At 44.2% G+C, this 60,948-nt stretch overlaps 1 protein-coding gene across 3 annotated transcripts; it reads left to right on the top strand.

Annotated features, from left to right (window-relative positions):
* Nucleotides 1-944: 944 nt before the first annotated feature.
* On the top strand, nucleotides 945-55,530 carry tspan17 (tetraspanin 17). 3 transcript variants are annotated; one of them, XR_004413447.1, is made up of 8 exons: nucleotides 945-1,307; nucleotides 22,569-22,619; nucleotides 24,087-24,233; nucleotides 27,676-27,846; nucleotides 31,056-31,181; nucleotides 43,296-43,343; nucleotides 52,189-52,288; nucleotides 52,661-55,530. XR_004413447.1 is itself a non-coding variant. In XM_033029477.1 (8 exons), the coding sequence occupies exons 1-8, from the start codon at nucleotides 1,227-1,229 to the stop codon at nucleotides 52,724-52,726; spliced, it is 807 nt and encodes a 268-aa protein (XP_032885368.1). In that variant the 5' UTR covers nucleotides 947-1,226; the 3' UTR covers nucleotides 52,727-55,530. The 3 variants fall into 3 exon arrangements, 2 of the variants coding, with proteins under 2 accessions (XP_032885369.1, XP_032885368.1); XM_033029477.1 differs by lacking the exon at nucleotides 52,189-52,288 and adding an exon at nucleotides 52,072-52,188 and having other exon boundaries at nucleotides 947-1,307; XM_033029478.1 differs by lacking the exon at nucleotides 52,189-52,288 and having other exon boundaries at nucleotides 946-1,307.
* Nucleotides 55,531-60,948: the final 5,418 nt, after the last annotated feature.

Genomic DNA, 60,948 nt, shown 5'->3' with positions numbered 1-60,948 from the left:
TGACCCGTCGACCCGTCCTCGTGGCCTACCAGCGGGCGTGGAGCGCCGTTTCCTGGCGGGGACCGCCCAGCACCTCGGCTTCGGTGGCGGCACAGCGCTGGAGCGCTATCGCGGAGCGGAGCGGGCGATGCCTTGCCTGGGTCGCCGCGCTGGATCGACGCGCTGGAGCTCCGGTGAGCTGTGACCGCCGAGATCAACACCTCCGGGCTGCGGGTCTGCGGAGCGGAGCGGGCGGCGCCGACTTTAACATCGGGAGCCTGGGAGCTCCAAACCGGCGCGGCCTTGTCGGCTTCGGAAGCCGCGGTCCCCAGTTAGGAAGCGGCCGTTCCAGGTGGCCCAGCCGCTGAAAGGACTCTCCCAACGCCGGGGCAACAGCACCCGGCCAGAACGGCCAGGAACATCGGGCCTCCGTAGAGGCAATAGCGGAGGCCTCAATAGGCCTGACTTTGGGAGAACTGGGGATGGGGACTGGACATTGTGCCTTCCCCCACAGTGGTATCCATTGTGGGGGGCTGATTTTTTGTGTGTAATGTGAATATGTTAGTTTGTGTCCAAGATGGCTGTCGGAAGGGAGAGTGGACGCTGGCGCGCTTTAGCTGCCGCTGCTCTCTCTTCACATTGTGTTTTAGATTTTTTGTCTTTGGAGCGAATTCTGTCTTTAATTTGTGTATTGGTGATGTCCTTATTATTTATTTTACTCCGACTATATGTTTTTTCTCTCTTGTTAATTTTCTGTAAGGTGTCCTTGAGACTTTGAAAGGCGCCCGCAAATAAAATGTATTATTATTATTATTATTAGATCCCCGGGGATCAAAGATCTTAGGGAGAGTTTGCCCCGCCCACCTAGCGGCGTCACTAGACATGTCAATCACGACGGAACCGCCCCGCCCCGTCCCTGCTCCTCTCTCCCCCCATCCGCGCATGCGTGCAGGGCCCGGCCGGCGCATGCGCGGAGGCGGGGCAGGGGGTGCATGGGCACAGACGGTTGACGGTCGCCCGGCGGGCGTCGATGCCATGGAGCTGTGAGCTGTCGACCGGCTGTCGGACCGAGGGCAGCCCCGATGCACGATCGCTCGGTGCCCCTGCTGTGGGCGGGCGGGCCTCGGCGCCTGGCTCCTCTCGCTGGCCGTTGATCGCGAGTGAACCGGGCGGCCGCCGGGCTCCGGCTCCGCCGGGGTCTCCCTCCCCGACCGTCCGCTCCCACCGCCGCCGCCTTCCCGCTCACCATGTCCGGCAAACACTTCAAGGGCCCCGAAGTTAGTTGCTGCGTAAAGTACGTCCTGTTCGGCTTCAACATCATCTTCTGGGTGAGTTGAGGGAAGCCGGCGCCGGGTGTTGGTGCCCAGGGTGGTACCTAGGGTGCCTGATCGGACTCCCGGTCAGCATTAGGGAGAATGCACGATTATTTCCCACATCCAATATTAAACTGGCTGGTGTGTAGCTGCTAGGTTTCTTTGTGCATCCTTATACAGAACAAAAGGTCGGGAGGTTGTCTTTTGTCCCGATCCGCAGCGCCGGGCGGAACAAAAACTTCCTCTACAAACCACTCCTCTTGCAACCCCAGAAACTTCGCCCTTTTGTCGCCGACGAAACGACGTGGAATGTTTTAAAACTGGGTACCTGCGAGGGTAAGGGGAGGTGGTGGGTGTCTTTGAGTTCCTGGAGTTTCAATGGTGAAGCGTGACAAAAGCCACAAGGAAATCTGGCCACTGTTTTGTAGAGTAGGAGACGCCGTTGTTACAATCGTGCTTCAGTTTGTACTGCAGTTTTCCCGTTTATCACAGTGCCACTCAGTAACTCTTTGCTCCTTTTGTTTGAATTGATGCGGAGAGCCAGCCGGTCGGAAAGGATGCCATTGTTTTCAATTTCATAACTTCTCTGGGAAAAAAATCATGAGCCAACATTATTTCTCTTTCAAACAAAATCGTCCAATTGCGATCGGTGGTTGAAAAGCTTGGTACACCAAACTGAGTCCTGCTGCATCCTTTCTTGTTTACTGTTACAATGATTTGTAAAATAATATGGAAGTGGTGTGAAAGGTAGGTAGTGTAACGTTTTATTGGCCGAGTATAAAAAACGAGGTTAAGCTGGAGATGTGTAACATAATAGGTCACAGCTGGAGTACTGTTTACGGTCTTGGCTACATTACATAAAGGGTGTAATTAATCTAGAGCAATGATGTTCGCTATTTCTCAAGTGGGGGCCACGTTGACAAAAAAATATTCAACGAGAGATCCACGATAACAATAAACATTGATTATTGCTCTGTAATGTTAGATACACTTATTGGCACACATTGTATGAATGCAGGACAGTAGGTACACATGACACTCCCACACAACCTGGCATCATGCCCAACATGCTCACACTGCTGAATCCCACACACTCCCTGTGGCTGAATCTTTTAACTTGGTTCCTTCCCCTTCCACTTTACTTTACACCCCATCTTTTTAACCCGTACAACTTCTCATTTGCTGAGTACTCCCAGCCATTTTTTTGGCTACATTGTCTGCAGGCTGGACCTTGCCTCTGTCCATGTTTTTACTTTTGAGCTGCACTTTGTGTTGATGAGAATTGCCACTGGCATGTGCACCGTACAAGGGATTGTTGCTGCGAGGAAAGATTAATGAACAGGCTACATTTTTACCCAAGGACAAGAGGAGGCTGAGGTCAGATTCGAGAGAGGACTATTTTTTAGTGGATGCACATTCTTCCCTTGGCAGAAACTAGGATCACACATCTAAAATTATTGATGAGTTTTTCCATGAAGAATACTTGGGTCTTAGTTGAGTATTATAGGCAGAAACTTTTGATAGACTTAAACATGAAGACAATGAATAAACAGCTGAAAAGTGAAATTTGGCAGGATTCAGCACAGACATGATATGCCAAATGGCTTCATCTGTAAGTTTCTAAACTTCTACAGACCAGTCATGTGCATTTGCACAACTTGATGTTTTTAAGTACTCTGTCTATTTCTAAGGCTATCCTATCAAAGTGATGTGGTGGATGGAACCGCAGGCTTCTCTTTCATCCAACATCTTGTAATTATATTTCATCTTTAACATACTAAAACATCCTCAAAGTGGTGTTATGATACAGAGCTGCATAAAGATATGTTGGGATAGATTGCTTAAATGTTTAGTCAGGGGTAGGCTTTAACAAGGTTTTTAACAGAGGAAAGAAAATTGAGTTTTTAGTGTAGCTGTTCTGAAGTTTGTGACCAGAACAGCTTAAGAAATGGTAAGTAAAGGTGGTGCTCTTAACATTGTAGATATTCAAAACTGAAGGAGCTCTTATCTGGGTGGATTCTGGAAAAGGCGAAGGCTACAGATAGATATGAGGCAAATGAGAGTATTTAAATTGATACTTTGCTCAACTGGGTGTTGATTGTGGATGATCAGCCATGATCACATTGAATGGCGGTGCTGGCTCGACGGGCTGAATGGCTACTCCTGCACCTATTGTCTATTGAATTAGACCAACCATATAAAGCTAACAAAGTCATGTTATGGTTTAAAGAGTTTTGGATGAGCTTGAGTCTATTTGAAGCAAATATGCATGGGAGTGAGAGGTGGGGTTGGAAAAAGGACACCCCACCCATCAGCTAGAAATTTTCCAAGAATGACAGTTCTGAGCGTGATCTTCAGTTTTAATGTGTAATTACTGTAGTATTCCATTTTTAATGCAACCCCATGGAAACATTTCCATGTGTTTGTTTTATATTGTCCGGGGGGCATGAGCAGAAATCAGTGGAAGTTGAACTTGGATGGACTGAAACACATCTAAAAGTTTAAAAAAATCAAATGTTAAAGGATGATTAACAATACTTTGGATCAGGGTGCGGTCTTTGTTTTTAATTGCTGTAATTTGGTATTTAGTCTTGCCTATGCATTAACATCTGATTTAATCATTAAATTCGCCATTTCTGGCAAAAAATGTTAACTTTGTAGTACAGACTAAACTGTTTAGATACACTAATTGAAATATTACACTGAAGTATTAATATTTCACATTAAGAAAGCATTGTTTTGTATAGAACGATCCGCTCTTATGTCTGAAAACAGAATCATCAGGATTACATGAGATTAGACTGGAATCTTGAATGAAATGCAAAAAGTGCTGGAAGAACTCGGTAGTTCAGGCAGCTTCTGTGCTGGGAATGAATTAGTAGAATCTGGGGAGGGAACAGACGGGTGACGTTTCAGTCCTGAATCCATCAGAATTATTACAATTTTTGAGGATTCATTTTTAATACTTTTTATCCCTGAAGAAAATCATTTTCTGAACAATTTTGATGTAATTTCAGTTGCTTTATTTTTCATAATTACTTGGGGCAAGAGCAAGCAGATTATATAAATAGTTCAGCCTTCTGTGGAACATCTGTGTCATTGACGGTCACAAGCTGACATTCTCTCTCTTTCTCTCTCCTCAATTGGGTTTAGATCAGGCGATTGACTTGGCCACTCAAGAATTTACCACTTTTTAGCTTTGAAAAACTCCTTTGTTGCTTTAGCAGTATGTTTGGGATCATTGTCTTGCTGTAGAATGAACCGCTGGCCATTTGAGTCATTTGTTTGAACTTGAGCTGATACGATGTGTCTACACTTCAGAATTCATTATGTTACTACCATTAGCCGTAGTTTCATCAATGAAGATAAGTGAGCCAGTACCTTCAGCAGCATACATGCCCAGGCCATAACACCCCCACCACCGTGTTTCACAGATGAGGTGATGTGCTTTGGATCTTGGGCAGTTCCTTCTCTCGTCCACACTTTGCTCTTGTCATCACTCTGATATAAGTTAATCTTCGTCTCACCTGTCCACAAGACCTTTTTCCAGAACTGTGGTTGCTCTTTTAAATACTTCTTGGCAAACTGTAACCATGCCATCCTATTTTTATGGCTAACCAGTGGTTTGCATCTAGTAGCGTAGCCTCTGTATTTCTGTTCATTAAGTCTTCTGCAGAGAGTGGTCATTCACAAATCCACACCTGACTCCTGAAGAGTGTTTCTGATCTGTTGGAGAGGTGTTTGGGGATTTTTCTTTATTATAGAGAGAATTCTTCTGTCATCAGCTGTGGAGGTCTTCCTTGGCCTGCCAGTCTCTTTGCGATTAGTAACCTCACCCGTGCTCTCCTTCTTAATGATTTTCCAAATTGATTTTGGTAAGCCTAAGGTTTGGCTGATGCCTCTAACAGTATTTTTCTTGTTTCTCAGTCTCATAATGGCTTTTTTTGAATTTCATTGGCACAACTTTGGTCTTCATGTTGATAAACAGCAATAAAAGTTTCCAACGGTGATGGAAAGACTGGAGGAAAGAGAGCTCTAGGCGCTGAGAGCTCTCATACCTACATTATGAGGCAATTACAAACACCGATGAAGCCATGTCGCCCAAGCAGGGTGCCCTGAAATGGGGTGGACTATGCTCCCTCGACCCTCTCCCCACTCCCCTGTTGAAGTCCTGCCTCCCCGTTCTCTGCCCCTACCTCACTAATCTCTTCAACTCCTCATTGTCCCAAGGAATTGTCCCCTCCGCTTTCAAAACTGCTGCCGTTACACCAATCTTAAAGAAACCTGGTCTTGATCCCTCCTCTCTCATTAACTACCGCCCAATCTCAAACCTCCCCTTTCTTTAAAAAACCCTGGAGCGTATATCGTTGCGTCGCAATTTCATTCCCACCTCCTTGCGTATAACCTACTTGAACCCCTCCAATCTGGCTTTCGCCCCCTCCATAGCACAGAAACTGCTCTCCTCAAAGTCCTCAACGACCTCCTCACCTCTGCTGACACTGGTTCCCTCAACATCCTCATCCTCCTCGACCTGAGCGCAGCCTTCGATACAGTGAACCATAACATCCTGCTCACCAGACTCAAAGACCTCGGCATTGAAGGCTCTGCACTCAGCTGGCTCCGTTCCTACCTTTCCAACAGATCCCACTTCATCTCTCTCCACAACCACACCTCTGCTACAGCCGCAGTCACTCAAGGCGTTCCCCAAGGCTCCGTACTCGGCCCCCTCCTCTTCATCATCTACATCCTCCCCCTTGGTCAGATACTCCGCCACTTCAATCTGGACTTCCACTGTTACGCTGATGACACCCAGATTTACCTTGGCACCAAATCCCCCCACAACCCCCCCCCGTCCCATATCAACTCCTGTTTGTCAGCTATAAAAACCTGGATGCAACATAATTTCCTCAAACTCAACAGCGATAAGACAGAAATCCTCCTCATAGGCTCCAAAGCCACACTCAGCAAAATCAATAACCCCACTCTCACCATCGACGGCACCGCTGTCTCCCCATCTCCCCAGGCCCGCAACCTTGGCGTGATCTTTGATTCCACCCTCTCTCTTGAGCCTCACATCCGCCATGTCATTAAAACCTCCTTCTTTCATCTCCGCAACATTGCCAAACTCAGACCCTCTCTCACACCGCCCGCTGCTGAAAGACTCATCCATGCCTTCATCTCCTCCCGACTGGACTGTTGCAACTCACTTCTCCTTGGCATCAGCTCCACCTACATCAACCGACTCCAACTGGTCCAGAACGCAGCCGCCCGACTCATCACCCATACCAAATCCTGGCATCACATCACTCCAGTCCTCAAACAACTTCACTGGCTTCCCATCTCCCACCGGATCACCTACAAAATCCTGATCCTCACCTACAAAGCCCTCCACCATCTGGCCCCCCCCAAATCTCACTGACCCCCTCGCCCCCTACCAACCCTCACGGTCCCTCAGATCCACATCAGCCGGTCTCCTCTCCATCCACAAGTCCAACCTCCGCAGTTTTGGGGACAGAGCCTTCTCCAGGGCAGCTCCCAGGCTCTGGAACTCCCTCCCCCAACTGATCCGCAATTCTGTGTCCCTCACCATCTTCCAGTCCCGCCTCAAGACCCATCTCTTCACCTCTGCCTATCCTTAGCCCCACGTCCCCGTCCCTTTTCATCTGCATTAATTGCCTCATACTGTGTTTTGTATTGAATTCTGTCTTTACTTTGTGCACTAGTCATGTCTCTACTATTTATTTCATTCCCCTTACATGTTTTTCCTCTACATGCTCAATTTTTGTAAGGTGTCCTTGAGACTCTTGAAAGGCGCCCATAAATAAAATTTATTATTATTATTATTATAAACGCAGCTGTAATTTCTACATGGTGAAACCAAAATGTATAAAAATACCCTTTAATATTTTATATCTGACAATGCGCACTTTAACCCTTTTTTTCTATTACAAATCTCAAATTGTGTAGTTCTGGGGCAAATAAATAAATGATGGGTCTTTGTCCCAAACATTATAGGGCAGCATCTCATGTTGACATGTCGTACCAATAAGCAAACCGATGCAGATCCAGGCACTTTCTGAGCAGAAGTTGATTCCTGCCGTAACCAACCTCTCTGAGTACTTTATTATGGTGAATGCAAGTACAACTAGATGGTATTCATGGAAGCACTGGTAAGATAGATGCCTTTTTGAACCTGATTCCTGAAAATAGCCTTTTCAGCAGAGTTCTGTGTCATCCCAATTCCAAAAGATTTTATAAATACTTTAGGGGGAAAAGGGTAACAAAGAGAGAGTGGGACCTCTCGAATCAAAGGAAATGGGCAAGGTCCTCAATGAGCATTTCTCCTCTGTATTTACCGATGAGAAAGACAGTAGGACAGAGGAACTTGGGGCAGTCAATGGAAGTGTCTTGAGAGCAGTCAGTGTTACTGTCGAAGAAGTGCTAAAGGTACTAGTTGTACTTGCATTCACCATAATAAAGTACTCCGAGAGGTTGGTTATGGCAGGAATCAACTTCTGCTCAGAAAGTTTTCAAAAGGGAACTGCAGATGCTGGAATATCGAAGGATGCTGCTGCACCCGCTGAGTTTCCCCAGCAATTTTGTGTACCTGCTCAGAAAGTGCCTGGATCTGTATCGGTTTACTTATCGATACAACATGTCAACATGAGATGTTGCCTCTATAATGTTTGGGACAAAGACCCATCATTTATTTATTTGCCTCTGCACTCCACAATTTAAAGGTACTATATTGTATGGAGGTAGACAAAATATCCAGGGCCTGATCAGATCTATCTGAGGACATTGCAGGAAACTAGAGAGGGAATTGTGGGAGCCCTGGTTGAAATTTACGAGTTGTCCTTAAATACAGGAGAGGTGCCGAAAGATTGGAGGGTGGCAAATGTTGTGCCTCTATTCAAGAGGGGCTGCAGGGAAAATGCTGGGAACTGTAGGCCGCTGAGCTTAACATCATCACCAAGTATGCAGATGATTAAACGGTGATTGGCCTCATCAGCAACAACGATGAGTTGGCCTATAGGGAGGAGGTCCAGCTCCTAGCAGCATGGTGTGCTGACAACAACCTGGCCCTTAACTCCAAGACGACCAAGGAGCTCATTGTAGACTTCAGAAAGTCCAGGGGTGGCACGCATACCCCCATCCACATCAAAGGGATGGAGGTGGAACGTGTTTCCAGCTTCAGGTTCCTGGGGGGTCAACATCTCCGATGACCTCTCTTGGACCCACTATACCTCAACTCTGGTCAAGAAGGCTCACCAGCGTCTCTTCTTCCTGAGTAGACTGAAGAAGGTCCATCTGTCTCCTCAGATTCTGGTGAACTTCTACCGCTGCACCATCGAGAGTATCCTTACCAACTGTATCACAGCATGGTATGGCAACTGCTCTGTCTCCGACCGGAAAGCACTGCAGAGGGTGGTGAAAATTGCCCAACGCATCACCGGTTCCTCGCTCATCTCCATTGAGTCTGTCCAAAGCAAGCGTTGTCTGCGAAGGGCGCTCAGCATCACCAAGGACTGCGCTCACCCCAACCATGGACTGTTTACCCTCCTACCATCCGGGAGGTGCTACAGGTCTCTCCGTTGCCAGACCAACAGGTCCAGGAACAGCTTCTTCCCTGCGGCTGTCAAACTACTCAACAATGTACCTCGGAGACTGCCAATCGCCCCCCACCCCGGACACTCCTCCCACAGGAAAAACACTATGACTGTGTGCATGTAAATAGATTTATTTATTGAAATCATATTCTATGTTGCTCTTCCAGGGAGATGCTAACTGCATTTCGTTGTCTCTGTACTGTACACTGACAATGACAATTAAAGTTGAATCTGAATCTGTAGTTGGAAAGTTACTAGAGAGTATTCTGAGGGATAGGTTATTCAGGCATTTGGATGGGCAAGGTCAGCATGATTTTGTACGTGGGAGGTCGTGTCTCACAAATCTGATTGATTTTTTTTAAAGCTGTGACCAAAAAGGCTGATGAGGGCAGAGCTGCAGATGTGTGCATGGATTTCAGAAAGGCATTCAACAAGGTTCCGCATGGTAGGCTGCTTTGGAAGATTAGATCGCATGGGATCCAAGGAGAGATAGCTGAATGGATAGCAAATTGGCTCCATGGAAGGAAGCAGAGGGTGATGGTGGAAGGTTGCTTCTCGGACTGGAGGCCTGTGACTAGTGGTGTGCGTCAGGGTTCGATGCTGGGCCTGTTACTGTTTGTCATCTATATCAATGATTTGGTTGAGAACATACAGGGCAAGATTAGCAAGTTTGCTGATGACACAAAAGTGAGTGGTTTCGCAGATAGTGAAGATGGTTGTGAAAGATTGCAGCAGGATCTGGATCGATTGGCCAGGTAGGTGGAGGAACGGTTGATGGAATTTAATACAGAGAAGTTTGACATGTTGCATTTTGGGATGTCTAACAAAGGCAGGATCTATCAGTAAATGGTAGGCCTCTGGGGAGTGTTGTAGAGCAGAGGGATCTGGGAGCGAGGTGCATGGTTCTCTGAAGGTCGAGTCGCAGATAGATAAGGTGAACAAAAAGGCTTTTGGCACATTGGCCTTCATCAGTCAGAGTATTATATAAGTTGGGAGGTCATGTTGCCGTCGTATGAGGTGTTGGTGTATTCTGCATTTAGAATATTGTGTTCAGTTCTGGGCACCATGGTTTAGAAAGATATTGTCAAGCTTGAAAAGGTCCCGAAAAGATTTACAAGGATGTTGCCAGGATTAGAGGGTGTGAGCTATAGGGAGAGGTTCAGTAGGCTGGGTCTCTATTCCTTGGAGCGCAGGAGGATGAGGGGTGATCTTATAGAGGTGTACAAAATCATGAGAGGAATAGATTGGGTAGATGCACAGAGTCTCTTGAAGGGGAATCGAGGACCAGTGGAAACAGGTTCATGGTGAAGGGGAAAAGATTTAATAGGCATCCGAGGGGTAACATATGTATGGAACATGCAGCCAGAGGAGGTAGTTGAGGCTGGGACTATCCCTCGTTTAAGAGACAGTTAGACAGGAACATGGATAGGACAGGTTTGGAGGGATATGGACCAAGTGCAGGCAAGTGGACTAGTGCAGCTGGGATATTGTTGGCCGGTGTGGGCAAGTTGGGCCAAAGGGTCTGTTTCCACACTGTATAACTCTATGACTCTTAACTGTTCGGGATGAATCTTGACAAATGCCTTTATTTCTTCCAAGATCTTCTTGGCAATAGACGTGCTCTCTAAGGGGATTGGTAATTATTTATTTCAAGTTCCGCCATCATGGGTTGCGGCCCTGTGGAAGGGCATTTCTCACTGACACTAGGTCTAGGTGGTGGTTTGAAAGTTTGTTGGTGAACCATTCTGGCAGATCGCTTTGACAGTCTGCTCATGAAATCTCGCTGCAATGGATCCAATGTATTTTTCCTGCAGGACTATGATCTTTGACTTGAAATGATACAAGTGAAATGAATGTTTTAAGGCAAAAAGGCCAGACCCATTATTTGCCATAGTTGGGGATTCTCCTGTGTTCATTGCATGCAAATCATTTTAATTCTGTGTTAAAACTGTCTGAATTGAAGTTTGCAAATGAATGCTAATTTGATGTTCTGAAGTGAAGAAGAGTAATAGTCCTCAAGTGTATAGGGACAGATTGACACATAATGGGCAGATATGTGACGGATTAAATTGTAGTTCAATTGGAATGCTTCCTGCGGCTGGGTAGGATGACAGGCATCATAAACTAGAGGGCATAATTCTAAAAAGATGCAAGTCAGAGAATGCTAAGGATATCGTTACATTGGAGTCACCAGAATATGATTATGTCCAATTCAAGTCGCCGCATCTTAGGAAATTTAGAAGATGTTCAGAAGGGTACAGAACTGATTCGCTTAAATTATTCCAGATATGAAAGTACTGTGGAAGCTGATGGTTGTGCTTGGAACAGAGAAGGTACTGAGGGAATATGACAGAGATATTTAGAACTATGAACACCACAGCCATGAACAATAGAATTTTTTTTTTAAACATCACCGGAAATCTTAAAAAATAATAAATGTCAGAAATATGATCCCCTTTCCCCAGAATTGACAGAATTGACACCTCTCTCGTGTGATTGTTTTCCTATAACACAATGTTCCTAGGGAATGGAACTATTGCATTATAGCACGGCTCGTGTCTGGGCCGCTGAGTCTCCGCTCTCTGCTGCTCCTCATCCGCCGGCACGGTCGACCTCCTGCACATATGCACCGCCACGGCTAGCACATCCTCGGCAGCCCTGCACATGCGCACTGCCACGGCCTGCACATCCTCCCCCTGCACATGCGCACAATCATGGCCAGCACATCATCGGCTGCCCTGCACATGCGCACTGCCACTGGTCGGCGGCGAGTACTTTCTCACTTTGCATTGTGGGAGATCTGGCCACCATTGCTGTCCGCTCGCCGCGACCGCTGAAGCTAAACGCAGGATTACTCCCTGGAGCTGGAGTAACTCCCTGGAGTAATTCTTGCTTCTTGGCTTCCTGGTCCTCCAAAAATATTCCAAATGGAATTGAAACTGGAGGTGGAGGAGGGTGAACTTAAGTAAAAAAGGGTTCGTGGGGAAAAAAGAGCTACCTTAAATTTCCCACCACTGGCTTCCAAACCAGGGCATCGGAGATGTCCTCATTCTTAGGGAACGGGGGAGGGGTTCCCTTCTTCCACTATAGATGAGGCTCTCACCCGTAACTCTGCTCTCACTCCCCATCCCCCCCACGTAACAAGGGCAGAGTCCCCCGTGTCCTCACCTTCCTCCCTACCAGCCGTCACATACAAAAGATAATCCTCCGACATTTTCGCCACCTCCAACGGGATCCCACCACTGGCCACATCTTCCCATCTCTTCCCCTTTCGGCTTTCTGCAGAGACCGCTCCCTCTAACTCCCTGCTCAATTCATCCCTTCCCACCCCCTCTCCTGGCACTTTCCCTTGCAACCGCAGGAAATGTGACACATGTCGCTTTACCTCCCCCCTTAACTCCATCCAAAGACCCAAGCAGTCGTTCCAAGTGCGACAGAGGTTCACCTGCACCTCCTCCAACCTCATCTATTGCATCCGCTGCTCTAGGTGTCAGCTGCTCTACATCGGTGAGACCAAGCGTAGGCTTGGCGATCGCTTCGCCCAACACCTCCGCTCGGTTCGCAATAACCGACCAGATCTCCCGGTGGCTCAGCACTTCACCTCCCCCTCCCATTCCGAATCCGACCTTTCTGTCCTGGGCCTCCTCCATGGCCAGAGTGAGGCCCACTGTAAATTGGAGGAGCAGCACTTCATATTTTGCTTGGGCAGTTTACACCCCAGCGGTATTAACATTGACTTCACCAATTTCAGGTAGTCCTTGCATTCTCCCCCTTTCCCTTCCCCTTCCCAGCTCTCCCACAGCCCACTGTCTCCTCCTCTTCCTTTTTTCTTCATGCACCCCCCCTCCCCACATCAGTCTGAAGAAAGGTTTCGACCCGAAATGTCGCCTATTTTCTTCGATCCATAGATGCTGCCTCACCCGCTGAGTTTCTCCAGCATTTTGTGTCTACCTTAAATTTAATTCTGTCTGGTTGGGTAACTATGGTAGGGTGAAGACTATTCCATGCTTTAATTGTGCGGGGGAACTCCATGGAGCAGCCAGCGTCTCTGGATAGAAGAAATTGGATGACGTTTCGGGTAGAGACCCTTCTTTAGACTCTCTGGTTTTAGTGATTTTAGTTTAAAAAATACAGCGGGGAAACAGGCCCTTCAGCCTACTGAGTCCACGCCGATCACCTGTACACTAGTTGTTTCCCACACATTAGCGACATGAGTCATGACTTTTTTGTGTGTTGGAAAACAAAATATAGTGGCACGGCTGATAGACTTGCTGCCTCACACGCCAGAGATCTGTGTTCAATCCTGTCCTCTGGCACTGTCTGTGTTAAATTTGCACATTCTCCCTGCAAGCATCTGGGTTTCCTCCCACATCCCAAAGACGCATTGGCTTTGTGGGTTAACTTGTCCCTGTAAAATTGCTCCTAATGTGTAGGGAGTGGGCGAGGAAAGTGGGATAACAGAACTTGTGTGAATGGGTGGTAGACAAAAAAGCTAGAGAAAATCAGCGGGTGAGGCAGCATCAATGGAGCAATGGAATAGGCGTTGTTTCGGGTCGAGAACCTTCTTCAGCAGGGCCGGATTTAGATGAAGACAGGCCCTAAGCTATTTCACTTGTGAGCCCCCCCCTCCCAATCTCCCACCCCCACAACTAGAAGACCATGACTACTCGACAGTGACAGTGACACTTTTGGACCCTACTGTATGTTGTCATTAAACAGTTGGTTTCAAAATACATATTGGATTCACCGCAGAACAGGTGATGCTTTACCTGGATCGCCGTTTGAAGCTCTGGAGTGTTGGTCCTGCTGCTTCAACATCATGGAGCTGTGGTTTGCGGAGCTCCAGCCTCGGGTCGCGCTGATTTCAACATCGCGGAGCCCTGGGATCCCTTTGCCGAGGGCCGCCAGCGTGAATCTCCACCCAGCTCAGCATGTGGACTTCGGGAGCCGCGGTCTCCGTTAGGAAGTGGCCGATTCAGAAGTCCAAGCCGCTGAGAATGTTCTCCTGTTCCGACGTCGGATGGTGACCCCCAAATTTCATTGTACCAATGGCCATGTGGGGGGGGTCCATTGGAGACTGAAAAGGGATCATCAATGGGGGCGAGGACTCCTTCCCATGGAAGAATGGTGTGAGGCGGAGGCGACAGAAGAAGAGCTCCAAATCGCGGTGATTTGGAGCTCTTTGAGGTGGGGATGGAGGGGGACAAAGGTGAGCCCAGGGCTGGCCTTAAGCCGATTGGACCAATTGCTCCCAATTGGGCCCCGCGGGAAAGGGTGCCCCGCGCCAGAGTAATCTACTCTCAGCTCGGGTAGATGTACCCCGGGTGGAGGGGGGAGAGAGGGGCGGAGAGAGAGTAGAGGGGTGGAGGAGGAAGAAAGGGGTAGACGGGGAGGGGGTGTGAGGAGGAATGGAGAGGGGGAGATGCGTCGTTCCCTCACGATCCCGGGGCAGCGCTCCCGCCCCTCCAGTCTCCGTGCTTCATGCACACAGCCCCGGCACCACCCCTCTCCCCGGGGAGACGCAGTGAACAATACACGGAGTGCCGGGTGGGGGTTGGAGCAACGTTTACAAACCTGTGCCTCACCCGTCTGCCCGGACCCCGGCATCTGCTCCTGCCGCCGGCCCTCTCCCTCCGTTCTCTTCTTCCCTCCCTCCTTCCTCTACTTCCCTCCCTCCCTCCCTCTTGTCCTTCCTCCCTTCTCTTCCTCCCTCCCTTCTCTCCCTCCCTCCCACACTCACATCACGCACAGACAACTAACACACAGTTAGGATGGGGTAGAAGCCCAAATGGTAGGATGGGGCTGAAGCCCAAAATTTAATGCCTGGACTGGTTTTTCACCAATGGTTATTGGTTTTCCAGGATCTATTTAATTAAATTACTCTTTTTCATTTCACAGTCACTAAAACAAGTGGTATTGTCACTATGTACTTTTCAGAGGTGATCTACACATTTTGTTTGTTACTTGTAGGCTTACATGTATGCAATTTTATATTAAAATGTAGCTTAGATCTGTTTGGTCCATTAAGTCGCAGGCACTTTTTAAGCGCACATTTTGATTACTTTCCATTCTACCATAGAGATATAAAGTCTATAATAGACTTTATTTGTATTTCTATGATTCTACAGACCTTGGCTGGGAACCTGGGGCTCACCAAAATTGTTCCCAATTGGGCCCCGCACCTCCTAAGGCCGGCCATGGGTGAGGCCTCTGCTGAGGACAGACCGTTTGGTATCTGAGAGGGGGAGGCCGGGGGGGATGGTGAACACACGGCAGGGATGGGGGTTGGGGCCGGAGGAAGGCAGGTGAGTGGACTGAGGCCAAGGTGATGTCTGGTGGAGGGGTGGTGGGTGGTCAGGGCCTATGAGGACTGTAGTGCGGGTGGGGAAGAGCTGGGGTCACATGGTTTGAGGGGAATGGGGAAGACCCAGTGGAACAGCCACTGAGATTACCAGGGTTGGCAGACTAGCACTAGGACCCAGCGCAGTCAAACCCGGGGGAGTGGGAGTCTGCTGCGTGGAAACTTCAGGCCCGGTGCTGAGTCCAGGCTGCAGGGAAGGCGATGGCTGTGGGCTACTGGAGGACAGTGGAGTGGCCAGGGTCAGCGGGCAAAGAGTAGGAGGTCTCGGTGGGGCAGTGAAGTGAGTAGGCCCCCTTAGATCTCGAGGCCCTAAACTTAAGCTTGTCTAGCTTATACGTAAATCCGGCCCTGTTCTTCATACTGATGTCGGGGGTGGGGCGGGAAAAAGAAAGGAAGAGGTGGAGACGGTAGGCTGTGGGAGAGCTGGGAATGGGGAGGGGAAGGAGGGAGAAAGCAAGGACTAAGTGACTAAGTTAAGTGAGAGCCCTGTTATAGCAGTACTATCTGTGGTTGGAAGTCGAGCAGCAGGTGTAGACAGATAAACCAGGGGTGTTACATTTCCTAGGTACACAAAATTGCTGGCGAAATTCAGCGGGTGCAGCAACATCTATGGAGCGAAGGAAATAGGCGACGTTTCGGGCCAAAACCCTTCTTCAGACTGATGGGGGGTGGGAGAAAGAAGGAGGAGGGGGAGGAGCCCGAGGGCGGGAGGGTGGGAGGAGACAGCTAGAGGGTTAAGGAAGGGGAGGAGACAGCAGGGGCTAGCAAAATTGGGAAAATTCAATGTTAATGCCATAAGGACGCAAGGTCCCCAGACGGAATATGAGGTGCTGTTCCTCCAATTTCCGCTGTTGTATGCCATAAGGACGCAAGGTCCCCAGACGGAATATGAGGTGCTATTCCTCCAATTTCCACTAGGGCGTGTTACATTTCCTGCTGTTTTATGAGCAGGAACAGGAATGTTTGGTATAGCTCAAAGAATGGATTAGCGAGTTACAAAGGAAACAATCTTTTCCGAATGTTGAAAGGAGAGTTGGTGTGTCTGATGGTGCAAGTTCTTTAATGGAGATATAAAATCGGAAAATAGGGTGTATTTAATGTGGGGTTTCGCGAGATGGAATGTGAGAACAAATGACACGGGGAACCATTCCTTAGTCTGGCTGGTAGGAGATATAGTGAAAAGGCAGGTGTAGGAAATATAGAGAAGTAGTTGAAAACCTTATCAATTATGAAGGGGTGGAAGGTGGATCCGTTTATGGAAAATTCTTCATGCGGTCTGGTATGGAAAATCAATGACAACAAATACATTTGAAATAAAGAATGTGGGAGAATGGAATCCTCACAGGACATACGTTTAGATTATGGCCCGCGTGAACATAGGAGCTGGATCGAAATTAAAATCTTATGTAACAGAGGTTTTGTTACCTATACAGGTACATGAACAACATTAAATAGTTATCTATGTACTGGAGAAACACTTGAGGAAAAAGTCCTGCATCAAACTGAAACAAGGGATGTTCTATATGTTCCACAAAGAAACGGGCTCAGCTCTTTGAGAGTTCCCATAGCTGTATATTTTGGAAAATTGAATAGGTGAAGGAGACATTCAGTGTTAGAAAGCGTTCAGTCAGGTGAATAAGTGTGGTGCTGGAGGGGAATTGATTGAGCCTCTGTACAAGTAAAGCATAAAAGACTGTCTGGGCAGCATGGTGACACAGCGGTAGAGTTGCTGCCGTATGGGCCTGTCCCACTTAGACGATTTTTCAGGCGACTGCCGGCAACTGTCAAGCCGTAGCCGGTTGCTGAAAGCCCGGTGACTGGAACGGTGACTGTCCGAGTGGAACACATACGCAGAGCTGCCAAGTAGTACGGATTTTCCGTATTTTGTACGGAAATGCGATAAGAAAACGGATGTACGGATTTGCTTTGTAAAATACTGATTTTTTTTTTAAATCGGCCGACTTCCTGTTTCATCTTGGTGCTTAAAAAATGCAAGGATATAAAAAGTCATACTATAACTCTAAAAATTACAAGCAGATTAAATCTATTGGTATTTTAAATTTCAAGGATGATATTTCTGGATGATTATTTTTTAAAGTTTTGATCTGCCTGTCCCGCTACAGGTTTATCTTATAGAAACGTACAAAATTCTTAAGGGGTTGGACAGGCTAGATGCAAGAAGATTGTTCCCGATGTTGGGGAAGTCCAGAACAAGGAGTCACAGTTTAAGAATAAGGGGGAAGTCTTTTAGGACCGAGATGAGAATTTTTTTTTTCCACACAGAGCGTGGTGAATCTGTGGAATTCTCTGCCACAGAAAGTAGTTGAGGCCAGTTCATTGGCTATATTTAAGAGGGAGTTAGATGTGGCCCTTGTGGCTAAAGGGATCAGGGGGTATGGAGAGAAGGCAGGTACAGGATACTGAGTTGGATGATCAGCCATGATCATATTGAATGGTGGTGCAGGCTCGAAGGGCCGAATGGCCTACTCCTGCACCTATTTCCTATGTTTCTATGTTTAAACAGCTCTGTCAGTTTAGCACGTGGGAATTTAAATGAACAACGCTATGGGTTCTAATTATAGCGCCACCAGCTGGAGCACTATTGCCTTTACACATAGCGCTATGGGCTTTATACATAGCGCTATGGCCACAGCGCCATGGGTCACAGACTGTTTGGGGAGGGAGAAGGTGAGAGGGTGGGAATAAGAGGGAGGGAGAAAAAAAGGAAGGAGAGAGGGAGGGAGGGAAATGGGGAGGGAGAGAGAGGGAGTGGGAGAGGGAGGGAGGAAAAGAGGAAGGAGGGAGAGAGAGCAAGGGAGGGAGAGGGAGGCTTCCAAAAAGGCTTCTACAGCATCATCTGGTGCTAAAAGCAGGAAGCAGCCGTTCTAACAGCAGTATACAAAGGCTTAACTTTTTTACCCTGTTGCCAGCCGGGCAACCTAGGCAGCTTTTTAGGTTGCTAAATGACAGTTTAGGTGGTCATTTAAGACGGCTTGCAATAATGTGCTCCGACGAAGTGCGTAGTTACCAGTCAGAAGCATTCACATATTATTTCTGCTTCAAATAAAGTGACAAACTAAACATATTCTCCAATCAAGATATGATATATACCACAATGACATGCAGCAAAATTACAATACAGTATCTCATCTCTGTTTACACGTTGCAATGAATGCAATTTCTATTATTTCTTTCCACTTCCAAACAAAATTCTGGTTGGATTATTCAGCGTGTGATCAACCTCGGTGAGACCAGGTGCAGGCTTGGCAATCGCTTCGCACAACACCAACACTCAGTTCGCAATAACCAACCTGATCTCCCAGTGGCTCAGCACTTCAACTCCCCCTCCCATTTTGAATCCGACCTTTCTGTCCTGGGCCTCCTCCATGGCCAGAGTGAGGCCCACAGCAAATTGGAGGAACAGCACCTCATATTTCACTTGGGTAGTTTACACCCCAGCGGTATGAACATTGGTTTCTCCAATTTCAGGTAGTTCTTGCTTTCTCCCTCCTTCCCTCCCATTCCCAGCTCTCCCACAGCCTACTATCTCTGCCTCTTCCTTTCTTTTTCCCGACCACCCGATCTGTCTGAAGAAGGGTCTCGACCCGAAACATTGCCTATTTCCTTCGCTCCATAGATGCTGCCTCACCTGCTGAGTTTCTCCAGCATTTTTGTCTACCCATTCACACAAGTTCTGTTATCCCACTTTCCTCACACACTCCCTACACATTAAGGGCAATTTTACAGGGACAAGTTAACCTACAAAGCCAATGCGTCTTTCGGATGTGGGAGGAAACCTACATACTTGCAGGGAGAATGTGCAAATTCAACACAGACAGTGCCCGAGGACAGGATCGAACACAGATCTCTGGCATGTGAGGCAGCAAGTCCACCAGCTGTGCTACTATATTTTATTTTCCAACACACAAAAAATTATACGTTGATAACTTTGGTTACTAAAAAAAAAAAATATCCATTTTCAGTCTTAATCTCTAAGTGATGCAAAGTCCCCCTTTACAGCTACTTACTGTATGTTGTAATTCAGTTCAAGACTATGGGGCAGTGCATTGGCCATAAAGTTGCTGCCTAAATTTGCCAGAGACCCGGAATTGATCCTGAATATGGGTGCTCTGTATGGAGTTTGCTCCTTTTGCCTTGGATCACATGAGTTTTCTCCGGGTGCTCTTGTTTCCTTCCACATTCCAAAGGTGTGCAGGAACCTTTTTCAGACCCAACCCAAGACGTAATATTTTCTTTTTGTCCAGAGATTCTGTCTGACCTGTTGAGTTACTCCAGCTTTTTGAGTCTATCTTCAGTTTAAACCAGCATCTGCAGTTCCTTCCTACACACACAATACTATACGATAGAATTTTATTAATCCCAGGAGGGAAATTGTGTGTGTGTGTGCTGCTGCAAGGATTTCCCCCACACAATTTAAGCATGGAATAGTCCTCACCCTACAAGAGGTACCCAACCAGACGCAATTAAATTTAAGGTAGCACTTTTTTCCCCCAAGAACCCTTTTTTGCTTAAGTCCAAGTCAAGAGTCAAGAGAGTTTTATTGTCATGTGTCTCAGATAGGACAATGAAATTCTTGCTTGCTGCAGCACAACAGAATATTTAAACATAATACGGAACAGGAGATAAAAGTTCAGTGTGTCTATATACCATAGACCATATATATATATATATACACAATAAATAAACAGATAAAATGCAACAGGCTGTTATTTTTCAGAGTTTGGAGTTTGGTGGTGGTGGGTCCACTCCTGTTTAAATTCCATTTCGAATATTTTTGGAGGACCGGGAAACCAAGAACCAAGATTTAATCCAGGGAGTTACTCCAGCTCCAGCGAGTGATTCTGCGTTGGTTTGCGGTGAGCCAGCGACCGTACAGCAATTGCGGCCAGATCTCCCACAATGCAAAGCGAGGGATAAAGTGACTGATGCCGACCAGTTGCAGTGGCAGTGCGCATGTGCTGCGCGGCACAACCACGGCCGATGATGTGCTGGCCAAAGATCCTCGTTGTAGGATCTTTGATGCAGGCCATGGCAGTGCGCATGTGTAAGGTGGCCTGCCGTGCCGGCGGACGAGGAGCGAGCGGAGAGTGGAGGAACAGTGCAGGATGGATGGGAAGGGGGGTCAGTACAGGATGAATTGGGGGACCAGTGTAGGATTGATGGGGAGTGGCAGGAGAATCAATGCGAGGTGGATAGGGAGATCAGTGAAGGATGAATAGATGGGGGGGGGCACACGGGATGTCAGTGAGGACTGAATAGAGGCAGGAATGGGGATCAGTGCGGGATGGAGAGGAGGTGTCTCAGGATAAGGAGGGTGGAGGGGGGCGTACAAAAGAGAGAGAGAGAGAGAGGGAGGAAGGGGCAGAGGAGGTGGGAAGGAAGGTCAGCGCTCTTCGGACAACACCAGCATCATCGCTGCCTTGGCTGTCCCAGGCACGGAAATCGCTATCAAAATATGGGGGGGACCAGGGGACACACGCGCGTGAGGCTTCGGAGGCTCAAAACAGCGCTAAATGCAGCTCAACCCTGCCTGTCTCGCCTGGTCATGGCGGGACAGGCAGAGTTGAGCTGGGTGCTTCTCTGCGCTGGCTGGGGGCACCACTCCGGACGTCTGGGATCGATCCTGGCTGCGGTGCAGGTGTGCCGAGAGTGTTTTGGCATGTCTCCCTCCTCCAATCACTGCGCTCTATCCTCAGTCCCACCCCCCCCCCCCCCCCATCCCCGGCCTCGGTGTGTGACAGGGTTTGTTTTGAAAGCGCCGTTGGCGGAGTGGCAAGCAGCGGCCGCTAATAGGACAGGCGGGGGCGGGAGGAGGAGGAGATGGTGTTCAGGGCCCGTAATTCGCTCCGACCCTCCGTCACGCCACACTTTCCCACGCCACATCTTTCCCATGCATTATAGCTGATGCCGACACAAAACGTCACGTTCCTTTTCTCCAGAGATGCCTGACCCGCTGAGTTACTCCAGTTTTTTGTGTCTATCTTCGGTATAAACCAGTATCTGCGTGCCAAGCCGGGCAAAATGACTCTCGTTTAGGTTGCCCGGCGACACTTTGGGTGGTCAGTGGCACCCAGGCAACCACTAATTTTGAGCCCTGTAAAAGGAAGTGTTTGCCCCTTTGAGATTGGGGGCCATTTGAAAATCATAGGGTTAAGGTGAATGGGGAGTGGAAGAACAGGTCAATGTCATGGAATGTAGAGCTGAGAGCGAAAAACTTCCTTTTGGAGGGATTAATGAGTAAAAAACATTGAGTAAAGCTGATTAGCAAAATAACTAAAATCTACATAGAGATTTGGTTTGTGCATCAAATGGTTAGGGTCAAAATGTACTGTCAAGGGTCAACTGCAACTGCAGCTGGATGAATATTTGAATGGACTGAATGTGCAGGCATGTGGGTGAGCGTGGAGGAGATTAACCAGCATCTGATAGGTCAAAATATCTCCTTAACTGCAGGTACCATTTTGTTATCACATTAGAATTGATACTGCTTAATGAGTCATGAATACCTGTCATATTCACTTATGTTTCCAGTTATCTTTTCTCTACTAAGATTAGAGAGAGGTTAGAATTATGAGAATAGAAGTGTGTAGAGAGGTGGAATATTTGTAAATACAATATTTTTTTAATTGAATCATTTACTTTTGAGGTGTAGATGACAGGGAGAACAAACAATAATTCTTCCTTGGGAATATAAAGAAAAAAATACTTTCCAATTGCTATTTGGGTTCTTGTGATGTCCAAAATCCTTTACGGCCAATTAAAATCCTAAATACAGTAGCTATTTAATTGAAAACTGTCCAAATAAATAATTTGCAATAATTCCGTTGATTAAGGTGGCACAGTTGGCAGAGCTACTTCCCTGCAGCATCAGAGACATGGGTTCAATCCTGATCTCTGATGCTGTTTGTGTGGGGTTTGCACGTTCTCCCTGTGACCATGCGGGTTTCCTCCAGGTGCTTCGGTTTCCTCCCACTTCCCAAAGACGTGCAAGTTTTTAGGTTAATTGTCTTTAGTAAAATTGCCCCTAATGTGTCGGGAGTGGATTAAAGTGGAATAACATGGAACCAGTATGAACGATGATCAATGGTCAGTGTGGACTCGGTGGACCGAAGGGTCTGTTTCCATACTGTATCGCTAAACTAAAAAACGAATGTTTCAAAGAAGCATAGCATATATCTTGCACACCAACATTTTCAAAGGCTGGATATTTGTACTCATAATAATGTAATGTATGGCAGATGTGCATTTGCAAACCTTAATGTGTTGTTATATTTTGTTTTGCAGTTGCTAGGAGCTGCATTTCTTGGAATTGGCCTCTGGGCTTGGGCTGAGAAGGTATTTTGCATGTGCATATTTGAAGATGATTAAAAAAAATAATTTTGGTGTTTTAGTCTATTTTTGGGAAGTAGTGGAGTGGGTGGGAATATTTCTGAGAAATGAATCACAATTTAAATTTGGTTCATATATCGTAATCATTTTCACTTGCATAATTTAAGAAGACAAGGTAATGAATTTATGGAGCACAGTGTTCTTAGAACTTTAAGAGATATTGCCTAACCCGCTGAGTTACTCCAGCATTTTGTGTCTATCTTTGACATAAATCCTTATCTGCAGTTCCTACTGACACATTCTTAGAATATTTGTTTGTTTCCATTTTAAATGCTTCATTTTGTCAGAACCTTTGAAAGGTTAACAATCTTTTTCCTTCTGCAGATGCTGACTTGCTTGCTCAATATTTCCATTGCTTTTTTGAAATTCCATCTAGTTTTGAAGTTCCATCCTTCATCGTATTTTCTTTTGGAATAGAGCAATTATGTTTATTTCAATTCTTTTCTGATTTTTACACAATTGTGCAGTAGATTTTCACAAATCTGAGCACGTCTCAAATGAAATAATCTTATGAAGGAATTGACTGAAATCATAAATAAATTGTTATAATCATGGATGATCCTCTGTAGTTCATTTTCATTTGGTATTTTCTGGCAGTTTCTCCCACCTTGCATTATTACCTAGAGACTAACACACAGCTGCATCATTGATCTTTGGAAGTTATAGCTACATCAAGTATTAATACCCTAACTACATGTTGGCCAGAAGGGAAGATGATCCATAGAACTGCTGGCTGTTTCTGTAATTGAAGTCACTCTAACAAACGGTTCTGGATGTCTTGGACCAAAATTATCTTAGTCTGTGGGAACCAATCCTGACTCCAGCACACAATGCGATCTGTGAGCAAGGATTCCCCTCCTTTTAGCATTCCTTGGTGAATTTCTATCAGAACCAGCAGAGCAATCCAATTTGATACACATTATTGCTTATAGCAATACATTACCATCTATTCTGTAATCTTCCACTTCCACTTCTTCATTTCTATATTGGTAACAGGTCTATATTCAGGGGTGTGAAGACTGACGCCATTTAAAATCTTTACTTTGCTGAGGGTATTCGCCTAAATTTGCATTGAAACAATTCTGATGGCTGACTGTTCTTTGATTCTCTCCTTTATGTGTAAAGAATTTCACAATTGAAAATGTCTTCTCTGGTGACCTCTTGCCATTCTAATACCAGCTGTTGTATTTAATGTATTACCCACTAGTACCAGGTGTTGTATTTAATACCTACAGGTACCTAAATCCTATTGACTTTTATGTGACAGCCTTGATTATTAATGTCAAGTTTTTGTAGCTTTTCTATGAATTAGTTTAGTGGTTTCAATTTAAATGAGAAATTCATTGTAAATAGAAGCATTGCGATGTTTAGTGCTTCATTGAGTAATGATAATCACATGCAGTTCTCTTTTAGGGTGTGCTTTCCAACATCTCTTCTATCACAGACTTGGGAGGATTTGACCCAGTCTGGTTGTTCATTGTTGTTGGTGGAGTAATGTTCATTCTTGGATTTGCTGGCTGTATTGGTGCACTGCGTGAGAACACTTTCCTACTGAAATTTGTAAGTGTTTGTTTACATTACAACTTATCCATGAGAAACATATAAAGATTTTGTGAAGTTTTTAAAATTGTCATTAGTTCATTAAACTCAGTTTAAAGTAGTTTTTCAATTATAAAAGTTTACAATATTCCTATAAATCTAAGTTGGAAAATGGACACAGATAAGCATCCTGTATTTTTTTTAAATCTCAAAATTTCTAAATTTAATTGTTGCTTTAATCTTTGAACATAATTAGTTAATTGTTTAGAATAGATTGTGATAAAATTATCAACATTTTCTCATGGAAAAATGACAGTTTAGAATCAAACTGTTTTGATGGCTAGCATATGTACATTGATCATAATAGTTATGAATATGAAAATCTGTTGCATCAAGCTATCTTTGATTTTCCCTTTGAGGGAATCATCATGGTTCCATCCAAAAGATTTTGACAAAAATGTAGAATTTATCAATTTTTAATGTAATAGATATTTCTTCAGATCTGTTTACAAAGAGTAACCAACTGTAAATGGTTAGCTTCAATGTTTAGAAACTGAAGGGGTTGCCAGCTTGAGTTAAGCAGAAGAATGTCTGCAGCAGATTTATTTTTGCTGCTTCTGCTGTGATGCTCTACAGTTTGCTAAACTAGAGATCTTAAGAGATAGGATAAGTAGGGCAGCTATGAGCAAAGAACAAAGTGCTGGAGGAATGGGTCAGGCTGCATCTGGGGAAAATATGGACAGGTGCTGTTTTGGGTCTTATCTTTGGACCCTCAACTGTCAGACTCAAAACTGCTTTAGATTCAAAACTCAAAACTGGGCAGCTAAAACCTATGGTAATTATGTTTTATTTCTGGGTAATCTTACTGAAATTTCTGAAGAAAAATACTACTGAAGGTCTGGATGTTACAACTTTCATGTAAGAATAGGACATAGAAACATATAGCATGGGACATTTAGAAAACCTTTACTAATTCTCCCTGTCGTTAGCTCTTCAAACACCCAGCTAATGTATTCAGGACATGATAACTTGAAAGATTTGCAATTAAATCAGAGATAATAGATCATCTTCTGGGACCAGCACACTGTTGCCACGCTCATTGGTAGTTTGCTGGGGAGTGACATGAACAAAATTATTGTACAAATGACATTAACCACTTAGATTGATAAAATCTCACTTGCATTTTAAAGGTTACAAGACTAAGTATTCTCACATGGGAGGCCTGGTCCCCCAACACAATATTCCACCTCTCCACCAATTCCAATATTCCACCACTCACGCATAGCCCCCAACTGCGCAGGCATGGCTGACGGGTTCCCGTTGTGATGCCACTGACTCCCTTCCGCCCCTTGCCCCCCCCCCCCCCCCCCCCCCACGCACAACCCCCCCCCCCCCCCCCCCCCCAAACTCCCCCCCCCCCATCCACTCTTAGCGGCTCTCCGGCGCCGTAGCCATTCCCTCACATTGGGTTCCCATTGTGACGTAGAACACGCAGGTATTACTGCGCAGGTGCAGCTGACGGGCACGCCAAGTGGAAAAGGGATTTATTAAAGCTTAAAATGTGAATAACTTAAAATATAACAACAATTTAAACGTTAAAGAGGAGATTTATTCAATCCATTCTTTCTTGTTGCATCTCTTGTTGCATTCTGCAGCCGGGGAGGGGGTCGGCTTCAGGTGGGGGCTGTCGGGGGCCGGTGGGGTGAGCGTCCTGCAGCTGGGGGACGGGCACAGCTTCAGGCAGTGGCCAATGAGGGGGGGCTTTCTGGAGGGCTAGTGTGGGTGTTGTCGGCCGAAGGGACTGGTTTCCAGAGGGATAGAATGGACATTGTGGACCGAATGGGTTCTTGGACTCACTGTTCACTCACTCGCGGCTGGTGGACTCACAGTTCACTCACACGCGGCTGGTGGACTCACAGTTCACTCACTCGCGGCTGGTGGACTCACAGTTCACTCATTCGTGGCTGGTGGACTCACAGTTCACTCACTCGCGGCTGGTGGACTCACAGTTCACTCACTCGCGGATGGTGGACTCACAGTTCACTCACTCGCGGCTGGTGGACTCACAGTTCACTCACTCGCGGATGGTGGACTCACAGTTCACTCACTCGAGGCTGGTGGACTCACAGATCACTCACTCGCGGCTGGTGGACTCACAGTTCACTCACTCGCGGCTGGTGGACTCACAGTTCACTTACTCGCGGCTGGTGGACTCACAGTTCACTTACTCACGGCTGGTGGACTCGCTTGTTATTTGTACTATATTTGTTATTTATTGAACACACACACACACACACACACACACGCACCCTCCGTCACACGCACCCTCCGTCACACACACACACACACACACACACACACACACACACACACACACACACGGGACATGTGACAGTAAAACTCTTGCCTCTACTCACGTCCGACTTCCGTACTCGGGCGCGGCCTCCGGACTCTGGCCTGTTGAGTCATGCACCCCACAGTTGAGTCACTCACCGCTTGCTGACTCACAGTTCACTCAACCACCGCTTGCGGACTCACAGTTCACTCAGCCACGACCTGTGGACTCACAGTTCACTCAGCCACAGCTTGCGGACTCACAGTTCACTCAGCCACGGCTTGCGGACTCGCAGTTCACTCAGCAACGGCTTGCGGACTCACAGTTCACTCAGCCACGGCTTGCGGACTCACAGTTCACTCACTCACGGCTTGCGGACTCACAGTTCACTCACTCACGGCTTGCGGACTTACAGGGGGGGGGGAGGGGGGAAGAGGGGTGTGTAGGCTCAGTGGCTCCTGGCCCCGGCTCTAACTGCACTCACCGGCTCGAGACTCACCGGCGCTGGTCCCCAGCAGCACACATCGGAACCCGGGTTGCCGTGGTGGTCGCCGCCCCCGCTCGCAGAACACAGCACCCGCTCGCAGAGCACAGCCCCTCGCTCGCAGTCCGCTTCATCTTTATTCTCCCCGCCGGACAGCGGGTGCCGGAAAGGGCGTGGTGACTGACAGGCGAGAAGACCATTCTGCTCATCTCACGATTTTTTCAAACCTTCATAACTTTTATAATACTCCACCGATTGGAACAAAGCTTGACGCGCTTGGAGCAAAGGAGAACGGTGAGTAAGGTGGCGATATAGGGTACCGGATTTGTGCAAATTTAAATACAACGCAGACCGGAAGTGGTCAAGATGAGTTTTAGTAATAGTATAGATAGATTAGTTCGGGGGGGATAATATTTCCACATACCAGCTTGCTTGATATCCTAACTCAATAGGATGATAACACCACTCTGCACTTCTTTGCTTTTGAAGTGTTATAATATTAAATTAAAAAAATAATCTAGGTCTAAAATACCATCCGAGTGTTTTTGAAATTATTATTGTGAAAATGACCTCTAAGCTGAGGAAATATACAACTCGTGGGTATTATTGTATCTGCTCCATTATAATAAAATTCTGTTTTTCAGTTTTCAGTATTCTTGGGTCTAATTTTCTTCTTGGAGTTGACAACTGGGATACTAGCATTCGTCTTCAAGGACTGGATCAAGGACCAGCTCAATTTATTTATCAACAAAAATGTTCAAGCTTATAGGGATGACATAGATCTTCAAAACCTTATTGATTTTGCACAAGAATATGTAAGTAAATTCAATTCCTTGTAGTAATGAGAAATTTCTAAATAATTCAACCAAATTTTCTGTTTGGGCGCCTGATATATTTATTTTAATTCAGTAAATTTTGAATGTATATGGTGGCGATTCAAAGATTATTTTACTGCAAGTGCTTTGTCTACTCATTTCAAATAGTTGAAATTATTTGAATTTGAAATTGCAGATGACTCATTTCACCTTCAATTTCAAATAATAAATAATGAGAAAGTTATTATTGGACATGATCCATGGATGTTGGAGAAAACATTTAGAAAACCTTTACTAGTGTATTGCTTATTTCAATATTTCCTACTTCATGTTAATTAAATTTTGGTCAATGTACCTATTTCCAAACTGTATAGGTCGATGGTTCTAATAATATTTATAGTTTTTTTAAATGTTGGATGAAACGGGTGTGCTTCTGTACAACCAGTCTATCATCCTATTCGGAGCTATGGGGTGTGTGAATTTCATTTTGGTCTGGTTTTAATATGCCTGTTATTACCTGTTCCTGGATTGAAAAAGGCCAATTGTGACTTTTGCGGTAATTTGGAGGATGAGACGGATGTTCGGTTGTTCTGGCAGGGCTTGCACACCATCACTTGCTACAAGGCGAAACCAAGTGGCAGCTCAAACGACAGTGAGCTCAATAGGTCGAACTGATGTGCCTTCTTGGGCATCCATAGCCCTGATATTATTGCAATCTCAGTCACCGAGGCTGATGTCAGATCCTTCACGAGGGTGAACATTTGTGAAGCATCTGGACCTGATGGTGCATCTGGTCTCATTCTCAAAATCTGTGTGAACCAACTGGTTGGAGATTTTGTGGATATCTTCACCTCTCATTACTGTGTGAGCTTCCAACCTACTTTAAAAGAGCATCAATAATACCTGTGCCCAAGAGGAGTAAGGTGACACAGCTACTGACCAGCGGTACTTCAATTGGTGGTGATGATGTGCTTTGAGAGTTTGTTTATTGTACATATCAACTCTTGCCATAGCAGGAACCTGGACATGCTACAAATTGCCAACTGCCACAATAGATCGATGGTCACGCAGTCCCAAGCGTTCTCCCAGACGATCGACGCTGGACCTCGTGGCAGCGGACTTTTATAGGTCCCGGGACCTTGAGGGGCCGAACCACATGGGGGTGGTCTGTTAATAATCCAATTACAGATATCGATTAACCCCATACATAACAGACATTTCCCTAACCCAATAATACAGCAGCTAATACATCGTATAAGAAAGAAAGCTTTTGAAGGAAGCAAACAAGAACAAACATTGAAACATGTGCCCTGAGATTCAAACAATTTCTCCAAGGCTCAACTGTTCGACCAATCATCAATTAACTGGATGATTGTCTTGCAACATTATTTATACTATTTACAATGTTTTTGCAGCGATCCAATAGAAATTATGCATTTAAGGTTTGTTTGCAAAACCGGTATACATCAATTTCAAAAACATCAATTTAAGAGAAACAGGGAGAACACCTGCACCTCTTACCATCCTGCATATCAGTCTGAGCCTAGACTGGCTGGCGCCAATCAAAGCCTGTAAAGTTCAGCTGACAAAGGTTAAGCAATTCTGACAAGTGCAGGGATCCTCCATTTTATGGTGTCTTTAATTTAGCCAATATTAACAACTGTTGTACATATTATAAGTAATGAAGAGTGAGAGTATAGGAGAGTGATCGATCGTCTGATTGAATGGTTCCAGAGCACCAATCTTGCTCTCAACATCAATAGCACCGAGGATCTGATTGTTGACTTTAGAAGAGGAAGGCTGAGGATCCACTAACCTGTCTTCATCAACAGGTTGATGGCGGAGAAAGCATATTGACTAGTTGCATCATATCCTGTTTCAACATCTCAAATGCCCAGGAACGAAGGAGATTACAAAAAGTGGTGAACACTGCACTGTCTATCAAGGGTACTGACAGCATAATCATGGACCCACAACAGCATAATCATGGACCCACAACACCCTGACCATGCTCTAATTTCAATCCTGCCATCGGGAAGAAAGTATCGGGGTCTGGAAACTGTGACCTCCAGGTTCAAGAACAGCTTCTTCCCAACAACCATCAGACTGTTGAACACTACAAACACCAACTAAACTTAAAACTACAAGCTGTCTTGTCTTGCACAAGGGTTTTCGAGTTTGTGTTTTGTTTTGCACTATATTAGAGTTTTTTATTTATTGCACTTTTTATTTATTTTATGTATTGATTACCAGGTTTATAAACCTGTAATGCTGCTGCAAGTAAGAATTTCATTGTTCTGTTTCAGTACATATGTCAATTAAACATTCTTCTCTCTTTTCTACACTCACACTCTCCTCGTCAGGATCGTTTTGTGAAGAGCACACAAATGGTTGAGATTTTTTCTGAAAACGTTGACCAGATTTTTCAGGGTTAATCATCCTGATCCGTATTTAGAGATCAGTGGTTCAGGTATCAGCAGTGGAAACTGGAAGAAGGATTAGTTCAGTTTAGTTATCAGTTTAGTTATTGTCAGGTGTACAGTGAAAAGCTTTTGTTGCGTGCTAACCACTCAGCGGAAAGACAATACATGATTACAATCAAGCCATTTACAGTGTATAGATACATGAGAAGGAAATAACGTTTAGTGCAAGGTAAAGCCAGTAAAGTTCGATCAAAGATAGTCCAAGGGTCACCAATGAGATCTCTTGTCTTTTGTGAATTGGTATTATGGAAGTGAAAAGGAAGATTTTTTAAGAGTGCTGCTTGCAGTAAAAATGATTTGTCGAGGAGGGGTATTGTCTAACTACAGTGAGTAGTTTGAGTGCTTAATTTAATGTAATTTTTGTTGCCATAAATTATGTTCCCTCACACCTTGCACGTGGAATTATACTTTTGTGCATCAATCACATAACATCATTAGATGTTAATTAATTTGCCCATCAGAAGAAAGTGAAAAGAAATGAGGAAAAATACCCCTTCAGACCCATAAAACTATGGTTGGAAAAAAAAATCAGTCAGAATTATAGTTTTGACCAAATTTGAACAAAAAAGCTATTTTCAGTTTGAATCTGCATTTGTGTTTGTTAAAATTTTAAATGGCTTTATCTTCCACTAGACTGTACTTTAATACTGTTATCTTTCATGAAATGGTAATGTAGCCTGATGTTTACAAAGCAGTAATATATATATTTTTCTTTTATTGTAATAGTGGTTGTGCTGTGGTGCTCGAGGACCCATCGACTGGGACCTAAATATTTACTTTAATTGTACAGATTTCAACCCAAGCAGAGAGCGATGTGGTGTTCCATTTTCTTGCTGTATTAAAGATCCTGCGGTATGAATATTTTATACATTTATGCTTGGTTATTTGTAGATTATAGTAAATTAGGTCAAATGATTCCTTGAACTGGAACACAACTAAAGATGAAAAGTCTTAACATAATCCAAGCTCTTAAACTCTCAACTTTGATGTAAGTAAAGCTAAATTATTTGCCCATTCAGCGAGTTATGCAGCACATAAATAGGCTCTGATCCATCACATCCATACCAACCAAGATGGCTTATCTACACCTATAAATAATATATGCTTTTACTTTTGTTTCTCCGTCCAAGCTTTCCATCTTCCCACATTACACTCCATTTGCCAACATTTTGCCACTCCCATAAACCTATCAATAGTGCTTTGTAAACAGTTTGCCTTGCAAGTGCAAATTTGACAAATATATATTCGCATCCTTCATGTTATTAATATATATTATAGGCAGTTACAGTTCCAGCACTGATCCCTATGGTCATGAGGGAGAAAATCTTCCTCCTTCTCCCTCGTCGCTGCTTCTGCCTATTACTTCAATGCCTGCCAATATGTTATTCCCAACATCATGGGCACTTTATCTTGTGACTATTTTATGAAGCACTATTTTCATATCCAAAAACAATATCCCTCCTAACATCCCCCTCAATTCAGCCTGATCGAGACATCCTCTAAAACTCTAAGCAGACGATTTTTCCCTTCACAAAGCCATGCTGACTGCTTGATTAGATTGCTATATTACAAATATGCTATTACCTCGTTAAAAATGGAGCTATTCCAACAACAGATATTAAGCTAGTCGGTCTATAGTTGCCCACTTTTTGTCTCTCTCCTTTTTTTGCCTAGACATGTCACATTGGCAGTTTTCCAGTGCACCGGCACATCTCCAGAATGTCAATATTTTTAGAAGATTGTAACCGACCTTGGTAGCTACTACTTTTAGGATTCTTGATCGGGATTTAGATCTAATTTTAGATCAGTATCTTTAGCCCTGTTAGTACATTAATGCCACTTATTTTGTGATGGTATTTATTTCCTTCCTGGCATTATTTAGTGTTGAGATGTTACAGGTATCTTCTGCCCTAAACACTAATGTGAAATATCTGTTGAACTCTTTCGCTATTTTCTTGCTTCCCCCAGAACTATTACCCTATATGAGCAATGTTCATGGGCCTCTCTCTACCTTTTTGAATATTCAAAAGATACTCTTATATTTGTTATTGTTCTTGGTTACTTTCTCACATAGCTATTGTTCTATTCTTATTTCACTTTGAGGTTATTTGTTTAACCTTCCTCATTACCCATTTCCAGATCTAAGAGTGCCACTTTGCTGGTTGACGCCATAACGCATTATCCTAAATGCACTCTATGATTTTCTTCTTGTAGCTAACTGTTCCAACTTGATAAATCCAATTTGCAAGATGATTAACATCACTCATTCTTAATGCACTACCTGTAATGATGTGACCTGAACACACATTAAGATACAACAAATATTTATTAAATCACTTATAGCAAAGGATCTGCAGTACGTTACAAGCTCCGAGCTGCTACATCTATTGACTGGCATATGCGAGCTCTTGATATTATAAAGCACGTACTAGGCGGAGTTACTACTAACAAACACTATGATTGGCTAGCATGCAATAGCCAATCTACATCTCTTGTAGAAATAAAGAAACACCGGCAGCTAAGCGGAATATTAAGAACATACTTGCAAAGTTATAGAAAATCGGCATATCTAACGGGTGGCCTACAAACCCGTCCGGCCCTCGTGTGGTAGGAGACCGCCTCACCTCCTTTCGCGGGAGAAAAGACCGGGGAGGGGAGTGGGAGAACAACCGGCGACCCGACAGGCACAGTGGGAGACGAAATAGGCGAGCCAGGTGCCAAACGACGCGGGTAGACCGCGGTAGGAACAACGGTTGGAGGTGGGGAAATAGGACCGATGTGGGAGTGAGCACGAGGCGTGGGCCATCAGGATAGGGAGTCGCAGGACGAGATTCCTTCACAGGAAGGATGTGTTGACGGTAGCGTGTGTAGATAACACCGTCCACTTCGACCAGATATGAACGTGATTCTTTGGCAGGCCCTTGGATGTGTCCCAGGCGTGCATGGCCTTTGTCGGTTTGCAGACGAACCACTTGTCGAAAAACCGCTTCTGCATGTCACGTTTGATTTGCAGTTGTTTCTGAACCGCAGGCGAGGAATGAACTTGTGGCTGCAACAGTTGCTGGGAGACAGGCAGGGGAGCACGGGTTTGGCGAGACATCAGTCGTTGGGCAGGAGAACATAGAAACATAGAAAATAGGTGCAGGAGTAGGCCATTCGGCCCTTCGAGCCTGCACCGCCATTCAATATGATCATGGCTGATCATCCAACTCAGTATCCTGTACCTGCCTTCTCTCCATACCCCCTGATCCCTTTAGCCACAAAAAACATAGAAACATAGAAAGTAGGTGCGAAGTAGACCACCAGGTCCGTCGAGCCCGCACCGCCATTCGCTCATGGCTGAACACTAAACAGACACACTTACCCACAAACAGTAGACACAAGACACAGAACACAAGACACTACCCTCCCCTTTATACCGCTATCACCCCTCTCCACCCCAAAAACCTCGTGATCTCCTGGGAGAGGCAAAAAAACCGGATAAAAACCCAGGTCCAATTCGGGAAAAAAATCCGGGAAATTCCTCTCCGACCCCAATCCAGGCGATCGACACTTGTCCAGGAGATCACTCAGGTCTTACTATACTAACCATACCTAGGTCCATATCCCTGCCCTCTCCCCGTAGCCCCTTATCCCCTTGGCAGCTAAAAAACCATCTATTTTAGTCTTAAATATATTTAAAGTTTCTGCTTCCACTGCTCCCTGGGGCAGTGAATTCCATAAATTAACCACCCTCTGGGTGAAGAAGTTCTTCCTCATCTCCGTTTTAAAAGAGCCCCCCCTTATTCTGCAACTATGTCCCCTAGTTCTAGTTTCCCCGATCATTGGGAACATCCTCGGTGCATCCACCCGATCAAGGCCCCTCACGATCTTATATGTTTCAATGAGATCGCCTCTCATTCTTCTAAACTCCAAAGAGTAGAGTTCCAGCCTACTTAACCTTTCCTCATATGTCAATCCCCTCATTGCAGGAATTAATCTTGTAAACCTTCGCTGCACTGCCTCCAGGGCTAGTACATCCTTTCTTAAGTATGGACCCCAGAACTGTACACAGTATTCCAAATGTGGTCTCACTAATACTGTGTACAGCTGCAGCAAGACCTCCGTGTTTTTATACTCAATCCCCCTAGCAATAAAGGCCAAGACTCCATTGGCCTTCCTGATTGCTTGCTGCACCTGCATACTAACTTTTAGTGATTCATGTACTAATACCCCTAGATCCCTTTGCGTTGCATTACAACGCAGCTCCTCCTCATTTAGAAAATAACTTGCCCTATCATTTTTTTTCCCAAAGTGAATGACTTCACATTTATTAGTATTAAACTTCATCTGCCAAGTTGCTGCCCACTCACCTAGCTTATCTATATCCTTTTGCAGACTCTTCCTATCCTCCTCATCCCCTACTTTTCCTCCCATTTTTGTATCGTCCGCAAATTTTGATATATTACACTTGGTTCCCTCCTCCAAATCATTTATATAAATTGTGAACAACTGGGGTCCCAGCACCGACCCTTGCGGAACCCCGCTAGTTACCGGTTGCCATCCCGAGTATGAACCATTTATCCCCACTCTCTGCTTCCTATTTGTTAGCCAATCCTCTACCCATGCTAATATATTACCCCCAATCCCATAATTTTTTATTTTTAGCAATAGTCTCTTATGTGGCACCTTGTCAAAAGCCTTTTGGAAGTCCAAGTATACCACATCCACCGGTTCCCCTTTATCCACCCGGGTTGTTACTTCCTCAAAGAATTCGAGCAGATTCGTTAAACAGGACTTCCCCTTCACAAAACCATGCTGGTTCTGTCCGATGAAGTCATGTTTATCCAAGTGCCCCGTTAGTGTTTCTTTAATAATTGTCTCTAACATTTTACCCACCACCGATGTTAGACTAACCGGTCTATAGTTACCCGCCTTCTGTTTACTTCCTTTTTTAAATATAGGTGTTACATTGGCCATTTTCCAATCCACTGGGACCGTTCCTGCCTCCAGGGAGTTTTGGAAAATTATCACCAATGCATCCACAATCCCCACCGCTATCTCCCTCAAGACCCTTGGATGTAATCCATCAGGCCCAGGGGATTTATCCTCCTTCAGTCTCATTAATTTCCCTAATACCACCTCCTTGGTGATCTTAATAGTATTTAGCTCCTCCATTCCTACCGCCCCCTGTTTATCCAGCGTTGGAATATTTTTTGTGTCTTCTATGGTGAAGACTGATACAAAATACTCGTTTAATGCCTTTGCCATTTCCATGTTCCCCACCAACAACTCTCCAGTCTCACCCTCCAATGGACCAACGTTCACCTTAGCCACCCTTTTTCTTTTTATATAGCTATAAAAACTCTTACTATTAGTTTTTATGTTGTTTGCTAATTTCCTTTCATAGTCTATTTTCCCCGTCTTAATTAATCTCTTAGTTATTTTTTGCTGACCTTTAAATGCTTCCCAATCCTCTACCCTCCCACTATCTCTGGCTACCTTATATGCCCTTGCCTTCAGCCGAATACTATCCTTTATAGTTTTACTGAGCCATGGCTGACTGTTCTTACCCTTACCCCTTTTTTTCTTCATAGGAATAAATTTTTCTTGAAGGTTATACAGTAGACCCTTAAACGCACACCACTGCTCATGTACCGTCTTATTCTTGAGTCTGCTATCCCAGTCAACTTTGATCAGCTCATTCCTCATACCTTCATAATCCCCCTTATTTAGACTAAGCACCCTAGCCTGAGTTTCAACCTGCTCCCCTTCTATTTGAATATGGAATTCGACCATATTGTGGTCACTTGTTCCCAACGAGTCCCTAACTATGACATTTTTAATTAATCCTGCTTCATTACACAGGACCAGATCCAAGATTGCCTCCCCCCTTGTCGGTTCTGTGACATACTGTTCTAGGAACCCGTCTCTAATACATTCTATAAACTCTTCCTCTAGTCTACCCTGCCCAGTTTGGTTTGCCCAATTAATATGAAAATTGAAGTCCCCCATGATTACAGCAGTTCCCTTTTTACATGCGTCAACTATTTGCAGATTTATGTTCTGACTAACAGCGTCACAGCTATTTGGAGGTCTATAAATTACACCCACTAGTGTTTTTTTCCCCTTGTTATTCTCTATCTGTACCCAAGCTGTTTCACTATCCTGATCCTTCAACGCAATATCCTTCCTCTCTATTGCCGTTATTCCCTCCCTTATTAAAAGGGCCACCCCTCCTCCCTTTCTTTCCTGTCTATCTTTCCTAATTGTCGAGTACCCCTCTATATTTAACTCCCAGTCCTGATCCCCTTGCAGCCATGTCTCCGTAATGGCCACAATATCATAACTATATATACTTAATTGCACCGTTAATTCATTTATCTTATTACGAATACTCCGTGCATTTAGATAAAGCACTTTCAGATGATTTTTACTACCCTTCCTTTCCGTTTTTGCCCCTTTTACATCTAGAGCTTTATCTTCACACATTCTATCTCCTGTCACATTTTGACTTTCCGCTTCCCCACTGATACCCTGCTCTATTTCCTCTACCCCTGCCGTTATTCCCCCCCTTGATACCTCCCCCCCGCTACTTAGTTTAAAGACCTCTCTACTGCCCTAGTTATATGATTTGCCAGGACCCCAGTCCCAGCACCGTTCAGGTGAAGTCCGTCCTTACAGAACAGATCCCCCCCTGTCCCAGTACTGGTGCCAGTGGCCCAAGAAACCAAACCCATTATTCCCACACCAGTCTTTGAGCCACGCATTCAGCTTTTTAATTTTACGTACCCTCTCCGATTTGGCCCGTGGCTCAGGTAGCAATCCGGAGATCAGTACCCTCGAGGTTCTGCTTTTTAATTTATTCCCTAACTGCTCAAACTCCTTCAGCAGATCCTCCTTCCTCGTCCTTCCTATGTCATTGGTCCCCACATGGACCACGACCACTGGATCCTCCCCCTCCCACTGCAAATTTCTCTCCAGCATCGCAGAGATATCCTTAACCCTAGCACCGGGTAGGCAACACAGCCTTCGGGACATGTTCTGCTGGCCGCAGAGAACCCTATCTACCCCCCGAATAATACTATCCCCTATCACTACGGCATTTCTTCTAACTCCCCCCTCTTGAATGGCCTCCTGATCCACGGTGCTGCAGCCAGGTTGCTCATCCCTCCCACAGCCCCTGATCCCGTCCTTACATTGAGTAAGAGCCTCGGTCATGCTTGTCAGGGACAAGGGCTGTGGCTCCTGCCGCATCTCCTCCTGGTTCCCCCTACCTGCCTCGCTTATGGCCACACCTTCCTTTCCTTGCTCACTGCCTACTGAATTAGTTAAACTGGTCGGTGTGACCATCCCCTGGCACAAAACATCCAGGTAATACTCCCCCTCCCTGATGTACCGCAGCGTATGAAGTTGGGTCTCCAGCTCATCAATGCGGAGCTGGAGTTCCTCTAGCCTCAAACACTTACTGCAGCTGTAGGGATCTTCTACATCAATGGTGTCGACAAATTCCCACATCTCGCAGTATTGGCACATCTCCTGACCGCCCATCTTATATAAGTAATTAAGTAAGTAATTAACTGGTCCTATTTAAGAATCCCCTACTGTATTGATACACCCCTTATTGATATAATCCTACCTCCTATAAATGGGAAAGTACTCACCCCAGCCGTAAATTACCTACTGGTTTGGCTGTCTAGTGGTAATTCCGTCCGCTCTTCCTGTCTGGTCCACTGCTCCCTTGCAGTGCGTGGCAAACCTCTTTGCCTCTGTTAGTCTGTTAGTCTCTCGAGCCGCGGCTCCGTCCGTCCTCCCTCGGCGACAGCACCTGTGGCACCGCGGTCGTGACTCCCTTCCGTTCCTGCAGAGCCTTCCTGTCCTGGGCGGAGTCTGCAGCTAACTGTGTGCCACAAGGGCCACATCTAACTCCCTCTTAAATATAGCCAATGAATGGCCTCAACTACCTTCTGCGGGAGAGAATTCCAGAGATTCACCACTCTCTGTGTGAAAAAAGTTTTCCTCATCTCGGTCCTAAAAGATTTCCCCCTTATCCTTAAACTGTGACCCCTTGTTCTGGACTTCCCCAACATCGGGAACAATCTTCCTGCATCTAGCCTGTCCAACCCCTTAAGAATTTTGTACGTTTCTATAAGATCCCCCCTCAATCTTCTAAATTCTAGCGAGAACCTAGTATGGGATCCCGTGCAATGTTCCGTAGATTGATTAAGTCCAGGTATACGTCGGATTTGGCAAGGCATGATCGTTCTATGAGTTTTGCAATCCGAAAGGTGCATTCTGCGAGTCCGTTGGACTGCGGGAACTCGGGACTGCTGGTGTTGAAAGTCCCATTGTTTAGCAAAGTTTTTAAAGACTTGGCTGGTGAACTGTCTGCCGTTGTCAAACTGAATACGAGCAGGAGAGCCATGCACGGAGAGGTGCAGCTTCTCAATCACTGCCTCCGAAGAAATGGTTTGCAGCAGGTCTATTTCGAACCAGCCCGAGTAAGTCAACAAGAACCAAATAATGTTTCCCGTGCCACTCGAAGATGTCGGTGTCTAACGAGGACCACGGGCGAGGAGGGAATGGTTGTGGCAGTAAGGGCAGCTTCTGCTGATGTGGCGTCAGGCTTTTGCAGACAGCGCATGTTTCGGTTCTTTCACGTATGTATTTGGTCATACCGGGCCTGTAAAACATGCTTTGCGCCTTTTGGAGGGTTGCCTCCATGCTGGGGTGGCCCCTGTGGATGTCGTTATAGTATTCGTCCCGGAGGGCGGGTGGGCCCTTGACTATGATTCCGTCCTGTAGCACTAGTTCGTCGCGAACCAGGAAGTAGGGGCGTATTTCGAGCTGTTTTTCGGGCCAACCACGCCAGATGACTAGACAGCAATTGTAAAGTCTCATCAGCAGCCGTGTGTTCAGCTAGGCTGCTTAAACAATCAGTTGGCACAAACGAGACCTTCATGACCGACAATTTGCCCTGTTCGGAGAGTTGTTGTCCGTTGGTTCTGCGTGGGGCTCTGGATAGCGTGTCTGCTATGTACATGTCTTTACCTTTCTTGTAGACGATGTTGAAATCAAATCGCTGCAGTTGCATCACCATTCTCTGTAGTTGTGCTGGGGCAGCGTGGATCAGTTTGTTCAAAATGGTGACCAGCGGCTGGTGGTCAGTCTCGATGGTCACAGTTTTACCAAAGATAAGGTCCTTGAATTTAGTGCAGGCGAAAACCACTGTTAGCAATTCCTTTTCGATCTGGGCGTAGCGCTGTTCAGTGTCAGTTAGCGTACCGGATGCATATGACATGGGCTTGAAATCGCCGTCAGTAGTGGCCTGCAGGCACGCTGCGCCTAACCCGTACTGGGATGCATCGCAGATAAGCGTTACCGGTAACTCCAGATCGAAATAGGAGAGTGTAGGTGCGCTAGCTAGCTGCAGTTTGAAGAGTCGAAGGCCTTTTGGAGCTGCGGGTACCAGGATCATGCCACTTCCTTGTATGTCAGTTCTCGCAGGGGGGCCGATATGTCGCTGAGGTTGGGAATAAATTTCCCAAGGTAGTTAACCATACCGAGGAATCGTTATAAACTCACAACATCAGTAGGAACTGGCAATTCGTTGATAGCTGCGGTCTTCAGCGGATCTAGTCTGAGACCGTCGCTGATAAAAACATGTCCGACGTAAATGACTTCAGGAACTTGAAACCTGCACTTTAGTGGATTGAGCTTAAGCTGGATGTCTTTGGCACGGTCAAGTACTCTCTTCAGATTTGTGTCATGTTCAGCCAAATCGCAACCATAGACGAGAATATCATCAACAATGATGGTACTCTGCAAACAATTGTTCCATAGTGCGCTGGAAGACTTCGCTGGTGTAGTTGATGCAGAAAGGCATCCTTAGAAATTTGAAGCGACCAAAGGGTTTACCGAATGTAGTGAGGTTGGACGAGCCTGGGTCTAGTGGAATCTGCCAAAAGGAGCTTTTGGCATCCAGGACCTAGAATACTGCTGCGTTGCCAATCTGTGCAGTGACATCCTCTGTGGTTTGTATTGGGCAATGTGGGCGCTTGATGGCAGTGCATCTCTGGGGTTGATGCAGATACGGATCTCCTTGTTTTTCTTGGTTGCAACGACCATGGTGGGTGGAAACCTAGTCGGACGGGTCAGTTACCTCGACAATAACACCCATTGAGACCATGCGTTTGAGTTCAGCGTGTATTCCGTCACACATGGTATGTAGGACACGATGTGGTGCTCGGACCACGGGTGTGACTTTAGGATCAACAGTAATGCGATATTTGACAGGCAACTTGCCAAGTTCATCACTAAACAGGTCTTTGTATTGGGAGAGTAGCTGCTGAGTGGGCTCATCAGTGAGGCAGAGTTTGTGGACAACACGTCCTAACTAGACCAGGCCTAGATCGTGGCATGCATTGATACCGAGTCAAAGTCAGAGTCAAGTCTCTGAATTAGCTTTAACAATGTAAAACTGTAAGGTGCGGGATGGTTCATCTACAGTGCACATTAAATCAGCTTTTCCGAGTGGGTGCAGAACTTCTCTCCCGTAAGCCCGAAGCCTTGCAGAGGCATATCAATACGTTCAGCATTGCAAATTTTTTTGAACTCCCTTAATGATACGACGTTCACTTCTGCGCCAGTGTCCACCTTGGTAAGAAGAGGCCTGTTATTCACGAACATAGTTACTTCAGGGTCAAGTAGCTCGCTAGAAGTAGGGAGGAGGTAGTGGATGGCAGAACTGTTATCAACACTGTCTGAGTGCGAAGTGGGGGACGACAACTCAGGCACTTGGGAGACAGTATCAGTGAACTCCTGCTGAAGCAGATGCAGGCTTGTCCTTGAAGCATTAGGAGTTACATGGGAATGACAGCATCGTGCAAAGTGGTTCAATTTCTTACAGAAATTGCAGGCTTTTCCGTAGGCAATGCAAAACTGACGACCCTTCGCATGAAAATAGTTACAATTCTGACAGCGGGCAGCAGACCTGGTAGGGGGTTTGCGAGAGGAGAAGTCTGTAAGATTAACGCTATGTTGCTGGCGGGGTCTGAGAGGTACTGGGTCAGTGGGGAGACGTTATCTTTGAAAAACGGCAAACATGTTCTGCTTGGCCAAGGGTCAATTCAGTGTTTCGGAGAAGCTCAGCTCTCAGCTTGCTTTCAAGCATTCCGCCTACCAGCTTATCTTGTACTAACTCATCACTTAAACCACGAAATCGACAGCGTGCAGCCATGTGCTTCAGGCCGCTGATAAATTGTTCAATAGGTTCATCGACCTGTAAACGAGCATAGAACTTGGTTCTTTCAATAATATGGTTTGAAGGCATATCACACAGTTCTCTGAACTTTCTTAGCAAAACCACAGGGTCGTCAATAGTTTCTGCTGGCACACGGACCTGGCCGTTGTCATCCAAAACAGCAGGAGCAAAGGTGAAGTTGTCAGCACGATTCATTGCCTCGGGTCCCACAAGATTGAGCAAAACAGATGCACGCACTTCTGGGGGGTCATTCCGATGAACGATGCGAGAATAATGAGTGTAGTCACGTTTGAAAAGACGCTATCGTTCAGCAATGTCTGAATCAAAGATCAAAAGGCTCAGGCGGCGTCACGAAATAGCCATATCGGAGATAGTAAAGACACAAATGAATCAAAAGAAAATAAAACCCGATAAACTTAAACGGAGTGGGTAAGACTCACTGTCTGACACCATGTAATGATGTGACCCCGAACACACATTAAGATACAACACATATTTATTAAATCACTTACTCCAAAAAGCATTAACTTTTAGCCAAATGGACTCAACCTCTTCTATGACTAGATTATTTCTTGCATCTGTACTTATTTCACCTCTTGTAAACATTGTTACTCTTCCACGTTCCTCTTCCCACTTTTTGTAATATTTCTGTAAATGTTGCTGATATAAAAATTCTGGAATAATAAATGTATTTTATCTGCACTAGCCAGTTAAAATGTTTAGCCTTGTCCCAGTTGTGTTTTACTGCAAAATCGTAAATCACTGCTGCAGATAACATGAGGGTCGACATGCAGTTTTTATTTCATGTTTTCAAATTGCTCCATTCAGGAACAAAATGTGAAATTGGTGAATTTTTTAAGCTTTATTGATCACCATCAAATCTTAAGGATAAGTTTTCTGCATATTTGAAATAATTCAATTTTCTTTTTGTGTCTTGATGCAGTCTGAGTTTTGTTGTGGTAATGTCACAAATTCTTGATTTGCTTGGTTATATTTACCACCAAGCATGATTCGAGTGAGGAATTTTTCTTTCTTGTGACAAAATAGTAATGTAAAGTGTGTTTGGGTAATCAACAAATCAGATGGTTTTCAATGTTTCTGATTACACAAATACTACCTGAAAATCTTTATTCTTTTAAGCAAAATCTAAATATCCTCTGGCAGGATCCTATATATTCACTTGGGCCCTTTTCTTACCTCACCAACCCCAAGCATGAAAGTGGAATTTTCATCAACCTTGTAGTACTTCTGAAATTTAATCATAAATGGATCTCGGTCATAATACTGGTACCAGGACATTTTAAAAGCATTTTTTATGTATTTCAGACCTTTATTGAAGATCAGATTACTTACAATTAATTACATTTGCTTCAATATATACTGTTTTAATAAATGTCCGATGTAAATAATTTTGTCATTAAATTCTGGCATATCTGGCAAACAAAGGTTGCAGTATATTTTGGCATAACATGTGAGTTAGAAATTCCAGCTTTGTTTTTTGGGATTAATGCCTTCAGTTTGTAGGCAAACTCAATTCAGCACTCTCTGGTGGGTGTTGGTTTGGGCTACTGTAATTGTATTGTGGACTAACTGTGCTACCGTTGTGATCGTCAGTCACCCAGTTTTTTGAATAGATGCACCAACAAGTAAATTTCAAAGATATCTTAGCTGAATGATTTACATTATTTACATTTACATATGTAACATTGTTTATTTTTTTGCAGGAGGATGTCATTAACACACAGTGTGGATATGATGTTAGGTTGAAAATGGTAAGCTTAAATAATTAATTCCTTATCGAAGGAAGGGGAAATGTTACAATTTGCTCTTTCTATTGTGATTGAGTAAACATTTCTTGCTGTTTGAAGAAACAGATTTCTATATTGTTTTAGCTTCACAGGAAGACTGTTTGGCCTTGGTGCAATATACATCAATTAGATAACCTAGGAAGCATATTCAATTTTCATTCTATTGGCAGTTTCTTTAGCATAATTAAAAGATTAGGATTAAATCAGATGAAAACTTTCTAGCTTTCTAATAATATAAAGGGATTATAATGTAGTGGGCTAAATATAAGGTTTACCGTATTACCATTCAATGGAATGTTTTGTTGTACTTTATTCGTAAAAGAATTGTTTAAAAATTGACTTTAAATCCTGAATTGTGGAGATGCTCTTTTTGTTTTCCTTGTATACAAACAGATAAATTAACAATCTTTAATTTGCTCATCCACTATCATTAGGCAGAGGTCAGATTATAGTTTCAAAAAATATATCACATTGCTTTTAATCTGAGACCTGTAGTCATTTTCTGGCTGGGCTATCACATGACAGTTATGACTGATATCACTGGTCTATTGTTGAGTACTTAGCATTATTTCATCACGCATACATGCAAGTAGAAATTAGATTGAATTATTGTGGGGTGTATAGACGGGAAATTTTGATAAATCCCTGGAATTGCATGCACAGCTGCAGAAGAGGTGCTCCAAATTACTATGATCCAAAACATGGTTTCTGCCTCAGTGCAAGACTTCAGATGAAATTAATGATACTCTGCATCATCATTTCAATATGGAATGACATATTAAAAGAATGAACTTATGTCAGCAATGTCTCTTGCATTTCAGTAAGAAGTTTGAGTGGAATCGTAAGCCAATGAGTTAGAAGCATAGAAACATTGAAAGTAGGTGCAGGAGTAGGCCATTCGGCCCTTCGAGCCAGCACTGCCATTCAATATGATCATAGCTGATCATCCAGAATCAGTACCCTGTTCCTGCATTTTCTCCGTATTCCTTGATTCCATTAGCCCTAAGAGCTATATCTGATTCTCTTGAATACATCAGTTGACCACTAAATTCTAGGCTAATGCTCTCCTGCAGCACTGAGTACTCCAGCACTGTCAAGTGATTGCCTTTCACGTTAGATGTTAAACCGAGCCAATGACTATTATTATCCTAGGTCTCGTCTTGTGCAGCTCTGTGAAATTGATTTTTCTTTCCTTTACTGGACAAATGCCCGGAGTCAGATAAGACCCTTCTTGAAAACCTGTTTTAATAATTCCAGATGTTTCCAGATGCTACACATTTGGATCTCTATCAACTGTATAAATTATTTTTTTTACCATTGAGCAAACATACTATGTTTCTTCCAATAACAATAGCAGTGAAATTGATTGCAGTAAAATAAATATACTAAATATGCAGCAGCAATTTGAAATAAAATAAAATGCAAGGCTGCCAGAAACACAGATTTGTGTACAATATTGGTATATCAAATGATTTTAGACATAAATATGAATCACATACAATACAGTCAAGCCTAAGACAAATGAAATCACAACAGCAATGACAAGATCCCACACAAGAGATTAGTGTGCAAAATTGGAGCACATAGCATTGGGGGTAGTGTATTGACACGGTTGGCAGACAGGAAGCAAGGAGTAGGAATTAACTGGTCCTTTTCAGAATGGCAGGCAGTGATTAGTGGGGTACAGCAAGGCTCAGTGCTGGGACCCCAGTTATTTACATGTTTCCAATTACACAGGACTAGATGTTAAAAATCCAAAGTGCCAAATGTCAACTTACTCCCGGTGGTGATGGGAGCCTTATGCACTCACCTATGCTCCTCCGATGTTGAGAAAGGCTAGGCAGACACATCATTGGGGTTATCAAGTAGGCACCTACTTTCATCGACGTGTCGCTGATTGGACCCACAACGTCTCCAGTAGGCTCAGCGGTGCATTCTGGCGTCCCATCTTTCTGCATCTTTCTAGTTGGATATTTGGGAGACGAAATGGGGTCTTTCCTCTTCAGCCAGAGCCACTGGCTACTCCGCTCTGGCACCCGTGATGCTTCTATGATAATAATAATACTAATAAATTTTATTTATGGGCGCCTTTCAAGAGTCAAGGACACCTTACAAAAATTTAGCAAGTAGAGGAAAAACATGTATGCGGAATGAAATAAATAGTAGAGACATGACTAGTACACAAATTAAAGACAGAATTCAATTCAAAACACAATATGAGGCAATTCAAGCACAGATGAAAAGGGCGGGGGACGTGGGGCTAAGGATAGGCAGAGGTGAAGAGATGGGTCTTGAGGCGGGACTGGAAGATGGTGAGGGACACGGAATGATGGCCTGGCGTAGGGCTTGCCCGCTGATCAGCATGTCCTTCATCAGTCTTACGGTTGATATTGCCACGAATCTTCGACATCCAACTTTTACCAGGCAGATCTTAGCTCTCCAGCCCCGCTGTTCTGCCTCTGCTGCAACTCTGTATATCGCAGTTTCTTTCTTTCGAAGGCTTCCTGCACAGCGTCCTCCCAAGGGACTGAGCTCCCCAAGATACACCATGTACTGAGAGTTCGACAAGAGGACAAGATCAGGCCTCAAGTTGGAGATGGCTATCTCTGATGGAACTGTAAGCCGTTGGCCCACATCCACCAGCATCTGCCAATCCCGGGCTGCCTCCAGCTGTCCAAACCTCGTCCTTCGTGGAATTTTCCATTGCCTTTGTTCCCCCTCCCGAACAAAGGTAATGGGCTTAACTGGGTTGGTTGTTCTGGGCGGCAGGGCATTGTTGGTGGTTCTTCTGCTTTCCAGAGTCGCTGCCAGGCATTTGAGCACTTGATTATGTCTCTAGGTGTACCGTCCTTGAGAGAAGCTTACTTTACACCCCGTAAGGATGTGCTTAAGCGTGGCTGGTGTTGAACACAGGGGGCATGATGGATCTTTGCCCAGCCATTGGTTGAGATTTTTTGGGCTAGGAAGGACATCATAGGTTGCTTGAATGAGGAAACTTATCCTGCTCGCCTCCATCTCCCACTTGTCCTTTCAGCTGATCTTCCTCTTTTCCACACTCTCCCATCTCATCCACTGGCCCTGTTTAGCTTGCGACACAGACTTGGCACACCTACTCGACGACTCCTGTCGGCGGACTTCGGCCGCGACCAACTTCCGGCGCTCCATTGATGATGCCTTGTTCCAGCAAGGTCGCTTTCCGCCAAGCCCCAAGCCACTTCTTCCGTGTTGGATTTGTCCTATCATGTCACCTAGGTGGAGAGCAGATTTTGCCTGCTGTGTCGCATTCTTAGCCGTCCACTTCTATCCTGGTGCCAGGATTAGAGCAGCAGCTCGGATGACAGTGTCCCTTGATTCTGCCAAGGTCGTCTCTAGTCTGACTTTAGTGCACCTGAACTCCTCTGTGAGGCTAGAGAGAGGCAGCTGGGGTACCCTCTGACCGTACAGGCCGACGCTGCTCAGGCACCGAGGAACACCTAACCACTTTCTCACGAAAAAGCTGATTGTTCTTTCCATCTTCTCGACTCTTGTGAGGGTGATGTCATACATGGTTAATGGCCACATAAGGCGAGGTAGTAACCCAAACTACAGGCACCAGGTTTTCAGCTTTCCAGGCAGCATGGATTGGGCGATGTTCGCCAGACCTTTGATGACATCTTGCCTAAACTCGTTAGCCTAATCGGTGTCCTTCAGCTTAGAGTTATACCATCTTCCCAGACTTTTGATTGGCCTCTCTGACACAGTTGGAATAGGTTATTGATCAATGAAGAACCTTTGATCTGTCAGTTTGCCTTTGATTATAGAAATGCTTCTTGATTTGGATGGCTTGAATTTCATTCTGACCCCAGTGATGTTCTCTTGAAGCTTCCCTAAAAGGCACCTGTTGCAAGGTGCTGTTGTTGTTATGATTGTCATGTCATCCATGTAGGCCCTGATGGGTGGTAGACGGCCTCCAGACTTCAGCCACTCGTCCCCCCATTACCCACTTGGAGGCCCTTATGATGATTTCCTTAGCCATTGTAAAAATCAATGGGGAGATGGTACACCCCGCCATAATGCCGATCTCCAAGTGCCATGTGGTCGTAAAGTCAGGCGTGGTGAAACAGAGCCTTGACAAGGCTTGAAAATAAGCCTTGTCAAGGCTTTTGATAGTCTCTGGTATCCTGAAGAAGTCAAAGGATGCCAAGAGGAAACTGAGGGACAGTTCCGAACGCGTTGGGAAAATGACATGCAGATCTCTCTTCTCTTGCAGTCTGGATTTGGTGCCAAATCATGCTGGTATGTTCGAGACATCCAGAGAACCCTGGGATGCCTGCTTTTTGGACTGTTGTATCCACAAGGTTGTTTCTCTCTAAATAGCTGGTAATCCTCTGAGCTATGATGCTGAAGAAGATCTTACCCTCTACATTGAGGGGACTGATAGGGCGGAATTGGCTGATATCTGTGGATTCCTTCTCTTTCGGAATCAGGATTCCTCCCACTCCACGCCATGCTTTGGGTATGACTCTCTTCTCCCAAGCCACTCTCATTAGCCTCCACAGGAAGCGAAGAACATCAGGAGCACCCTTGTAGAGTCGATACGGAACCCCATTTGGCCCCTGGGCTGAAGATGCTCTTGCCCGCTTTACTGTTTGTTCCACCTCCCTCCACTTTGGAGGACTAATGTCCATCTAGTGCTCTGGTTGTTCAATTGGTGGAATGTCCGATGGAATAGCTGTTTTCTGCAGTCTCTTGTCATCCGCAAGCATTCTTTCCAGATGCTCGTCCAGCTCCTGCCTTGATGTTTTCAGGTTTCCTCCCTTTTCTTTGATGAAAAGTGATTTTATGAACTTATAGGGGTCCTTGAAGAAGCGTGATCTCGTTCGTTCTCTCTTTTTTCGTGATTTCCGCAGGTACTCTGCTCGTCTCAGGGTTGCTAAACGGCTATTGATGTTTCCCTGGAGAATGTTGATGCCCTCCTTCTCACTATCAGAAACCTTCCTTCACTGCTTCTTGAGCTGCCTTCTCTCCCGGATTAGGCATTCCTAATATTAGGCATACAATATATATTAACGATTTAGACAAGGGAATTAAATGTAACATCTCCAAGTTTGCGGATGACACAAAGCTGGATGGCAGAGTGAGCTGCGAGGAGGATGCTATGAGGCTGCAGGGTGACTTGGATAGGTTGGGTGAGTGGGCAGATGAATGGCAGATGCAGTATAAGGTGGATAAATTGAGGTTATCCACTTTGGTGGCAAGAACAGGAAGGCAGATTATTATCTGAATGGTGTCAGATTAGGAAAAGCTGGCGGTGCAACGATACCTGGGTATGCTTGTACATCAGTCACTGAAAATAAGCATGCAGGTACAGCAGAAAATGAAGAAAGCTAATGGCATGTGGCCTTCATTGCGAGAGGATTTGAGTTTAGGAGCAAGGAGGTCCTACTGCAGTTGTACAGGGCCCTGGTGAGACCACACACTGTTGCAGTTTTGGTCTCCTAATTTGAGGAAAGACATTCTTGCTATTGAGGGAGTGCAGCGTAGGTTCACCAGGTTAATTCCCAGGATGGCGGAACTGACATATGATGAAATAATGGGTCGACTGGGCTTGTATTCACTGGAATTTCGAAGGATGAGAGGAGTTTATAGAAGAGTAGAAAATTCTTAAGCGATTGGACAGGCTAGATGCAGGGAGGATGTTCCCCATGTTGGGGGAGTCCAGAACCAGGGGTCACATTTTAAGGATAAGGGGTAGGCCATTTAGGTTAAGATGAGGAAATTTTTTTTCATCAAGAGAGTTGTGAATATGTGGAATTCTCTTCCACAGAAGGCAGTGGAGGCCAATTCACTGGATGTTTTCAAGAGAGATTTAGCTCTTAGGGCTAACGGAATCAAGGGATATGGGGTAAAAGCAGGAACGGTGTATTGATTTTGGATGATCAGCTCTGATCATATTGAATGTCGATGCTGGGTTGAAGGGCGGAATTACCTACTCTTGCACCTATTTTCTATGTTTCTAATGTGCTAAAATTATATCATGGTTCATCCTTGAACCTTTTACCTACTTTGTCGGTGTATCCAATCACTCCTTTATTTGAATTGTTCTTGACTCTGCAGTTTCCTGCCTTGTTCAAAAACGTGTCAAATTCTCAGCAACATTTCTTTAATTGATTTATCTTGCTTATCAATGTTGAGCAATGTTAAGGAAGAAATTCCTCTATTTACATCGTATTTTTTATCCTCATTTTACAAGGTGAATAGTAGACATGCTTCCGAGTCAACATTGTTTACTATAATTTAATGTATTTTGCCTACTGTCACGAGAGAAAATATCAGGACATTGAAATACTATAAATTTAGAAAAAAATCTATTAATACAGGTGCACAACCTTTTATCCGAAGATCCAAATAACGAAAACCTCCGAATAGCGGCCATTTTTTCGGTCCTTGAAGAAAGGTCCTTGAAAATGTTCACCGAGGGTGGCCCGCAGAGGTGACCGCGGAACCTCCGGTCAGTCCTCGAAGAAAGGGGAACTAAATCCCCATTCATAAAAGAGAAGGTGAGGGTATATTGCGCGGGAGGGTTAATAATTGACAATCTGCTGCTGCCTGCCCGCTGAGTTAAAAAGTTCCCACGGTAGACTCACGATACACAGTGTATCGTGAGTCTTGCGTGAGAACTTTTTAACTCAGCGGGCAGGCAGCAGCAGATTTTCGCTCCCTTCAGTTTCACCCCACCTATACCCCTCTGCTTCCCGGCCATGTGTGTGACCCCTTCCCTCTCCAGCTCCCCGCTCATTGCACCGGTGCGGGGGCTTTGCACTGTCTTCACGTCGGCGATTCCAGCAGGACCGTGCCAGTCACCGGAGATGTCAGGACCAATTGGACATCGACCACCAGGCCCACCGCAAGCACGGAGAACCCAGAGACCCACAGCCAGCAGCAGCCCAGCCCAGCCCCGCTCCAACTACAGAGGAACCTGGGTTGCGGATGACGGGGCGCAGCTCGGGGCGTCGTAGGGGCCCATCGGGGAACGGGTTCCTGTTGGTCCTGACGTCTCCGGCCACCTGCCATCCTCCGGGAACTGTACCGCCCTTGCAGGAGAGTGGGGTTGTTTGCAGTTGCAGAGGGAGGGGGCAAGGGCGGTACAGTTCCCAGTCTCAGCTCCAGTCCAGGGGGGTGGCCGGAGACGTCAGGACCAACGGGACACCGACCCCCAGGCCCACTGCAAGCACGGAGATCCCAGAGACCCACAGCCAGCAGCAACTCCAGCCCCGCTCCAACTCCAGAGGTACACGTAGGGGCAGAAGCTGATGGTGTGCAAGGTACGTCTTGTTCTTGGGGTGGCGGATGAGGGGGCGCAGCTCGGGCTGTGGGCAAACTGCCACTTGTCGCCGTAGCGGCCCATCGGGGAGCGGATTCCTCTGGAGTTGGAGGGGGAGGGGGGTATTGTGCTGTTTGATCGCCCCCTGCTCTCCCAGGGACAGGGAGACACAGCGGCTTTTTAGACTGGTGGGCAATCACTTCCAAAGTTCTGCCCACACAGTCAGTACACCTCTCCTACACTGCATTTCATACAGACATTTATTCTGCAAGAAAAAACTACATTGAAGACTCAAACTCGCGACCGAGTAACTGCCAGGATCGAGGCGCAAACTCGCGACCTAGCTCGGGGATTCAAGAATCCCCGAGCTAGGCCGCCCAAGGGCATGTAGCCCCGCTAGGGTGACATGAGTGCGAGAGGTGATTCAATGCTGCGGGCACATTTACAAATTCAGGAATTCATCCAACACACTGCATTTCATACAGACATTTATTCTGCAAGAAAAAACGACATTGAAGACTCAAACTCGCGACCGAGTAACTGCCGGGATCAAGGCGCAATCTCGCGACCTTGCGGATATGAGCCGAGCACTCTACCACTGAGCCAGCCATTAAAATCTACGCTAAAAAATTTCCATTCCGAAGTCCGACAAATTCTGAATTACGAAAAGTGTCTGGTCCCAAGGCTTTCGGATAAAAGGTTGTGCACCTGTAATTACTTTCTGGAAACAAATGGCTTATTCATCAGCATTAGATGTGATCCCGGTGTGCATTTGCTAAGTTACAGTCCACAAATATATTCTTCAATCGTGTTTTTAAGTTACATCAACAATTCACAATGGGGAAAATACAATGTAATCTAAGGTACTGGAAACTCCTAAAGATAACATGAAAGTCTGTTCTGTATTGGTTCCTGGCTTTTTTCTTTCCATCCCACTCTGTTCAGCTTCATTGTGGGAGTATGCTGTGAGGATCTCCAGCAGGAAATTTACAAAACCCAGATACAGCAGACATGGAATGTATAAAACAAAAATGTTAATTGCAAAATTTGCAAATTTTTGATTAATAAAATATCTAAAATGTTAGCGCTTTGAGGTTTTTATACAGAACATCACACTTTTTCGTACTGTTGCCATGGTATGAAATGACCAGTGTAGTCAGTAGTCTAAAGATTTATTAGATGATGATCGTTATATGTGGGAGTGGATTTTGTTGAAAATAATCCACTGTTTTACAGTATTTTCTATGCCCGCAGGTTAACTGTTAAAAATTAAGCAAAATGTATCCATTAAGCAATTCTCTTTACTCCTATTCTAATTACCTAGCAACTGGACTATTACCGAATGGCAGTTGACCTTGTGGTGTATTGTAAATGTCTTTATTGTTTTAGGAAATAGATCAACAAGATTATATTTATACCAAAGGATGTGTTGGGCAGTTTGAAAAATGGTTGCAGGAAAACTTGATTGTGGTAGCTGGAATCTTCATCGCTATTGCATTATTGCAGGTAAGCAATTTATCGAGAAAATACCAAAACCAAGAAAAATAAATGTAAAACAGAACTGGTTATGAGGTATTGCAGGAGAGGGACAGCTAATTTTGACAGGGTGAGGATGTTTTCAGCATTGATTATCGGTATTGCTGTGTATGAATCAGGATATGTTTGCATATCATAGTATGTGTTGGAAGGAACTGCAAATGCTGATTTACACCGAAGATAGTCACAAAATCTGTGGAAAGCAGCATTTCTGGAGAGATGGAATGGGTGATGTTTTGGGTCGAGACTCTTTTCAGACTCTGATCACTAATTGGAATTCTTCGGAGTCTGAAGAAGGGTCTTGACCCAAAACGTCACCTATTCCTTCTCGCCTGAGATATGCCTGCAGTCTTGCTTAAACATCACAGTACGTTGGTTTCTTTGTCTTAATAGAATTACAAATGCCTTTAAATTTCATGAGTTTATTTGGTTTCTGTTTCAGATATTTGGAATTTGCCTGGCACAGAATCTGGTCACTGACATTAAAGCTGTCAAAGCCAATTGGTAATATTTCATTGAAGGTTAATTAGCCGAGTTTGACAGAACTGTTGGAAGCACATCTGTAAAAAGCACATTGAATGAATGTCATCTGTAGAGTATTGGTTAATCTCTTAATGCTATGAGACCTGTGGATATAAACTACTATTAAGCAAGTTGGACTTTTACAATACCAGAGAGCTTGCAGAATTTGAGGTTTTATGATTGCAAAGGGAACTTGAACAATTTTCAATGAATATTTTGAAAAATTGTTTGTCAGTGGTGTAAACACTACCATAAATATATTAAGTTTGTACTGTTAAAGATTGTGTGGTTTAAATGTTTTCTAAGGGGAGGAAAAATGATTTGCTACAACTGCTGACCCACTTGCAGATACCGGTAACCAGATTTAGGGCTATTAAATAGTCCAGTCCTACATTGAAGAAACTTTGGATCATTTGTTACCTTTGAAAGAAAAGCGAGAATAATTAGTCTATGCAGATCTAAGGGATTAGATTTATGTAATGCATATTGGCGATAGTTTATATGTAATTCAGGCAGTGATCATAAATGGCAACAATTTTTTAACTATGCCTCTTTGTTATAGAAAGAAAAGTGGCCGATCCTGGCAATGCTCGAACTTTAACTTAGATTATTACAGATGTCTTTTATTTCAAGTTCTGACATAATTTTCATATTAGGAAAGACTGAGAAAGTCAACAGTGTCAGGTGCTTTTTAAAATAGATTTATAAGTGGTAATTATGTAAGTGTTACTTTATTTCTTTAAATAACATTAACACGTTGTTTGCACTAAAATGTCATTTAAATTGGTGGTGCAAACTGGTCTACTCAGGAAATTTACCGTGAATTATTTAGCATGGTATCAAACGCTACACTGTTGCTTTAGTCTCCCAAGACTACTCAAATGCCTTTTGGTCTGCTGCTACTTTTAACAACTGACCTTTAAATTGCAGGAACGTTTGTTCCTGCTATCCCTACAAGTTTTCAGTTTTGGTATATAGGTCAGAATTTGATTAAGCTAAAACCAGAACTTGACTATTTCTTCAATTTCTCCTGAGTAATTGCTGGAAAGTAAAATCTGTTTAAAAACACTCGGGGGTGGGAAGATGGTACAGGCAGATGTTGATGAGGCATGAGGAAAATGTGTATCTTTGACTATTTTGCTGTCGTTTAACTCCTTTATGTGTCAAAGTTAAAAAAATGTTAACCATCAAACCATCAGTCAGACACATTTGTCACTTGTTCAAGATGACCCTTGGCTCTATGTACATAACACTTTGAGTGTAAATTTAAACCCAACACAGGAAATTTGCTTTTTTTTTTTGGCAAATTGAGTAATTCAAGCAAGCCTCAACAGTGTAAATCATCTGTATGTGAATTTCCTCAATCCTGGTGCAGAAAGTTAAAATAATGTTACACTAATGCTGTTGCTTCAACATGTTTAGAATGACCATGGATTGTCATATTTGCCTATCGTGTTTGTTTTGCTTTCACCTGATTGGTCCCATTGGATCATATTTGTTTAAGAAAAAATCCTGCACAGGTCTCATATACATTTCAGCTGTCATGCAGTCCAGTAAATAAATTAAATCCAATTAACTTAGTCTGAATGTAAGTATATTTCAAAAATACTTTTCAGTACTTGATTTTACTTTATGCTATTCATTATTTGTTATTCTGATAGGGCCCATTTGCAATGATGTGACATTAAACAAATGCACTGTTGCATCCACTATACATTTCCTGTTATTAGTCAAGATTTGGTTAATAAAGCTTGTTACAACTAACTTCTAAAATTAGCCATGTAAATTTATATTAAACATTTTCAAGAATAGTGTTCTTCAGCATTACAATTGGAAATAAATTTTTGCCAATGCTTTTAATTGTGTCATATTTTACATGTTTCTACTTTTCAACCACTGTTTAAAAGGTTTTTAATGATGGGAAATGTTCCGTTTTATATGCATCACAGCAATGTTACAAGAAATCTGTGGTGCTGGGCTACCACAAAGTCAGACCAAAAACATTCTCCTTACTATTCTGTGGCAAAATATCGCCATTACACTTTTGCAAGATTAGTTTGTATACTTGCACTTTCCTCAATCAGTGTAGAATGTAATCTGACGAGATGTTAATAGTGTTAATGCAGTTTGGTAGAGCTGCCTCAGAGTTCCTTTGGAATATTGCAGAGTTGCTTATCTAAGCAGCAAACTGCTATATGCAGTCATTTTTTCAACAAATTTGTTTTCGTTATACGTTCCAATTAGTACTTGAGCCAGATAATTGGTAGTGTGAGTGAACCCAGCGTATCATGACTGTACATTGGTAGTTTTCTTTTGTATGTTGCTTTGGGATACTTCATAATTAGCAGAGTACTTTTGAAATTCCAACTCGCTTATATTACGTATAAACAGTGGAATCCAATGCAGTATTAATCTTTTATTTTTGTTTATTTTGGGCATTGTTTATTATAATTGTACAATAATTTAACATTCTGCTCAAAGTGATGGGTTCATTTTGAAGCATTTTGGAAAGTTTTAATAACTCTGTACTCCAAGATTTTTGTCTGTTCTCTCACAAATTCTGTAACCAGTCCTTATGTTGTACATTCTTATTTTGTATGGATTATCTGGATAAATTGTTCTAAAGTTTGTCTGATTTCATTAGATCCCAAAGTGTGATTTACAAAAATAAACTGTTATATTGTTTTTGCACAGTATTAAAGTTTCAGAAAATCATAGTTGTAAACATGCATTGTACATTCTTTGTGTGATCATTGAGTCGTCAAGATTACAATAAAGTGTCTTTCTTTACTTTGTGTCTTACTGGCAACTAACCTATTTGTGTTTGGTTAATATGGACATAATGGTGATTGATTAAAACACTGTTTTTGAACGATACAAATGAAAGGACTGTCAGTTTAATTTTGATTTCCTTTTGTAACTTCCCATTGGAAAACAATAATACATGTATTTGTCAAGCAATTGGTAGTAATTCTACAGTGCTGTATGTAATCTTAAATTTATGATGGGAATGAAATTTGTTACAATTGACATGTCCAATAATTTGCAAACTTTGCTTTTTGGCATCCCGGATAAATCTGTGCCTTTATGTATGTACTAGGTACAAAGAAAGAAATGTCAAAAATAATTTGTCAGTAAATATGTTTGAACAATTTTCGGGTCTATTAGCTGACCTGCCCGGATTAGTATACTCTTCAAATTTGATTAATTTTGGTTATATTTGTGACAACCCAAGTTTGTTCCCAATGCTTATCTTGGGGCCCTCCAATCATTTCTCTATTGTGACATGACCTCTTTACTCTAGACCTCACCATCTCCATCGCATGTAACAGACTACTGGCTGGCATCTACTACAAACCCACTGACTCCCATGGCTATCTGGACTACACTTCTTCCCACCCTGCTTCCTGTAAGGACTCTATCCCCTTCTCCCAATTACTCCGTCTACGCTGCACCTGCACCCAGGATGAGGTGTTCCAAACCAGGGCATCGGAGATGTCCTCATTCTTTAGGGAACAGGGGTTCCCCTCTTCTACTGTAGATGAGGCTCTCACCAGGATCTCCTCTATATCCTGCAGCTCCGCTCTCATTCCCCATCCCTCTACTCGTAACAAGGACAGAGTCCCCCTTGTCCTCGCCGTCCACCCTACCAGCCATCACATACAACTGACCTCTTTGACATTTTTAAGCCATTCTTGGAGCTTTCCTTTGTTCATTGTAGTATATATTTTTTGTTTACTATTTGCTGATATTTTCTGGGGGGGAGGGGGGACGAAACGCTGATATGTAAGATATCTCCAAAAATGCTGCCTGTCCCGCTGAGTTACTCCAGCATTTGTGTCTAAGATATTTACAGTTTATGTGAAATATCTTTCCTCTTTGAATTCATAGTTACTGCTGTTTGTTATATAATTGGCCATAAATCGCGTTAGCTTCTTGTTGATTCCAGAACTCATAACTGGGAAATCTGCCCTTTCATTATGAAATCATAAACAATTAAATATGTAAATTTTTGAATTAATGCTATTTAAAAATGTAGTTGCTTTAACCATTGCAATTGTATATTACAGTGAAAAGTTACAAAAAAGCTATTTAAGAATAATGCACATGCAGTCTAAAATTAGAAAAATGTTGACTGCTCCAATATTAATGAAAGTCAAAATGAGTTTGTGTGGGTGGTGGGGTGCTGAGAGTGTTAGGTACAGGAGGACACCCTGGTTAGTTCTTTTAAGTGTGTCAAAGGTGTCACCTAATGAGTGGTTCTGGATTCATTTGGCTACAGAAGTTCTGGATTATTACATAAATCTCTTAAAGGGAAACTGTCCTATCCATTTTTTAAAACATATGCTGGTACAGTTGGAAGAATAATTGTACCCCGTGGTATTCTCCTGGTCTGAGATTTATGGTGGGCAAATTTAATTGGGATTCTGTGGGCTCGGAAAAGTGTTGAGCCCATGATATAAGTGCTCTTACAGTACCATTTGCATGTAAGTGAAACTGGAATATTTGGACCAGGCCTGCAAAACAATCAAGTAACTAGCTCTATTCCCCTCTCTGCCCCCCCCCCCCCCCCGATAAACCTCCTCTCAATCCAGGTTTGCTTCCAATGCTGTTTTTTTACTCCAAACGAGCATCTATTCGTGTTTCAATCTACACTGCTTACAATGTTAGGTATTGTTATGCCATTGGTAAAATTAGATCATCTTAATTAGATAAAATGAGAAAAATCTACTTGTTGCCTGTTAACACTTAATCACAGTTTGCTTGTCTTTTAAAAATTTAGGATGTAATGTGGGAAAACATAACAGTCTTGCAATTAAAAATTGCATGATGCCAAGCAGTGTATGTATCCAGTTTTCTCCAACCTCATCTTCTATCTACTCTGCCAACATAGTAATCCATAAAGTAGTCATGGAATCATAAAGATAAAGCATATATACAGGTCTATCAAGTCAATGCTGAGCGTTGACCGCCCACTTACTAGTCCTACATTAATATTTTTCTATTATCCCCACATTATCATCATATCATCACTCCCCCCATATTCCACCACTCACCGACACATCAGGCGAGACTTGCAGTATACAATTAACCTACCAACACACACATCTTTTGAGATGTCAGAGGAAACCCATGTTATCAAATGAAAAAGCACCCAAAGGAAACCCATGTTATCATATGAAAAACATGTAAAACTTCATGCAGAAGTTTAAAACAATTTCTGCAGCATTACAGGTCCAGAAGAGCACAGTGGCCTCCGTCATTCTTAAATGGAAGAATTGAACCTGCATCTTTGGTGAAACGAGGCAGCAGCTCACCAATTAATTGCTTGTTATGGAACTAGGAAATTAAATTTCATAATATAACTTTTGTAACAGTGCATTCAAAAAGTCTTCTTGGGTATGACGCTACAAGCTTGGCACACCTGTATTTGGGTAATTTCTCCCATTTTATGCAGATTCTCTCAAGTTCTGTCAGGTTGGATGGGGAGCGTCGATGCACAGTTATTTTCAGGTCCCTCCAGAGATGTTCGATCGGGTTCAAGACTGGACTCTGGCTGGGCCACTCAAGGACATTCACAGACTTGTCACAAAGTCTTGGCTGTGTGCTTAGGGTCGTTGTCCTGTTGGAAGGTGTACCTCCGCCCCAGTTTGAGGTCCAGAATGCTCTGGAGCAGGTTTTCATCAAGTATCTCTCTGTACTTTGCTCTGATCATCTTTCCCTCGATCCTGACTAATCTTCCTGTTCCTGCTGCTGAAAAACATCCCAACAGATGATAATCCCTCCACCAAGCTTCACCGTAGGTATAGTATTGGCCAGGAGATGCCTGGTTTCCTCCAGACGTGATGCTCTGCATTCAGGCCAAAGAGTTCAATCTTGATTTCATCAGAACAGAGAATCTTGTCTCATGGTCTGGGAGTTCTTAAAGGTGCCTTTTGGCAAACTCCAAGCGGGCGGTCAAGTGCCTTTTACGGCAGAGTGGCTTCCGTCCCACCATTCTACCATAAAGGCCTGATTGGTGGAGGGTTGCAGATATAGTTGGCCTTCTGGAAGGTTCTTCCATCTCAACAGAGGAACTCTGGAGCTCTGTCAGAGTGACCATCAGGTTCTTGGTCACCTCCCTGACCAAGGCCCTTCTTCCCTGATTGCTCAGTTTGGCAGGTGGGGCGAGCTCTATGAAGAGTCCTGGTGGTTCCAAAGTTCTTCCATTTAAGGATGACGGAGGCCCCTGTGCTCTTCTGGACCTGTAATGTGCAGAAATTGTTTTATACCCTCCCCTAGATCTGTGTCTCGACAATCCTGTCTTGGAGGTCTACGGACAATTCCTTCGTCTTCACGGCTTGGTTTTTGCTCTGACATGCGCTGTCAGCTGTGGGACCTTGTATAGACAGGTGTGTGCCTTTCCAAATCATGTCCAATCAATTTAATTTACTTCTGGTGGACTCAAATCAAGTTGGAGAAACATCTCAAGGATAATCAATGGAAACAGGATGAACATAAGCTCAATTTTGAGTGTCATAGCAAAGTGTCTGACTACGTATGTAAATGTGATATTTCAGTTATTTCTTTTTAATTACTTTGCAAAAATTTCTAAACATCTGTTTTCATTTCTTCATTGTAGTATTGTGTGTAGATTGATGAAAAAAAGATGAATTTAATCCATTTTAAATTAAGGCTGTAGCGTAACAAAATGTGGAAACGGTGAAAGGGTCTGAATACTTTCTGAATGCACTATGTCTGTATTTAATGTAAAACCTAACAAATGTTACAAGCAATATTTGATTATTTAAAATTCTTGACAGAAGAGGGAGACATTTTACATTGGTTTTAAGCAGTATGTACTCAATACCAGGCAGTTTTTTTAGAAATTCAAGTAATCTGATGCCTTATTCTCATTGAAAAAAATAAATGAACCAAACACCGAATGAATTCCCAGTCTTTAACTATTGCTTCTCTGCAAAATGAGAGTGAGCAAGTTATTTTCTGTAATAATTGGTTTATTTTTTTAAAGGAACATTAGGGAATATTTGATTGACAGCCTTTGAGATAACCAAGCCCCAATAATTTATCATTTCATATTATAACCATCAAAACCTCAAGTCAAAAATAGATTTTTTTGGGCAGATTTTTAAAAAACAAATATTGGCAAAAATCGGAGTATGTGCCAAGTAGAAGAGTGGTCAAAATGTAGAAGCACAGAACTGCAGATGCTGCTTAATAGACAAAAGGGCAAACAGTGCTGGATTAACTCGGGTCAGGCAGCATCTCGGGCGAGCATGGATAGGTGACATCGTGAGTTGAGACTTGTTTTGACAAAAAAAAACGCTGCCACTTAAGGCTGTGATTTTTGGCCATCTTACTCAGAGTTCCCCTCTGCTGCGCAGGACAGGATTTTCCATCGATGAAAAATAAAAGAGTTATTAGTGTTTAAAAATTGTTGAGATTCTCTCTCCTGAAGGCCATGCCCCTTCCGGAGAGACTATAAAACCCGGAAGTGTTGTGTGCCTCAGTCAGTCTCTGCAAGATGGGGGAGCGTGAGGGTCATGTCTCAGTCTGAGCTGTGAATAACACTGAACACGTCTACTAAAGTGTGAGTGTGGTTTTACTGACCTTGAGTGCCCTTAATGTGGTTTGAAAATGAAAATGTGGTTGCTTTGAAATAAGGCACAGCAAATGGTTGGTGGTGATTGCTTTGAAATAAGGCACAGCAATGGTTGGTGGTGGTTGCTTTGAAATAAGGCACAGCAAATGGTTGGTGGTGGTTGCTTTGAAATAAGGCACAGTAATGGTTGGTGGTGGTTGCTTTGAAATAAGGCACAGCAAATGGTTGGTGGTGGTTGCTTTGAAATAAGGCGCAGCAAAGGGTTGGTGGTGGTTGGTGGTGGCTGCTTTGAAATAAGGCACAGCAAATGGTTGGTGGTTGCTTTGAAATAAGGCACAGCAAATGGTTGGTGGTGGTTGCTTTGAAATGGCAAATGAATAAAAGTCTAAACTTGACAACTTCCTGTTTGCACTGTATATTGATTTTAGATAAAATGCCACCACTTACGTCTGATTTTTGGCCATCTTACTCAGTCCCCCTCCGCTCATCAGGTGCAGAGGCTTCTTCCCATCAATGAAAAATAAAAGTGTTATTTGTGTTTAAAAAATGATGAGAATCTCTCTCCTGTCAATCACGCCATGAAGGCCACGCCCCTCCCAGTGGGA

The sequence above is a fragment of the Amblyraja radiata genome, chromosome 11, assembly GCF_010909765.2.
Source record: "Amblyraja radiata isolate CabotCenter1 chromosome 11, sAmbRad1.1.pri, whole genome shotgun sequence".
Lineage (NCBI taxonomy): Eukaryota > Metazoa > Chordata > Chondrichthyes > Rajiformes > Rajidae > Amblyraja > Amblyraja radiata.
Note: the sequence above shows the minus strand (reverse complement) of the source record. Positions and strands in the feature narration are given on the sequence as shown.

Bases quoted from the DNA above. Each gene is read 5' to 3' on its own strand.
- tspan17 (XM_033029477.1), top strand. From the start codon at position 1,227: ATGTCCGGCAAACACTTCAAGGGCCCCGAAGTTAGTTGCTGCGTAAAG. The intron at 24,234-27,675 runs GTAAGTGTTTGT...TCTGTTTTTCAG, and splicing joins ACACTTTCCTACTGAAATTT to TTTTCAGTATTCTTGGGTCT. The intron at 52,189-52,660 runs GTAAGCAATTTA...TTTCTGTTTCAG, and splicing joins TCGCTATTGCATTATTGCAG to ATATTTGGAATTTGCCTGGC.